General features: G+C 39.1%; 1 protein-coding gene across 1 annotated transcript; it reads left to right on the top strand.

The window, feature by feature from the left end:
• The first annotated feature begins 19,460 nt into the window (after positions 1–19,460).
• LOC121379351 (dexamethasone-induced Ras-related protein 1-like) lies at positions 19,461–54,575 on the top strand. Its single transcript, XM_041507923.1, has 2 exons — positions 19,461–19,770; positions 51,280–54,575. The coding sequence occupies exons 1-2, from the start codon at positions 19,512–19,514 to the stop codon at positions 51,825–51,827; spliced, it is 807 nt and encodes a 268-aa protein (XP_041363857.1). The 5' UTR covers positions 19,461–19,511; the 3' UTR covers positions 51,828–54,575.
• The last annotated feature ends 2,925 nt before the right edge of the window (positions 54,576–57,500 follow it).

Below are 57,500 nucleotides of genomic sequence, written 5' to 3'. Positions count from 1 at the left end.
CCGTTATTGCAATCAAACAACATCTGTGATCGGACATAAGTTAAACCTGTCCAAGCAACCCACCTTTGTTAAACAACAATTTGACATCTTCAATTTTGAATACAAATAAATATTAACGTAAATATTTAGGATTGTTAAAAAACATGTGCAACTGTTGTAGCTAAACACGATTGCAACCAGTTTTCGCCTATTGCTCCGCTTCGCAGTTACAATGAACATGAACGGCATTGCCATGCACTCGTAGACAGTCTACTGTTGTCAGTCGTATAGCAAGACATTAAAGAGGTTTTGCATCCACACCGTTACTGTTATGGATAGTGATAAAGTCTATGTGGCGTAGCGGATGGGGGAGGGGAATGGGGACAATGGACCCCCCCCCCAATCAAAACTATTTTTTACTGTAATTTTGTTTATAAAATCATACATACATATATACATACATACATACACACACGCACGCACGCACGCACGCACGCACGCACGCACGCACACACACACACACACACATATTTATACATACATACATACATACATACATACATACATACATATACATAATGTAGGTCCTCCCAATAGTGGGTCCCCCCATATAAAATCCTGACTACGCCAGCGTAAAGTCACCACTTTTAGTGTAGTTGGTGTCGTCACAGTAATTTGCTTCCCGCTCTGCGATTAAAAGACATGCTACATAATGTATTAAATTTCATGACAAATTTGTAATTTAAATATAGAATACCAAACGAGCTTGCCTGTCATACCATTTTTATGAAATGAGTGAACAGTTTTGGTATATGACGAGCGAAAGCGAGTCAGATACAAACACTGTTCACGAGTCTCCCTGACTCTTGGTTAGCGGCTCATTTGAACGGGCGGGAAGACTGTCAGTATCGTCATCATCATGGCACAATTCGTTATTAATGTATTGATTTTACTCGCAAAAAAATACTTTTAGTCACTCTGTACGTACGTCTCTAATTGGGGGGAAAAGGTCTTTACTTGTGCTAGAGTCATTAGATACCACGTAAACATGACATGCATATATACAAAAGGAATTCCTAGTGTATGCGTATATTTATCAGGGGGAAAATGAGGTCCGTGCTTTAGCATCGAACATTTAAGCATTTGATTAAGAGTTATATCCCTAACTCTATCTGTCGTGGTTCAGTTAGAACACATTTGAAATACATGTAACTCATAAACATGGGTTTAATGTATTTCTGTTACTAATACGCTGAATGGCTTTTTCCATTCTAAGTCGCTAATAACCATGAATGGGAGAGGAAAAGGTTTTTTTTTTTTTTTTTTTTTTTTTTTTTGGGGGGTGTGTATGGTTGGGGGGGTTTAATATGGAAAACCGTGAACCGGGCTACGCCATACACCGGTCTATTTTTATATGCATTGTTTTTAAGGAATCTGCATATGATTGAACCCTGACACGACCGCCATTTTGCACTGTGTGCACTATATTAAATGGCGCGTAATATTAAACAAACCTAAATAAAGAACAGTTTTACACCACTGTCATTGTCGTAGTCTCGTCTGCTTCGCAGATTCATTGCAGCCCGGTTTACGGGAGTAGCTGAAGAACGTCAACAGTAGACTACAACATGCATTTAATCTCTTCACAATAGAAAATGGCATGGATATTAACAGGACAGTCCTGAGTTTACAACCATTGTAAAATGTTTCCGACGAATAGAGCCTTTTCGATGACGTAACATACAAATTAAATATATTTTCTTATCTAAAATATTAGTGTCTCTATTTACAAGGTGTTTGTTGTTGTCTTAGTGCTTGTAGTAGGCCAAACCGGATTTTACCTGCCAATAATGTCGTACGTACGAAAAAATATATATCACGAATTAAAGTAAAAACTGAATGCAGGCCCGTACGCAGGGGGGGGGGGGGGGGGGGGGGGGGGGGCGACGGGTGTGTACGCATCCCCCCAAATTACTAAAGGTCCACTTTTCTCTATTAAATTTAAATAACGTTACGTAATCATTGTTGTTTTGAGGTGTTATTTTTATGTTGATTGGTCCCATCACGAGCAATTCACACCCACGTATTAAAAATCCTGCGTACGGGCCTGGAATGCTACAAATATTAGTATACGAACGCAAACACATTCGATATACAAACACTGGTATTCTAAACAAGAAAATGTATTTAGTATGAAATAGTAGTCACCAACAAGTCTCTGTTATCGCAAACATCTTACAATGACTGCATGCAAACTCAGGACAGTGCCTTTAACATTTGTTGGTTGATTTTGACAATAAAGTGAACAAGGTAAAACATTGCATCAAATCGATCGTACATTACAATGCGCATGTGCAGAAACCATATCCCGTTAATAGGCCGGTTCACGGTTTCCTCGAGGATATAATGCCACAACTCAGAAATAATGTACTGCATTTGCCTTATCACTATTGATTTTATAACGTGTAGCATACAAACATTAGTCTGCGAATTAATTAAACCATAAACAAGTTTACGTAGTAATAATTATGTACGTGTGTTTTTGCGTTTATTTATTGCAGTCCGTATGGTTTACAAGGAGTGTATCACACAAGGCATAAGTTAAATAATAATTTACTTTTTTTTGCCAAATGCGGTTTTCTGCAACAAAGAAGATGCGTAATTGTCATAGTCATAAAATACATACTGCATAAACATTTTCAAAATTCATTGGTGCATCTCATTTTTGTAAAATCATTAAATTTACGATTCCACACTCTTTATTAGTTCGAGTGTCATTTAGCCCTCTCCGGTTTAATGATGGGGATTGAGCTAGAATGTTCAGTGCTTGGAAAACTGTTAATTTCCAACAAAAGAACGGTCGCCAAGTAGAATTTGATAAAGTTGACCATTATGACGTTAAACTAACACGTTAGTGACTTGCACAAAAGCTATATTGGAAGATACCCGACGCCCCTATCCGATATTTGCTGAACATTTTGTTCTGTTTTATTTTGATTTGTTTTGTTGGTTGGTTGGTTGGTTGGTTTAGGGGTTTTTCGTGGGGGTTTTTGTGTGCGGGTTTGTTTTTTTGGTGTGGTGTGTGGGGGGGGGGGGGGGGGGGGGTGATTGTGTATGTGTGCGTGTGTGTTGTTGTTGGTGGTGGTGGTTGTGTTGGTGGTAGTGTTGTTTGTTTGTTTGGGTTTGGGTTTTGTTTTGGGTTTTTTGCTTGTTGGTTGGTTGGCTGATTGTTTCTTTAGTCTTCTTTTGGTGTGAAGAGGGTGTGTCACTCCAGTTTACACAGTTACCAATGAAAATCGATTCAGTGCAAGGCAACCTAAAGTTTGTCCATGCATTTTGCTTTATATACGTCAGAGAAACGGTGTGAACGTCTGATTTCGACCTTGGTGTCACGTCGCTAAAGGTCATCGTGATTACCGCCTGTTGTGTCGCTAAGTGTCATATTGGCTTATTTTGATTAATAATAAGTGTTAGAATCGATCGTATATAGATAATTGTGTATTAAAGATCTGTGATGTGTAGACATTGGTGTATTAATAAGTGTTGGTATTCATTATATATCGATAACGGTGCAAGCAAGAGTTCGAGTGACAGCACAAATTGTGATTTTTGTCACTCAGCGGTTTGGTCATTTTGAAAGACTAAGTCAAGGTCATATAATTTCATGGTACTTTATCACATGTAATTATCTAGGCAACGAATTTAACATGTGGCTACATAGAGCATGAGAGGGGGGTGGGGGTGGGGGGGCTTTAGCTGAGTTGCTTGAGAGCTCGCCTGAGATGCTTGCGTCGCAGGATCAAACCACCGCTGTGGATCCATACACTGATTTTTTTCTCTCGTTCCAACCAGTGCACCACAGCTGGTCAAAGGCTGTGGTATTTGCATCCCTATCTGTGGGAAAGTGCACATAAAACTTTAAAGATCCCTTGCTGCTAATGGGAAAATGTAGCGGGTTTCCTCTGATGACTACGAGTCATAATTACCAAATTTTTGACATCCAATAGCCGATGATTGATTAATCAATGTGCTCTAGTTGTGTCGTTAAAACAAAACAAACTTTAACTTTAGTATAAATAATACTACATGCGTGTCCGTTAGATACCATTTATTTTACAAGTTGTTTTAAAACGTATTTAACAAGCGAATTTGTTATTTTTTAAAAATAAATTTAAACGTCTTTTCCAACTAAAACCTAGTTTACGGCCCTAGTGCTTATATGTACGTCACAGACAAGTAATTTTCAGGTTAACTTGTACGTCACAGAATGATCGAATTCGACAGAGCTAGGTGGGGGTTTTTTTATTGGATGGTATGGCATTGGTAAAATGTTATCAAACGTATATGTGTTAACAGTATGTTTTATCAAAAATAACAAATGATGTTCTCACCAACGGGTGTGTAATGAAAATACTTTATTCAATAAAACAATGCGTCTCAAATATTAATGCTACAACACAAAAATTGTAGTTTTACAGGTGCCCCACGCTTTCAAGCACAGGAGTACTTGACACAGTAGTAGACGATGATATACAATTGCATACATGTGCTGTCATAATAAAACTGTTCCTTTAAAAGTTGGGATCATTTGAAATATTGACGTAGACGGATGGTCTTTGAATACTGCTACCTAAAACTGTCTGTCTGTCTGTCTGTCTGTCTGTCTCTCTCTCTCTCTCTCTCTCTCTCTCTCTCTCTCTCTCTCTCTCTCTCTCTCTCTCTCTCTCTCTCTCTCTCTCTCTCTCTCTCTCTCTCTCTCTCTCTCTCTCTCTATATTTACCATATCTCACCCTATGATTGTCAGCATGAGTGTTTGTTTAAATCTCTGTATATCTGTATATCTGTTATAATTATGTCTGCCATGTTCTATAAAAATGTCAGATGTAAAACGTATGGATGGGTCTTATTAAATGAATTGCCTGTTGAACATTCCCTAACTTACTCTAAAATGTAATGGAATATTTAAAAAACACCCAAAAAACAAAAAACCCAACAACAACAACAACCATAAAATGTACTTGAGATGGCACTTTTGTATACTCTAAAATACTGTTTAAAAAAAAATAATAACAATAAAAAAAAATACCATAAAATGTAGTTGAGATGACACCTTTAATACACAGGTTAATTCGAGGCCATGTCTGTAGCTTTGAAACGGAACTCAATTTGAATAAGTATGTCAGTGCTGTTTAGACTGGAAATTATGCTGCTGAACTAACTTTAATTAAGTTAACGTATGGAAAACAAGAACAAAAATCTATAAAGCCGTGCCAAAGGTAAATCCTGTTATAAATTTTCATGATCTGTTTCTCTTTGCGGGTTTATCAGAAAACAATCGATATGCGTGTAGTACCGGTGTTGTCAAGCAAGGCTTTTGTTATCTGCACATCAGCGTATTGTTCAATCAGTGACGTCATATCGGCATACAATAGCAGGGATCTTCTTGAGGTGATTTAGGAACCTTGACAAAACACTCCAGAATCCTTGGAGATTTCAATTTGATAATTAAAAAATATAATAATAATTGAAAATATTTAGAAACCATTTGCCTAATTCACAAAGCTTTCTCAGACAACAAAGCATCCTCGTTGCAAGTCTTTTAGCATTGCACTGCGATATTGCAAAGTTGCGAGAGTTTACTGAATTAGGCCCCATATCTTTTTTTTATCTAATGTTTCCTGTCATAAAAGTGCATTCTTGAAATTGCAAATGTCATATTTCACTATTTTCACATGTATTCCATAAACCAAGCCTGTTTTTAGAATTTTGAAATTAATTGAAATTTGTAAAAACAAAAACACAACAACTGTCTTTGAGTTTTCCGTTTTTGTTTTGTATGCACATTGTTTACTGTGAATCTTATTGTGTGTTTGTGTTCAGCTCCCTATTTGCCATGATCATATCCATAAATTATAATTTTCATTTCAATTTCTTTTATCGTGCTTATATGCAATTAAGGTTCAAGCACGCTGACCTGGGCACACACCTCAGTCATCTGGGCTGTCTGTCCAGGCCAGAAGGTTAGTTGTTAGTTGGTAGTGAGAGAGAAGAGGGTTGCCAGTGGTCTTAAACCTACCCATCGAGTCGGTATTTTAAAAACTCGCTCTGGGTGGGGCCTTATGTCGGATAGCTTAACCACGACACATCCGAAGCCGGTGTCTTAAAGCAATGCGGCCTTAAATGTCTCACACTGATTAGGTTTAGGTTTTGTTGTTTTGGGTTTGTTTTGTTTTGTTTGTGTGTTGTTGTTTTTTGTTGTTTTGCGTATTTGGGTGTTTGTCTTTTTGTTGTGTTGTTGTTGTTTTTTTGTTGTTGTTTGTTGTTTGTTTTTGTTTTTTTGGGGGGGGTATTCGTTCTTGTTCTTGTTCTTGTTCTTGCTGGCTCTCGCCGGCTTCTCCGTCCAGGACAGTGCTCTTGCTGCTGTTGCTGCTGTTGCTGCTGCTGCTGCTGCTGTGTTTTATATGGTCTGTGAAACCAGTGCTTACCTTGATGCAATCGATCTAATCATCGAGAGCATGTAATCAGAGTTAGCTTGTATTGAGCACAACGAACGAAATAAAACAATTTATCAACTGCCTCTGTACAATTCTGGGATATTTGACACATGATCTCTGGTAGACACAGCTGCACCAAGGACAATTGGGCATGTATTAGAGGGACCGGCCTCGATGGCGTCGTGACAGGCCATCGGTCTACAGGCTGGTAGGTACTGGGTTCGGGTGCCAGTCGAGGCATGGGATTTTTAATCCAGATACCGACTCCAAACCCTGAGTGAGTGCTCCGCAAGGCTCAATGGGTAGGTGTAAACCACTTGCACCGACCAGTGATCCATAACTGGTTCAACAAAGGCCATGGTTTGTGCTATCCTGCCTGTGGGAAGCGCAAATAAAAGATCCCTTGCTGTTAATCGGAAGAGTAGCCCATGTAGTGGCGACAGCGGGTTTCCTCTCAAAATATGTGTGGTCCTTAACCATATGTCTGACGCCATATAACCGTAAATAAAATGTGTTGAGTGCGTCGTTAAATAAAATATTTCTTTCTCTTTTTTCTCTCTTTTTTTTAAATCTAATTTTAACTGTGACTATTTGGTGTTTAACATTTGGTTACCCCCCCCCCCCCCCCCCAATAAAAATAAAGAACTACATGTATTAAACAGAGAATCCAGAAGTAGTAGACATACTGATTTCCATAAGGAAAAGTATGGACTAAATGATTTAGCATATCCGCTGTAGCTAATAAACAAAGTATTGTACATAAAAATATTTATTCCCTCTACTTTCATTTGAAAATATATATTTATAAATATTAAACAATATCAAATATATATCAATAAAATCAATAAAATCAATAAAATCAATAAAATCAAGTGTGCCTCGCAGGAAAAACGGCAAGACTTTGGTATCAATTTTAACACATCGTGGGTTTAAACGTTGTTCTTGTTTTCGGTTACTGCACTTCTTTTAATTCAAAAAAGGTAGACACAGCTCCACACCACTTTAATGTGTAGAAGCTGCCATCCCTGCTATTGGTAATGCTTCACAATATTATTTGAGTAACATCTGTTATTATTCCAAAAGATAGGAATTTAGAAGTATTATTTGAAATGTGGAAACTGGTACAGTGAAGTTTACAGGTTCATCCCATTTTTCAGGGCTTTGAGACCTGTGGATCCTCCCTCCCTCCCTCTCTCTCCTCTCTCTCTCTCTCTCTCTCTCTCTCTCTCTCTCTCTCTCTCTCTCTCTCTCTCTCTCTCTCTCTCTCTCTCTCTCTCTCTCTCTCTCTCTCTCTCTCTCTCTCTCCTCTCTCTCTCTCTCTCTCTCTTCTCTCTCTCCTCTCTCTCTCTCTCTCTCTCTCTCTCTCTCTCTCTCTCTCTCTCTCTCTCTCTCTCTCTCTCTCTCTCTCTCTCTCTCTCTCTCTCTCTTTCTTTATCTATATGTACAGGTATTGTTTCTTACGTTAATGTATAATGTATGGTAATTGATCGTGGCAAGCCGGAAGCCGGAGCCTGTCAGGTCGAATCCTAGGAGATGCTGGCCCTGTCAACATGTATTTACATCACATGAGAGATTCACCTTTGATTTGGGTTCATCGTCCGCGGACACTGCGCTTACCCACGGCTCATATAAGAATGCATCAACAGGCATATGAGACCATTTATATTGGGGGCGGGACGTAGCCCAGTGGTAAAGCGTTTGCTTGACGCGCGGTCTGTCTAGGATCGATCCCCGTCGGTGGACCCATTAGGATATTTCTCGTTCTAGCCAGTGCTCCACAATTGGTGCAACAAAGGCCGTGGTATGTACTATCCTGTCTGTGGGATGGTGCATATAAAAATCCCTTGCTGCTAATCGAAAAGAGCAACCCATGAAGTGGCGACAGCGGGTTTCCTCTCTTAATATTTGTGGGGTCTGACGCCATATAACCGTAAATAAAATTTGTCTAGTGCGTCGTTAAATAAAACATTGGCTTCCTTCCTTCCATTTATATTGCACCATGTGTATATCGACCATCTGACTATAAGGGTTTTGGATGTGACTTAGAATATAATTATTGAGGCCACATGGCCAAGATGCTTTATTTTGGCTATTGTGGACCAATGACCAAGTTAAAAGTTTGTTTCGTTTAACGACACCACTGGAGCACATCGATTAATTAAACATCGGCTATTGGATGTCAAACATTTGGTAATTCTAACTCGTAGTCATCAGAGAAAACCCGCTAAAAAAAATTCTAATGCAGCAAGGGATGGTGCACTGCTTGGAACGAGAAAAAACCCAATAAGTTGAATGGATCCACCGAGGCGGTTCGATCCTGCGACGCAAGCACCTCAAACGAGCACTCAACCGACTGAGCTAACTCCCGCCCCCAGTGACCAAGGTAACTAAACATGAAGTGCAACAACGTGTGCTGTGACGTCATGTGTATTCGACCATTAAAAGTTCAGCATTGGATAGCCTTTATAGACATTTTATACTGGCAAATATACGAATAGATTTATAAAAGTAAAAAGTAAAGTAAAGTTTGTTTTATTTAACGACGCCGCTAGAGCACATTGATTTTTTATCTTATCATCGGCTATTGGACGTCAAACATATGGTCATTCTGACACTGTTTTTAGAGGAAACCTGCTGTCGCCACATAGGCTACTCTTTTTACGACAGGCAGCAAGGGATCTTTTATTTGCGCTTCCCACAGACAGGATAGCACAAACCATGGCCTTTGTTGAACCAGTTATGGATCACTGGTCGGTGCAAGTGGTTTACACCTACCCATTGAGCCTTGCGGAGCACTCACTCAGGGTTTGGAGTCGGTATCTCGATTAAAAATCCCATGCCTCGACTGGGATCCGAACCCAGTACCTACCAGCCTGTAGACCGATGGCCTGCCACGACGCCACCGAGGCCGGTTTATAAAAGTAAGTGCATCCGAAAGTAACTTCATTACAAAAGAATCTTATTGTGGTATATCCTCCTCCTCCTCTCCCCCCCCCCCCCCCCCCCCTTCTTCGTCTTTGTTTTTTCTTGTTCTTGTTAGGCTTTCAGAATCTTTGATTGGAGTTTGTTTTTTGGGGGTGGAGGTTGTTTTGTTTTGTTTGTTTTTTTGTTGTTCATTTTTTTTGTTTTTTTTTTTTTTGAAGGGTGATTGGTTCTTTTGTCTCACGTTCTCACATACAAGCATTGCCACTTTAATAAGAACTAACATTTAAACTGCAGGTGAATTGATATCCGATTCAGGAATATTGAAAAATTATTTTAAATAGCTGTGACTGCGATAATGAATTCATAGCCCCAGTCTCAGGAATATAAATCATAGTAAAACACGAATGGCTCTGCCAATGTAGCGTCTGTTGAGAGTCGAGATCTAGCCCTAGCTACATTTCGCTGGGGAAAATATGCCGGGCTACCGCTAATGTCGAGTCCTGAATTGTTAGTGTAATGGGTCCTGCATTTCAGCTCATATCAGGTAAGCTCTTACCCGTTGATCTATTCCGCTCTCTTTCCCAAACCTTCATTTCATTTGAACTTAGTTCTGTGCTTATATCTAATTTAGGTTAAAACCCGCTCTGGGTGGGAGGTGGTACCGGGCTGCGAACCCTGTACCTACCAGCTTTATGTTCGATGGCTTAACCACGACGCCACTGAGGCCGGTTTTCCCAAACAAAGATATTTCTACTGATACTTTTACTGTTAGCAATAGAGATTCTTTCACTTGTATAAATGTTTTCATATCTAGATTACCGCAATTAACAGTGTAATATATGTAATTATCTTAATGAGAGATTATTCCGCATTATTACTTCAATGATTACCTTACGTCACAAAGATACACAATTAAGCTTGATTCTTAATCTGACGTTGCCAGAGCGAGCTAGGAAACCAAGATTGTGTTATCTTTATTATTTGTTATATAAATGTATGTTCTTATTGAATGGGAGAACGAAAGGTGTGCAAGGTAATGCACCTGTATTAAGGAAATATGTATTTTGTGTCATTCTGGAAGAAAATTCGGTGAGTGTACATTGGTATATAGCAATTGTTCCCGTTCTAATATTCTAAACACATATGACTTATACGGGGACGGTTCCGGGATTTTTTAAAGGGGGGGGGGGGGGGGGGGGGGGGCGGCATAAAGTTCTAAAAAGGACAAGTTTTAGTTTGCCGAATGTAAATTAGCCGAGTTCCCATATGGGGATTGATCTGTAGGAGTGTGTGTGTGTGGGGGGGGGGGGCGGGATGCTCCCCTGAAAGTTTTAAAACAAGGACGTTCAGAGACGAGTTTTTATGGAAATTTTGGTTGTATATTTTGGATGATGAATTTTGTTTATTGTCATTGGGGTGCGGGGGGGGGGGGGGGGTTACCAGACCCTTTTTACCCCTATCTGGATCCGCCAGTGTTATAATTAGGTCATATATACCTATGAAGGAATATTTCATTTGTATAACGTCTATTATAAATATCTACACTGGATTTTACTGGTTTAACACAACAACGTCTGACCAACTACAGACTGTGCTGTGTTGTTTATTTGTATTACAAGAAGAAACATAGAATTATGTCATCTGTAATTCCACTCGTAGTTTTAATACGTTTAATATCAAATGTGTCATAATTATATTAATTATCTTGATATTTTGTAGGCAGTATTAAGTGGAGAAGTGCCTCCACTTTTCTTTACAATTCGACATTAATAAATATCAACCTTCATTCAATTTTTTCTTGATTAATTTTATTTCTTATTACATGGCGCCGTAGTGATTTGCGCTTCAGAGAAAAACATTTTGCATCCAATTTACTTGAAGTCAACCAATTATTAAACTATAGCTCGCGGTAATTCAGGAAAGTAGAAATCGTTGCTATTCATTTTTATTTGTTCAGACATATTTTCTGTCTCTCTCCCTCCCCCCCCCCCCCCCCCCCCCCTTCTCTGGTGGGGTGATTTTTGTTATTATTATTACTTTAAAAAAAGTAATTAATTTATGGTTTATATTATTTTCTAATAATTAGAATGTTACAGAAGTAAGAAATATTTTATTTAACGATGCACTCGACACATTTTATTTACGGTTATATGGCGTCGGACATATGGTTTTTGATAACTGAAGTCATACTTTACTTAAATTTTATTGTTTAGATTATGCATTTCCGTACATTCGAAGTGTTTTTGGTCATCCTGGTGTTTTTAATATCACAAAATGCATTTATCATATTTTTAAAATCGCACGTGCTTCTGAGATGTAACAGCTATGCAGTCTATTTTTAGAGGGTATTTCACCATTTCAAAGTCACAGACTCATGTTTCACTTAATTGTATACTTTATCCAAATGTTTTACAGGTTTGTAGATTAACTAAACTTAGTGTTAATTTTCACGGGTTGAAACTAGGGTCTGTCCCTTTAAGGACCACACAGATAATGAGAAAGAACACGGTCTAGCTACAGCCTTGAAATGGGCTAAACTTTCCGATTAGCAGCGTGGGATATTTTATATGCAGCATCCCGCAGACAGGATAGTACATACCATGGCCTTCGATACAGAAGTTGTGGAGAACTGGCTTTATTATTTTTATTTTAAAAGTGGCGAGCCCATAACAGCGTGCTTTAACCTGAAGTGCACCAAATATTAACGTCTCTACGTCTAAATTACACATATCTACTGCGAAATACAACGTGTTTCATTCATATACTTTCGGACCGGCCTCGGTGGCGTCGTGGTTAGGTCATCGGTCTACAGGCTGGTAGGTACTGGGTTCGGATCCCAGTCGAGGCATGGGATTTTTAATCCAGATACCGACTCTAAACCCCGAGTGAGTGCTCCGCAAGTCTCAATGGGTAGGTGTAAACCACTTGCACCGACCAGTGATCCATAACTGGTTCAACAAAAGCCATGGTTTGTGCTATCCTGCCTGTGGGAAGCGCAAATAAAAGATCCCTTGCTGCTAATCGGAAAGAGTAGCCCATGTAGTGGCGACAGCGGGTTCCCTCTCAAAATCTGTGTGGTCCTTAACCATATGTCTGACGCCATATAACCGTAAATAAAATGTGTTGAGTGCGTTGTTAAATAAAACATTTCTTTCTTTCATATACTTTCGGTGTGTGACGTAGCCCAGTGGTAAAGCGCTCCCTCGATGCGCGGTCGGTATGGGATCGATCCCCGTCGGTGGGCCCATTGGGCTATTTCTATCAAAGGCCGTGATATGTACTACCCTGTCTGAGGGATGGTGCATATAAAAGATCCCTTGCTGCTAATCGAAAACAGTAGCCCATGAAGTGGCGACAGCGGGTTTCCTCTTTCAATATCGGTGTGGTCCTTAACCATATGTCTGTTGCCTTATAACCGTAAATAAAATGTGTTGATTACGCCGTTAAATAAAACATTTCTTTTATATGCTTTCAATAGCCTATGTACACTGACCCCGGGGTTTTAACGAATGAATTGTTTACTTCTTTGTGACACCAACTCTGAATAAAGAAATGTTAATATACTTTACTGTTAAGAGTATGGAAACTGATCAGCGGTTTTTCGTTTTCTATAGAAATCTATTAAAGCTTTGGCAGTTTTAGGAATTCGGATTTGCCGACCACGAGAGATGACGCATGCGTCATCAAACTCCATCCCTGCGTCATTTCAGTGAATAGAACGAAACAATGAACGGGACAGATGCTTATGTTACTTACTTTCTCTCTGTGCAGAGTAGGATAAAAATGTCAACGGCTTAGAAAATGAAACAAAGATAAGAATTTTAATGATATTTCAGGAGTATTATTTTTAAAGTTTTAACAAACGCACCATAGTATTAAAATGTTTCAAGTGTCATTAATAATAGACAAACAGACAAAAAGACAGAGTTATGGAGATAAAAATAGATAGATAAAGACGGAGAGAGAGACACATACAGAGAGAAAGGGGGAAGTAGAGAGAGGTAGACAGAGAAACAGACAGAGAGAGAGGGGGTTGAGAGAGAGACAGACAGGCAGAGACAGAGGGCAGAGAAAGTGAAAGAAACCAGCAAAGGAAATAGGTTATTTAACAATGCACTCAACATTTTATTTACGATTATATGGCGAAACCGATAAAGAGAGAGAGTCACACACACACAGAGAGAGAGATAGACATACAGAGTGAAAGTGGGAGAGAGAGGGGGGGGGGGAGGGGGAGAGAGAGAGAGAGACGGAGAGAAAGGGGGGAGAGGGAGACGGAGAGAACGAGAGAGAGACAGACAGACAGAGCATCTACAGCCCTAAAGTCGCACACATATACACACACATACATGCACACATATTTAGATGTACAGCCCGTCCCTCTCCTCCCCCACCCCTCTCCAAATTATTTCAGTTAGATACAACCTTGAAGACACTATTGGTGTATGGTCGGGGTTGTTAAATAAAGTATGAGAGGGGGGGGGGGGGGGGGACGTAGTCAATTCCATTCGTTTCCAATTCCAATGTCCGTAGGCGCTAAAACAAAGCTCTTCAATTTAGCCAAGGGTGTCATGAACCGGTGGCCGGGTTTAGCAGGTCGTTAAGACATGAAACCAATTAGCTACCATTTAAATGTTTGTAGTGGTCGGCATTGTCCACGTCTGGAAATGTCAACGATGACAATGGCTTGCCGCAAATGAGTCAGGTGCTGCCGTGCGCATAACTTCCCAAAGTGTTCAACCTGGTATTAGGGGAAAGTATTCTACTCCGAGTCCGACGAGAAGTGAAAACCGGAAATGAAGACTTGGCCATGACATCTTGTTGTCGGAAAGTGTGGGCGCTCACTGACCTGTTGTAATTAGTTAAACGAGGCGAACCGTTTTAAAATATTTACCGATTTAACTCTACATTATGGGGTATGAATAAGATGCATATAGAGTGACATACGAGATTAACTGTTTTAATAAGTTTATAGGCTTAACGGTTTTTTCAAGGACCTATTTCAAATTTTTTACAGATCTGACTTTACATTATGGAGATTGTATTTATAAGATGCATGTATGCAGTTAAATCAAGCATATTAGATGAACTGTTTTAACACGTTTAAAATTAGCCTTACCGGTTTTTATAAGTTAACGTGTTTAAGATGACCTATTTAAAAATGTTCACAAATTTAACTATATGTTATGGAGATTGTATTTATAAGATGCATATAAAATTAAATCAAACACGAGATGAACGGTTTTAACAAGATTACAGCCTTAACGGGTTTTTTTCAAGTAACGTGTTTAAGATGACGTATTTCAAAATATTTACAGATTTAACTTTACATTTTGGAGATTGTATTTATAAGATGCATATATACAATTAAAACAAACACACGAGATGAACGGTTTTAACAAGTTTACAGTCTTAACAGTTTTTCAAGTAACGTGTTTAAGATATAGGCTAGTTTATGCTATAACTTACCCATGATATCCATGTCATAAACCCATGTGATAATTTAGTGTATTAATAATGGTATGCATATGTGCAAGGTCTATAGGTAATGTGTTGTTGTAGATGGGTAATTTGTTTACAAGCCAACAAGACCTGTATACCTAAGCGTATCGTTTTCAAAGATGTAGTTAAAACTAATTTGTACTAATCGTGATGACGTCATATTACCGATGGCGGCGACTTTAGTATTCTGATTTACTAAATGTTTTATTAAAATACTATTTTAGAAGTGTTATAGAATAAATAGAATTCGCTACTCATGTTTTATAATATGGAAAATATCAACCTCGTCTAGTTAATTGGCGATTAACATAGACTCGGTTGATATTTTCCATATTAAAAAATACTCGTGACGAATCCTATATTTATTAACCGTACGGTTAAAACTATCTTGGTACATATCAAAGTGTTACGTTGCACTTGTCGTAACGCCAAGTAGAACGTAACACTTCGTGACGTCATTGATTGGCGTACTACAAACTTACAGGAACATCAATCACACGAGTTGAGTTATATCAATTATGAGTAGTAAATAGGATATTAATCTCGCTTCCATTTCGTATCATGTTTATGTTCCTCGTGAAATAATGTTCATTGTCACTCGCTAAAGCTAAAGCTCGTGACAATTGAACATTATTTCACTCGTGATATAAACATGATACGAAATGGAAGCTCGTTTAATATCCTATAAACATCAAACATACGAGATGAACTGTTTTAACAATTTTACAGCCTTAACGTTTTTCAAGTGATGTGTTTAAAGATAGAAAGAAAGAAATGTTTTATTCAACGACGCATTCAACACATTTTATTTACGATTATATGGCGTCAGACATATGGTTAAGGACCATACAGATATTGAGAGGAACAAGAAATAGCAGAATGGGGCCACCGACGGGGATCGATCTCACACCGACCGCGCATCGAGCGAGCGCTCTACCATTGGACTACGTCCCGCCCGTGTTTAAAGTCGCAGACCCAAGTTCCATCCCATAAAAATGGACACAAAAGTTGGTTAATCTACAAACCTGTAACACATTTGGATAACGTTACAATACAGTGAAAAAGAAAAGAGTCAGCAACATTGAAACGGGAAAATACCCTTACAGAGTAGACTAAAGCTCGTCTCCATAACCGTTATATCTCAGAGGTACGTGCGTTTTTAAAAATAAGAAAAATACATTTCATGCTATTAAAAACACTATTATGACCAAAACACTTCGCCCGTGTGGAAATAGATAATCTAAATGATAAAATGTAAGTAATTAATTAAACCCAAAATTGTCTCCAATAGTGATAAATGTGCCATAGTGTCAAAAACTAGGGTCCGTCCCTTTAAGATGACCTATATCAAAATGTTTACAGATTCACCTATGTGAACTTTTGATTCTTCCGCATGTAATAGATTCCTGACACGTCATCTGTCTTCTTCGACCAGGAAACCAATTACACCTAGTTTGTTTGGTAATTCCATCCAGATAAACTTTCCAACTAAAATAATGGCGGTTTCGCGTGATACTTTAGGTTAGGATCGCTCAACCTAAACAAGTATTGTAGTTTATACAGGGTCAGAGGAATAAGTGTTAAAACCCCACCCCCACTCCCCACTCTCCACTCCCCACTCTCCACGAACCAAACTTTAAATAAAACAGTTGTAAGTTTTCATTATTGAAAGGGGCTGGATTTAGCTTAGTCGGTTGAGTGCTCGCTTACGGTGATTGCGACGCAGGATCAAACCACCTCGGTGGATCCATTCTGCTGATTGCGTTTTTCTCGTTCCAACCAGTGCACCTCAACTGGACAAAGACCGTGGTATGTGATTTCCTGTCTGTGGGAAAGTGCATATATAAGATCCCTTGCTACATTAGGGAAAATGTAGCGGGTTTCCTCTGATGACTACGATTCAAAATTATCAAATGTTTGACATCCAATAGCCAATGATTAATTAATGAATATGCTCCAGTAGTGTCGTTAAACAAAATAAACGTTATCATTATTCAAACTGCTGTTTTTAGTTTATTTAATGTTCTTGTAGATGCCCAATCACCTCCACAAAAAGGAATACTGGTGCTGCCATCTACCCCTCACCCCCAAGATTGTAATGTTTGCCATCTAAAACGAAAACCTTTATTGCCCTGTATATAAACGATTTATCTATTTTGAAAGTTGATGAGAGAGAAATCAGTCCAAGGGCGGTATCCCGTCCCCCTAAATGACAAATCCCCATTTCTAATAGCACGTTTTGAAATTACATGTATAGCTTATTCATTTCCTTGTGGGACAGTGCATACCACGGCATTCGATGTACCAGTCATGTAGCATTGAAAAATAACAATATGGTTCCACCCATGGGTACTGACCCTACAGCCTATGGCATTTCGAATTCAGGAGAGCGCTTATAACACATTTCCATTGTTAGGAGAAATCACTATCTTGTTAAAACTTCTTTTTTACTCTGATTGTGCAGAGATACGATTTGGAATGCGGTAACTGTTTTATCGTTCAGATTCCTTATTTCATACATAACCATGTGAGAGACCATCAGTTGTTTATAACCATTGATACTTGTAATTGGTTGCTTCACGATGTTGACAGGTCGCCATAGCTATACCATCCAATGAAATAAGCACGGTCGGAACTGAATGCTCTGTGACGCATAAATAAACCCCAAGCGCAAGCGCTGCAAATACATTTTATTTGGAAAAGACGTTTAAATTTGTTTTAAACCTAATTTAGGCCAGTATTTTTTTATTATTCGGTTTACGAACCCGCCGACATAAATTTTGCTAAAAAAAAAGAAAACAAAGTCGTATTTTTCACTTTTATTTTTTACTTTTTTGCCGCCGACTTCCACAAATAGCTCTAAAGAAAAAAAAAGTTACCATTCTAGTCTATTGTGGCGCATTTCGTAAGGTAACAGTGAGAAAAAAAACCCCACTCCTACTGATACACCCCAAACAGGTGGGGTTTTTTTTTTTTTTTTTTTTTTTCCCCCCCTTCCTCCTACCTTTGTGCACAAAAGTTCTTGTTCGTAAACCTAAAAATTTAAAAATACTGGCCTTATTAGTATACTAAGTAAGAAATAGAATACTACCGCTGTCTCATGTTAATCGTCACTTAATGTTTAGCATGTACTATAGTTTGACACCCGATAGCCTATGTATCTTTCGTGCTGGAGTGTCGATAAACATCTATTCTATTCAATTGCATTAGAGACCATTTATCTTACAACCCATTATTTTCACTCGTATCTAACTTGCTTGCACACGCTAGATACGTTTTGAAACAACACGTTGTAAGATAAATGGTCTATAACTGCCACTCATGTAATATTATTTATGGCGCATTCAACATGTTCTGTGCCTGTTGTCCGTAAATAATAACCGCAATCTTAGCCGATAACATCCATTCAATTTTGTTGCGATGAATAAATAAATAAATAAACGGATGAGCCTTTTTAAAAATAAGTTGTTTGAAAAAAAAAAGTTAGTGGCTATAGCCTTCCATGTCATAATGCTGTCATATCTTCTCGTGGGAAAGAAAAACAGATTGATTCCATGACGTTGACATGGCATTGGTAGTTAGCAGTGACAAGTGATTGCAAACGGCTTGGTGTTTTCCTCGTGCCATCGATTTGATTATACAGCCGCTGCCCAGAATGACAGATCGAGTTAGCATAGTAGTACCTGGGCAGCAGACGACAACTGGCTGTGATAGGGTTATCTGTAAGACTAGGTTTACGCGTGTGTCTTTGTCAAGCAGAACGTCATTGAAGATCGAAACTTTTAGTCGCGTAGACTGGATTTCGCAATGTGTGTACACGTAGTTTTTGTTATTGAGCCAGAACGTCACTGGTGATCAAGACTTTCATAGCAGGAGACTGGATTTTCAGATATGAGTACATTTGTTTGTTGAGTAGAAAGACATTTCAAAACGAGACTTTGGAACTAATTTGAATACGGGTGCCAAAAGTGAGGATTCGGTCTAAACACTACAGTTTGTTCATCGCCGATACGTCACGACATAGATAGTGTAGGAAAAATACTTTAAAAGTTGTTCTTGTGTGTTTTAGAGATAAGGGAGGAGAGAAAAAAACTTCATTTGTTTTTTACTTTCGTGGATTGTTTTTCCTACAATGACTGTGTGACGAAGTAGAGTGCATAAACAGATTAGTTTTATTAGTCTCAGTTTCCAAAATCCCGTCTTCGGAAACATTACAAAAGCCGCACTGAGACATTAACACTGATGACATAGTGTTATGCCACTAGCATTAGAAACACATTTTATCGTATCTCGATAACTGTCTTTTCTCAATTTTCTATTAAAAAATAAAATCCATGTTCAGAAACATAACAAAATCCGCACTAAGACATTGACATCCACGATCGTGTTATGCCACGAACAGCGAAAACCTGTTTATTATCGTGTCTCGATAACCGCCACTGTCAGTCTCAACACGACGCCATGGTCAGCAAGGTGATGCTAAGTCTCGATCTGTGTTGTTCTTGCAGCAAGCCCTGGGGACGCTACATCCCGCAGACCGAGACCGTCTCGCCTAACTTGAGACAGTCCAGCTGCTTCTGCTGGCCCGCGGCCACGGGATCCTTCTCCAAGATGGCGCTAGTGGAACAGGCGAACAACGCCCCGGCCGAGAACTGCCATCGTCTGGTGATCCTCGGCTCGTCCAAGGTCGGAAAGACCTCCATAGTGGCGAGGTTCCTGTACAACAAGTTCGACGACAAGTACACCCCGACCATCGAGGACTTCCACAGGAAGATCTACAGGATCAAGGGCAATGCCTATCGGTTGGATATCCTCGACACTTCCGGTAACCACCCGTTTCCGGCGATGAGAAGGTTGTCGTTAATTACAGGTGAGTTTGGTACTTGTCCGTTCGGATATTATTATTATTATTATTGTTATTGTTGTTATTGTTATTATTATTATTATTTTAATTTCTGATCTTGTAATACTATTTGTTAAATAACTCAGTAGTTTAGTTTTATTGCCATTTCTGCTTTCCTTATCATTATCATTTATAATCTCAGTCACCATTTTCCATCTATCTTTTGTCAAATGGTCCTCATATTGTCATTCAACCCCTGCAGTTAAGAAAATGTCCACGGCCCAAAAAAAAAAAAAAAAAAATCGAATATAGTCCAAGACAAAAAAAACCCAGTTGCCATGAAGAATTAAAAACTGCACGCCAATCTTCACAGCATTGCTGATTGCCGTGGGAAATTGCAGAGGGCTGCAATAAAGTGCCATAATTGCATAAAAGTACAAATAAAATGTATTTTGCAATTTCCCGCCCGCCAAGCACATTCGTGTAATTACACCCCTCACGATAAAATCTTTGATCCTCCCCCCCCCCCCCCCCCCCCCCCACACACACAAACACATGCTTCAGGACTGACCTATTGTGGTACATAGCTAAAGCTGTACTGATTAATACTGAAACTAGACGCCTGGATATGTAGTTCTCTTAAGCTCGTGAATAGTATGATGTATCGCACTCTCGGTAGTTTTGGGGCGAGGCGTAGCCCAGTGGTACAGCGCTCGCTTGATGCGCGGTCGGTTTGGGATCGATCCCCATCAGTGGGCCCATTGCGCTATTTCTCGCTCCAACCAGTGCATCACGACTGGTACACCAATGGCCGTGGTATATGGTTTCCTCCCTCAATATCTGTGTGGTCCTTAACCATATGTCAGACGCCATATAACCGTGAATAAAATGTGTTGAGTGCGTCGTTAAATAAACTATTTCCTTTCCTTTCCTTTCCAAACTCGATAGTTTGAAAACTGAATTATAAAACGTCAAATGTTTTCCAGTTCAGTGTACAAATAAGGAAAAATCACAACAATAATTATTAAATAAATATTATTAGCAAGAATTTGGGAGCCTGGCCTTTGTTCGACAGAATTATATATGTGCTACAAAGACTCCACAGTGTTCCTGTAATCACGAATTACGTACCCTTGTCGTGAAATATTATAGTATTTATTATAATAGCTGCAATACAAACTGCAAAAACAAATGCTCGTAAACAGCCTATGGAATATACTAACGCTTATGTTGTGGAGCTGAATTAATCAAATTATCTGTTTTATCGATTTAATCATGCATTAGTTTAAAAACCTTTAAGCATTTAAGAGTAAAACAAGAAAACCGCCATCGCAGATGTCACTTGCTCGTTCAGCCTTTGGCCATCGCTCATGGTATCGGTTGAAAAACACGACATTTCCAGAAGGATGTATGCATATAATTAATCCACGTGGTCTGTGAAATATGATTTATATGACCTCGTGTTGTATAAAAAAAACCTCACATTCTACATTTTGACAATCAGAAAGGGCATCCTGGGATTTTTAAATTCTGAAATGATGTATGCTTAAGTATTGGTAAAAGTAATATTTCCATGCAAAACGGAGGGGAGGGGGGTGTCGTGGGTGGGAGGGGTGTTTCACCATCTCCATAATTTGACTTGCACACGTAATTCATCGATGTAGTTGAAAACAGATAGACCTGTCCAACAGAGGCGAAAAAAAATCTCATCTTCGCTGCAAAGGTTTTGACACTAGTGCCATCAAAGGTCAAAGTCCAAACGTAAGACTAGCAAAGTCTCCAGTATTTACATACTATTTTATTAGTCCCCTACCAGTTCAACCTGAGGAAACTATAGGTTTCGTCTCCGCCCTTCTGTCTGTCTGTTTGTCTGTCTGTCCGTCCGTCCGTCCGTCCGTCCGTCCGTCCGTGGCGACAGCGGGTTTCCTCTCTCAATATCTGTGTGGTCTTTAATCATATGTCCGACGCCATATAACCGTAAATAAAATGTGTTGAGCGCATCGTTAAATAAAACATTTCCTTCCTTACTCAACACGCGTCTTCTGTACGTAGTACCCTCTTTCGCAGCACATTCCACAGTAGTCACAAACTGAGTTCACTACTGTTCAGGTTGCCGATATTCTGTCGAGTTTGTTAGTTTGTCGCTATGCTGTCGAGTTTATGAGGTTGCCGCTATACTGTCGAGTTTGTGAGTTTGCCGCTATGCTGTCGAGTTTGTGGGTTTGCCGCTATGCTGTCGAGTTTGTGAGTTTGCCGCTATGCTGTCGAGTTTGTGAGTTTGCCGCTATACTGTCGAGTTTGTGAGTTTGCCGCTATGCTGTCGAGTTTATGGGGTTGCTGCTATACTGTCGAGTTTGTGAGTTTGCCGCTATGCTGTCGAGTTTGTGAGTTTGCCGCTATACTGTCGAGTTTGTGAGTTTGCCGCTATGCTGTCGAGTTTATGAGGTTGCTGCTATACTGTCGAGTTTGTGGGTTTGCCGTTATGCTGTCGAGTTTATGAGGTTGCCGCTATACTGTCGAATTTGTGAGTTTGCCGCTATACTGTCTAGTTTGCTGCTGTATTTCGGGTTTGTGAGTTTGCCGCTATACTGTCGAGTTTTTGAGTTTGCCGCTATACTGTCGAGTTTGTGAGTTTGTCGTTATACTGTCGAGTTTGCCGCTGTACTTCGAGTTTGAGAGTTTGCCGCTATGCTGTCGAGTTTGTGAGTTTGCCGCTATACTGTCGAGATTTTGAGTTTGCTGAAATACTGTCGAGTTTGCCGCTATACTGTCGAGTTTGTGACTTTGCCGCTATACCGTCGAGTTTGTGAGTTTGCTGCAATACTGTCGGGTTTGCCGCTATACTGTCGAGTTTGTGAGTTTGCTGCAATACTGTCGAGTTTGCCGCTATACTGTCGAGTTTGTGACTTTGCCGCTATACCGTCGAGTTTGTGAGTTTGCTGCAATACTGTCGAGTTTGCCGCTATACTGTCGAGTTTGCCGCTAGACATCTATAATAACCGTTCACCGATTGAAAATGTCTGTTTGAAAGCTCGTGATCAATTTGTTAGAGCTGTGAAATTTGTAGCCCACGCACATCGGAGAAGGCAACAAGTGATGGAAATGTATAGAATGTATCTCTTTCTGCAAGATGTCGAGTTCAGGGCCCCGTTTTACGAAGTGATCTTAGTGCTAAGATCACCTTAAGTGCATAGCTATCTTAAAAAATTGTTGATCTTAGCCCTAAGATAGCTTCGTAAAACGCGGTCCTGGAATATTAATGAGATAAAGGCGCACACGTGTGTGTAAATACATTTATATAGAAACGAATCATGTACTTTCTGCTTCTATTACTCTTTATTACTATTACTATTTTGGTATATCAAAGGCCGTGGTATGTGCTATCCTGTCTATGAGATGGTGTATATAAAAGACCCATTGCTAATAATAGAAAAATGTAGCGGGTTTCCTCTCTAAGACTGTATGTCAGAACTACCAAATGTTTGAAATCCAATATCCGTAGATTAATAATCAGTGTGCTCTAGTGGTGTCGTTAAATAAAACAAACGTTTACTTTGTATTACTATTCATTATTTAATCTGGTATATGGAGGTTGCTTGCGTTTTTGGTTGTTGTTTTTGTTGATTGGCTTTTGTTGGGGGTTTTGTGGGTGTGTGTTGTTGTTGTTGTTTTTTGTTGTTGTTGTTGTTGTTGTTTTTTGGGGGGTTGGAGGGGTTGGGTTTTTTTTTCTGGGGGTTTCTTTTGGGGGGGGGGGGGGGGGGTAGCTAACCAGGCCACTGTTTTTATTGTAATTTCCTTGCAAGGTCAGTCTTCACAGACAGAAAATCCACTACAAAATTACTTCATTTTCTGTTCGTTTCTTGGGTTTCCCGAAAGCGCTTCTATTTACAAACCTATTTCCTGTTAGTCTTCTTCTGTTTCCTGGTTTCCGGACAGCGTCGATTTACAAGTATTACAACACATCTGTTTGTTATCCGAGCGCTGCGCTCTGTCAGCAAGATAAAAATCCCTGATGTAACATCAGCTGGAATACCCGGAATTATAATGATACTCTATGTATAACATTTAAGGTTACACACCAGCATTCACTTTTGCATTCATTTCAAATTAAAATAAATAATATGTTCATATACTTACCTTTCTGACACCCAATGGCCGATGTGTATTTTAGTGCTGGCGTGTCGTTAAAGATTCATTCATTCATTCATTCAAATTTCAATAGAATTTCTATGTCAGGATATTTTCTATGAAACATAGGACAACATGGAGATGGTTACGTGACTGCTATTTTTAGGAAGTACATTCACTTGATAACTACCATGCAAACAATCAGTATATGTGGACAACAGAAACATTGAGTTATTCACCCCTAAACCAGAGCACCGTGTCAATTTGCTGTTCTTTAAGTGCTAGTGGCAACTAACCATATGCACAGTGGTTATCATTTTATAATAAAAATAAGAAATAACTTAAAGTCTATGGGTTACTTAAATACTGCAGTTGTCAGCCTACTTTTAATAATCAGAGAACGGTTGGAAAAGGCATTTCAGTATTTCATGTTATTTAAGTCCTATTTCCTAAACCAGACTATATTAAGCAGCTACACAAAGCAGCAAAACAGTGGATGGTGGTATGGTACTTTATGTCTGAGTCACATGGCAGTCACATTGGTTCACACCCCCCCCCCCCCCACCTCCCCTTCCCTCGCCACATGTGGACGAAAATGTAGGTTTTATTTTAGGTTTTTTTTGTCCTACTCTATATAATATAAATCAAGATTAAAGTCTGGCGTGTGTGTCTCTCACTAGAGATTGTGCCTCCCCATAGAACTTAGACTTCGCTGCTATTGGTCTGGACCCCGTTCCACGAAACGATCTTAGCACTAAGATCACCTTAGTGCATAAGGTAGCTATGCACTTAAGGTGATCTTAGGGTTAAGATCGCTTTGTGGAACGGGGCCCTGGACTGGTTGACCTAACATTTCTGGGGCCTAATTCACTAAACTCTCGCAACTTTGCGATATCGCAGTGCAATGCAAAAAGACTTGCAAAGAAGATGCCTTGTTGTCTAGCAGAGTCTAAGAGACCTTTGTGAATTAGGCCCCTGGCTTCTCAAAACGCTGACAGTGTCGACTGCGGGGGAAGGGATGTATCTCAGTGGTAGAGCGCTCACCTATTGACTTCGTCTGTTTTTTTCCGCCAAACGTCTCATGACTGATATATCAATGATCGTGAAGGGAAGGGAACTGTATTAACGTGCCCACATCCTTACGGTTCGGGCACGCCCACCATGGATTCGGGTTCTAGTATAGTCAGTCCACGATTCTATGGCGGGAGTCAATGATCGTGATACGTACAGTCTTGTCTATGGAAAAGTATATATAAAAGATCCCTTTTTGATATTTTTTACCGTGTATCAATAGTTTATGTGGCGGTAGCTAGTTTCCTTTTAGTACTGGGTTGTTGTTAAAGCAATTTACCTTTCCTTTCTAAGATTCTTTTTCTCCTGTCGCCCCCATAAAAAACCAGTAACTAAATTCTCAGTATTTCATCTAACGGGATTCGCAATCGAGATAGAAATCATCTTGGCTCAATTATCATCGTTTCACGCCCTCGGTCTTGTCTGAAGCGTTCCTCAATCTCGTTACGTGTAAGCGCACTTAGATGACTTCAGACGGCGTCAGATCCTGTCCTTGAAAACCCTTTAATCCTTGCTCACTTAGTCCCCACTGCTACACTGATTCAGAAGCGAAAACAAATTAGTTTTTCTTTTTTTTCTTGTTAGTCTAGTGTGTCGTTAATCTACTGTGTCTCACATTAAAGTTAAGTTTGTTTTGTCAAGAATACTACTAGAGTACATTGATTTATTAATCATCGGGTATTGGATGTTTAACATTTGGTAATTGTTTATTCGCAGTCTTAGAAGAAACCCGCTACATTTTTCCAGGGGATCTTTATTTGCACTTTCCCAAATAACAGGACGTTAGATATCACGGCTTTTGATGTGGCTAACATTAAAGTATGACATCATTGCACTTTTTAAATTTAAAATTAAAATGTGGCTAAAAACTATAACTCTAAAATTAATTCTCATTGAAACAAAACTGATTCTGCAATATTTATGTTTCTAGATGTACTTTGTGTTGTTGGAATTAGTAAAGTTAAAGTTTGTTTTGTTTAACGACACCACTAGAGCACACTGATTTATTAATCATGGACTGCCGCCCCCATGTTAAACATTTAATACTTTTGACACAGTCTTAGAGAAAAAACCCGCTACGTTTTTCCATTAGTAACAAAAGCAAGGTATCTTTTATATGCATCATTCCACAGACAGGATAACACATACCACGGCCTTTGATATACCAGTTGGCTGTGAAAAAAAATAGCCAAATGGGTCCACCGTCGAGGATCGGTCCTAGACCGACCGCGCATCAAGCGAACACTTGTTCCACTGGGCTACGTCCCCCTCCTTTCAGAATTAGTATTACACCCAACCTACATGTTTTGTGCAGTCAGTAAGAATATCTATTTACTATCCACATTAATTCTTGATATATTCTTGTAACATGATTACTTTCCCCAAGCCACACATAGACATCATTAGCAAAACCTGTTACTTAAAAAATACATGAAATTTAAAAATGGCGTTACCCTTCTTGGAAGCTTTCTAAAAATAACTTCTTTGAATTGGCTTTCCTGCTAAGACTGACGATAAAGTAAAATTAGAGTAATTAGCAGAAGCCCCCAGCCGGAAATGTCTCGTCTGTACAGGGGTGGGAGAGGTTATAGTCAGTGTGTCAAAGCGAGGGCGTCGCCTGCTGTCTGAAGATAAAGGCCACGAGTCACTCGTACGAAAATAGCCGATTGCATTACAACCGATGAAAAAAAGAAAGAAATGTTTTATTTAACGACGCACTCAACACATTTTATTTACGGTTATATGGCGTCAGACATATGGTCAAGGACCACACAGATATTGAGAGAGGAAACCCGCTGTCGCCACTTCGTGGACTACCATCGCACAGACAGGATAGTATATACCACGGCCTTTGTTACACCATTTGTGGAGCACTGGCTGGAACGAGAAATCGCCCAATAGGGTCCAACAACGGGAATCGATCCTAGACCGACCGCGCATCGAGCGAACGCTTTTACCACTGGACCATGTCCCGCCCCTACAACCGATGAAATCGTACCGGTAATGTTGTTTTGTCACAATCACGGGCGTTCAGGTCCAGCTCCATTTTACGAAGCGATCTTAGTGATCTTGATGCTAAGATTGCTTCGTAAAACAGTGCCCTGGTTGGAGTTTAGTTAGTTAGTACCACTCGGTGGAACGAGTCAAACGCGCTACGGCGAATTGTCGTATATATTGGGCAGCGTAGGGTATCTACATGACTTGTTTCTTGTTCCATCGAGTGGTATTAACTAAACACCCAGAAACTCCGACCAGGACCCGAAGGCCCGTGATCACAATCAGCTATTCTCGTACGATGCACTCGTATAGTGTGGTGTTGTCTTAACACTAATTTGGTCTGCATATAATTCTTCGGGGAGTTCTTGGTAATAACCAGCTTGAGAACTATAAATTCCATGTATGTTTATATGTTGTTTGGGGTCTTGGAGAGGCAGTCCAGGCTGCTGGACAGTCCCCAGGATAACGTGATTGAACCTTAATCGGATATAGGCAAGTCATATATTTATAAGTAAGTGATTAGAGAATACTCAACTCGCTACTTGACAATACTGTTTATCTTGTACGGGTGAATTGATGTCGGGAAGGACAACATCAATTCACGAGTGCAAAATAAACGATATTGCCAAGTAGCCAGTTGGGTATTCTATTTATTATCCATTATCAATCTTTATAATTTTATGGAAGATTTTAAATCGATACTGTTATTAATAAACAGTTTGCAAATTGAAAACAAGAGACAGCTGTGTTGCGTCATAGTTGTGGTGTACGTATCGCTGATGATGTAAGTTAGTTGTTGACATGGCTGCCACAATGGAAATGCAGACGTCAAAGCCTATACTATGGCTATAGTCAACTTTTAGAGTCCAATATCAATCTCTAATGACGTCACACGCATACAATTTGTGTGGGGTTGTCATGATGTTAGTGTCTCAGACTATTAGAGTTGAGTCAAGACTCTAAACGTGTTATAAGCACGGGCCCTGGTTGTGACGTCAAAACGTATCTAGGGAAAGAAATGTTGATAGTTTCTTTTTCTTTCCCTAGAGAAAAATCACTTTTCTTTCCCCACTTCTCTCTGCCCATATGGATAATAAGTAAGTTGTTTGAGTCGAACCCTCCTACTCACAGTCATCAACTCGCCTTTGGAAGTCCCATTTGGCAAACTGCGTTCGGGGTTCATTTGGTCGAATGTATCACAAGTGGGTGGTCAGACAATTGTCTTTAAAACCTGCCACCTACCCATATATTTGAAATTCAATCATTTAACTTTACTGGAATTAACTAACTTCTTGCAGACCCACAGGCATTTAAGGACAGACGCCTCCCACGCTGCACTTTACCGTGGCATCAAATCAGGAAGGAAGATATCAGTTACATTTTATCGATCGTAATATCTAGTCTTCGTTAGTGATTAAAAAAACGATGGTGATGATGGTGATGATGATTAATGATGATGATGATGATGATGAATAGATTTTTTAAAATTAATGTTTTGTTTAACGACACCACTAGAACACATTAATTTAATAACCATCGTCTACTGGATGTCAAACATGTGGTAATTCTGACATGTAATCTGAAACGGAAACCCGCTTTTCATTGGTAAGTAGGGATCTAATTTAGAGCTGATTTTAGCGGTTTAGAGTGTTAGAAAAAAAGGTCAGTGATTGGTAGCAATGTCAATGGGAGAGTGATGTCTAAACATTGTTCATTTCAAGTCACGTAATTCACGCGAAGCTATTTTTAGTTGGTTAACTGCCGTCCATTATATAAAATAAACATGTCTTATTTCACTCAGAAGCGAGTTGTTGCAATAAAGCCGTTGTATTGACTTGGGTGTGATGTGAGGTGTTATAGGTTGTATACTACCAAACCAAATCCCATAGACGACAATAGTAAGACATGTGGCTAAAATTCCTACTGCAGCGTATCAATCGACATAAACGCCACGGATATAAATACTACCACCCCTCACCCTTACAAAATCGGGGGTCAAGCTGCTAATTTCTGAGATAACGGGTAGCGTATGTGACTGCCCTAGTTCCGCACAAAATTCGAGTACTTTTTTTTACAGGTACCCCATACATGTTTCAAGCACATGGGTACTTGTCACAGTGGTACCAGATGAAATGACATACATTTTTTCCCAGATGAAACTATTTTTTTATAACCAACACACTCGCATGTTATCACCAATAACAGGACTTGTGGTGTTCACCTCTCTATCAAAAGGTGCACCTCGAACTTTGACTCAGCCGGACGTTATTTGGTTTGTACTACTTTTATGTTTACATTCAAATTACCACCTCATTTTTACATGAAACATAGTCTACCTTGACCGGCAGACATCTATCTTTCCTTTTCTACATGATGTGTGTGTGTGTGTGTGTGTGTGTGTGTGTGTGTGTCTGTGTGTGTGTGTGTGTGTGTATGTGTGTGGTGTGTGTGTATGTGTGTATATGTATATATATATATATATGTGTGTGTGTGTGTGTATTTGTATGTGTGTGTGTGTGTGTGTGTGCATGTGTATATATATATATATATATATATATATATATATATATATATATATATGTGTGTGTGTGTGTGTGAGTGTGAGTGTGAGTGTGAGTGTGAGTGTGAGTGTGAGTGTGTGTGTGTGTGTGTGTAATTTAATGAAGTACTGTGGGACTAGGTCGTTAGCCTGTGTCGCTATATTTGAAGACCTCTGCGATTTCACCGCATGCTATCTAAACTGTTTAATGTGAGATTGTCTTACTGCCGCACGTTTGTCACACACACACATCCGATAATCAACGAGTGTTTTAAACTCTGTTGCTACGAATCATGTAACGGTTAAAATAGCGACTGTCAATTAGCATTCTACGGCTACTTTGTGTATCATAGTAATGTGTCATCGGCACAAATCGAGATTATCTAGCAAACGTGCCATTTGGTCGAAATGTTAGATATTGAAAAGGGTAGTGCCAAATCTCTAGGCTGAATTACGTTACTGTTATAAGAACTTTCCGGCATTTTTGGTAGAGATGATTGGGACGTCAGTTATCGTCGACAGGTGCAGATTAAAACGGGGGACCAAGTTCCGCTACACAGAACAAATATACACTAGTTAGACGGTTGGTGGGAAGGGGAGAGGGTGCGCATTATGTTAAACACAATGACCACAATTCGAAACCAAACAAATCGTTCGCGAACGTTATTGTTGCAACGCTGTCGCTAAACGCAACCCTGTTGATGTTAGAAGTTGCCATTCTGATAATTATCTGGTCTCTTATTAGCTATTTAAATTACTATAGCACCATTGTCTGTTGATTGTGACGTATATTCTATACCGTAACTAAAATGCGAACGATGAAACCGTCATCCGCGATCAAGACCGTATCTCTGCACAAAGCAGAGTCCAATGGATATTTGTCAAAATAGTGGTGGATTCTATGAAACTCTATATAGTGCCTCGTCTATAGGAACAGTTATTAAAGAGAGGTTTCGTCGTATTGTCCTTTTTATCCCTTTTCTTTTGCTTCTTCTGTTTCTTCTTCTTCTTTTTTTTTCCTCATTTATTTTTTATTTTTTTAATTATATTTTTTGGAAGGAACAGTTGTTTGTTATACAGGTTTTTCGCCGCTAGACCTGATTGCTGTAATGCATATTTATATTACTGCACATCATGTTGGGAAAGTGGGTTGCAAATACATATCGGCTATTGTTGCACGACTTTATACCATTATTGGTCTGATATTGCCTTACAGCTCGTTCTATGAATTATTCACAACTCGTGGCCATCTCAGAACTGTTACTGACGACTTAGCGGCGTCAAATCTGTAGACAGGATTGTTGTAATGCACGCTATTTGCAAACAGATTTTTTTGAAATTGCATACCGTAGTTGAGAAATAGGCTACGTAGCTTGATGTCATGTATTGACTTTAGTGGGGCATTCCCATTCCGATGCGTATATTATTCACAAACTCATGGCCAATTAAGAAATGTTATTGTTGACTGGGCAATATCAGATTTTGCTGAATAGACGTCTTTTTTTAGATTATAAAAAGTTAAAGCTTGTTTTGTTTAATGACACCGCTAGAGCACATTGATTTATTTATCATCGACTATTGGATCTCAAACGATTAGTAATTTTTGACTCGTAGTCTTAGAGAAAATGGGCTACATTTTTCAGTTAACACAAAGGTACCATTTGTATGCATCCCCCCCCCCCCCACACACACACACACAGACAGGACAGCACATACCACACCTTTGACATATCATTCGTGGACTGGTTGGTTCGGGGGAAAAATAATCAGAGAATGTGTTCACTGAGGTGGTTCGGTCTTACGGCCCCAGTACCTCAGATGAGCGCTCTACCGACTGAGCTAGATCCTTACCTTATAGCTTAGCTAAGATAGAGGGCAGGGTGTAGGTCGGTGGTAGAGAGCTCGTCTGGGGTGCGATGAGTCGTAGGATCGATCACCCGCAATGGATTCGAGTTTTAATCTGTTCTACGACTGTTGCATCGTGTGTACTGTCTGTTCAAGAGAAATCGCATACAAAACACCCCTTGCTGCTTGTCGGTAGAAGATGCATGTGGTGGCCTAACCACGACGCCACCGAGGCCGGTGCCAAGGTTATAGAAGCTAGTGATTTAGTGGCATACATAATTCGTGAACACAAGTTCGCAGTAGTGACTTCCAAACACGAAACGGATGGCAGACAAAGCCGTCATAGCTGCACTAGTCGTACAAATTATCGGTCGTGGATTACCGGAGCAAAGCAAAGATAATTATTACACACAGTGCGATCATTTAGTGCCCCGCTCCACTCATTTGGTGAGAGGGAAGTCAACATGAATATTCTTCCGATTTTTCTGACACAATAAATATTATAACACGAAAAAACGCCAGCACGCAAAATGTGGCAAATGTTATTGAGTATTTCAACACGCATAGGTAAACGTGTTTCCCCATACCACATAACACGTACGTGACCTTGACCAGTAGATGATGGTTTTAAAGGTAGGGTTACACTGAAGTTGATTTATGTAATGGATTTATGAAAATTAATTTGTCTCTTAAAGTGCGCACTTTAAAGGAACTGTTTGCTACCATTGTAGTCGCAGACTAATTTAGCCTTTTTAACGATCAAACCTACACATTATATACATATATCTTCTTCTTTGGAATAGCAGTATTTGTGTTTTTTATCGTTATAATTGTTGCAGTAGACTAAACTGGATATATGTACATGTGTGTGTGTATGTATATATATATATATATATATATATATATATATATATATATATATATATATATATATATATATATATATATATGTGTGTGTGTGTGTGTGTGTGTATATATATATATATATATATATATATATATATATATATATATGTGTGTGTGTGTGTATGTGTGTGATAGTGTGTGTGTGTGTGTGTGTGTGTGTGTCAGAGTTATTAAATATTTGATACACAACAGCTTATGAGTAATTAGTCAATGTGCGCTATACCACCTACCAGCCGCCATTTAATGTATTTTGTTAATAATGCCAGTTTGGTTTGACGTAAAAATTAAAAACAAACCTATGTTTTTGGAAACAACAACAACAAAACAATGATTAAGATATACTAATAAAACAGCAATATTCACTCAGTACAGAATGTCGTCTGCTGAGTAGTTTTTTGTTTTGTTTTTTGTTGTTGTTTTTTTTTTTTTTTTTTTTTGGAGGGGGAGGGGTTGGGGGTAAATTAAAGTTTGGTACAGATTATAGAGGTATTGTTAAAACAAACATTTTAACTAAAAGGGCAATATATCTACGCGAATGATCTTGACCTAGATTCCACCGCAAAGACTCCGAGTAGAATCGATCGCTTAAAGGAATGCTCTCTCAAGGCTTTTTGACTGGTATGCATATTCAACTATATATAATGCACATTATTGCTTAATATCAACAAGTATATTAGTGTATTTAATTAATAAAACGGTTAAATGTGATGGCTATTATATATAACGGGCGCAGCCATTTTGTTCCATCGCAGTGAATACGCCCTCTGACGAGCCGGTTGTTACGTAATACTTAACGCGTCGCGTCAGGAATTAGTCTTAGAAAACAAACGTACGTTATTTTTGAGTGATGATGAAACAGGTATGCATCGTAATGGTCTGTACATCCATCCAGATATGACTGGCCTCGGTGGCGTCGTGGTTAGGCCATCGGTCAACAGGCTGGTAGGTACTGGGTTCGGATCCCAGTCGAGGCATGGGATTTTTAATCCAGATACCGACTCCAAACCCTGAGTGAGTGCTCCGCAAGGCTCAATGGGTAGGTGTAAACCACTTGCACCGACCAGTGATCCATAACTGGTTCAACAAAGGCCATGGTTTGTGCTATCCTGCCTGTGGGAAGCGCAAATAAAAGATCCCTTGCTGCCTGTCGTAAAAGAGTAGCCTATGTGGCGACAGCGGGTTTCCTCTATAAAAAAAATCTGTGTGGTCCTTAACCATATGTCTGACGCCATATAACCGTAAATAAAATGTGTTGAGTGCGTCGTTAAATAAAACACTTCTTTCTTTTTCCATCCAGATAAGCAGAACAGAACAGAACAGAACTTTATTACACTCAGGCCGTTCCACAACGGCATTAGAGGAACATACATAATAAATAGAATAAACATGAATAAAAGCCAGCAATAAGTATATATTATTTATCAATACAAAATAAACCACCATTGTCAAAGAGGTCAAAATAACTGGACTGTCGTACTGAAATGAAAATCGAAGTGTTTTCTTAGTTAACTGGTCTATCGCGTAGTTGCCTCCACCTGTGATTCCTGATTGGCAGGTGTATATTTGGTAGGTAACCAGACGAGGCAAGTAATTACCGCCGTCTTTTTCATAGTTAAAGTTCTTTATTGCGTTACGTTTTCCAACTTAATCAGCATTATAACAATGAAATACAATATTTGTACAATAGTGCGGAACAATGGTGGAGAATGACTTACAGAAATACATACACATATACCGATAAAACAATCCATCTATATCTATATATAAACAATCGGTAATATGGGTTACACATAGATATATGAAGTTGTTTGTAGTAATAGCATATCCCTCATTTTGTTCGCCTGTATTAAGTATTTGCCAAGGTTATTTATCTCCTTATTGTTTGTAGTTGACAATAGCTGTATTAGTTTAAAAACATTGGGGTTCTTGGAGTAGTATTTCTTAATAAATCTATTTCTTAAAGTTTCGTATCGTGGACACTGAAGAATAAAATGAAACTCATCCTCAATCTCATTAATATTACATAATGTACATACTCTTTGTGTTTTCTCGATATTTTTGTACCTACCAGCTTCAATATTTAGCCTGTGTGCACAAATTCTCATTTTCGTTATTTCTTTTATATTACGTGAATCAGTTGGCTTCGTCAGATATGTTTGTAATTGATATTCCATTATTAAGTGTTTATATAGTGATCCTTTTTGGCGACGCTGTTATTAAACTGTAAGATTTTTGTTTAAATACATCAAATATTCTTTCTTTAATTATGTAATAAAAACAGATATGGGTATGGGTCGATTTCCACATATAGCTTAGCCCAAGCGTATCTAATTCCTGCTTAATATTCGTTAGCCAAATATCTCCATACTCATACATTTCCTCGTACACAGCTTTTAGAATGCAATTACTGGTACTACCAAGGTTTATCCAATATTTAAAAATTCTCAGCTTTCTTATAATAGCTAGTGGAAATCGTCCCAATTCTCTATAAACAAAGTAATTACAAGTTCTATTATGTACACCCAATGAACGTTTACAAAATTGTATATGCACTTTCTCAATGTCGTGTGCTGAGTAAAAACCCCAGACTTCCGATCCATAATTAAGAACACTATTTACATAGGTATCAAATACCGCTAACTTCGTCTAGACAGACAAAATACGTACATATATTATTAACATCACAGGGTATGGTGAAATAAACTGCCACCCCTAAAATGGTAATGGACATTATCAACCGTCATGCTTTATTACTGTAAATAATTCTGTAAAACTCTTGATTAAGTAGACTTTCCCATCTAAAATTACAGGACTGACCAATTTATATAGTCCCAAAGAAAAGAAATTATCACTTGGATATCGTGAGTGGTCGTTTTTGCTCCAACGTAGCCTACTAGTATGCATTTTGTCTGGATTTTTTAAGACAGAAAAATACTATAACCCCATTTCGTCACTTCCTTCCAAACTAGATTACTTGACGCGACTAAAACGAAACAAAATGACTGCTCTCAGTTAACAGGAATAACCACGTTTTTTATTAACTCTAAAATTACGCCTTTTTCATTTGTTAAAGTGTCAGTATGTGTTGGTGGTCCGGGTATGCATCTTTCCAACACATAAGCGTCATATTTGACTTGTCCACCCCTTTAACGCCTCGCGAATGACCTACATTCTGCTCATAAACAAAAACAAACGTCCTCTTCTATAAGTCTTGGTTTAGCGGGTGACAGCTCGGTAATAACGTCATCAGCGGTACACGAACATTTAATCAAAGTCTGTGTCTTGATTATACGATTTCCGTGTCGTCTGTTCTGTAGAATCATATCGTCTGCAACACGCTAAGTAACAGTGATGGAGTACTCTGTTGTCTGTGACTATTGTCAGATTTGCTCCAGTTTTAGATTATTAGTCTCACCGGACAGAAAATCATACAAGTTCTTCACATTGGTCCGCCTTTTAGGTCATTATTGTCGTCATCTGTTTTTTTCTTCTTCCCAGACTAAGACATCTTCTATTAATGTACAATACAAACACAACTACCGTCGTTAGTAAGCTGTTAATGGTCTGCCGTGGCGATTTATCTTGACGCAGCATGTACGATTCCTGTCATCATTATTGAAAAAGAAAACCACAACGAACCAGTGTTTTTGAGAGTGATTCATGGGCGCATATCATCACAGCTGTAATTATTCCAATGAGTTTTTCCCGTGATACTTTTTTAATTTAGTAAAGTAGTCTAAGAGTGGAAGTCCTCTTTGTGGCGGTGCAAGAAGGATGCAATCTCCAGTAAAGGATCTCCTCGGGAGTGGCTGTCCTCCTATAGACGAGACACTGGACAGAGATTCGTGGAATTAATCACTGTTTTGCCAAATGCGCATTAGAGTTTGCTGTTTGCAGAGCTATGACTTTGATCACGTATTACGGTCTCGTCGTTCAAATTTGCTATTCATTAATTAAATAAAACAAATTTTTTTTTTTCATTAATTAAACACTTAAAACTAAGTCTTTGATCATGTCTTCTGCCGAATATTTTTAAGGAATGTCCGTTAAGTAATTTTATAATTACATTGTAGTGTATTAATTGGCAAAAGAAACACGACTAGGGTGTTTAATAATTTAATCTCGTGTGTGTCTTGTTCACGCCGGGTATGGACGTTTAAACAAATAACAGTCATCAATTTGAAAGATTTCTATGAAGACTTTTTACATCAATAACGGAAATTGCAAGACAAGCATATCTTGTTAAAATATTAATTTAAGTCATATCAAAATAATTGTTGTTGTTTTTAATACCATCATGCCAGAATGTTTTTTAACTACGTTGTATAAGGCTTAGGTTGTTTTCTTATTGAGAAAAGTGTGCAATAGATCTGTATAACAGCACACTTTTTAAACCATATCCCTCACTGAAAGATAGATAGATAGATAGATATAGTTGCTTTTTCATGTTCTAGTCATTCCATCCTAGATGATTGTTAATGTACTTTTGGGAAAATGTCCCTGCACATGTATTGCACGATGTGACTCTTTAACGAAAAGAAGGAAAAATCTAATTGTTTTCAAGAAATTATGTATTCGTCATTCCTAAACATTATGAAACGACATGCTCAATTATGATGTGTCATTATCTTTGTCAAAGTTCAACAATTATAGTAGGCTTGAGACCATCTAATTTGGTACACGTGAACGTTCTACCGTGAGTTTATAATGTTATTATTTATACATACACATTAAAGCAAAGAGATAATCATTGATGCAATGTCATGTTGATATTCGAGGATCAATATGTTAAAAGGCTTGAGCATTTTCTTTGATCTATTACTTGGTTAAACGCGATGTCAGGAACTTGACACATAACATCGATATTTTTAGTGACGATTCGTGTTTATATGTCTACACAAACCAATAATACCTACATTTTCTATCACGGCCATTGTGAGCCGTCTTAGAGGTGGGAATGTAGCTCAGTGTTAGAGCGACCGCCTAGTGTGAAATATTTGTCTGTGTCTCTATCTCTGCCTGTCTGTGTGTGTGTGTGTGTGTGTGTGTGTGTGTGTGTGTGTGTGTGTGTGTGTGTGTCTCTCTCTCTCTCTCTCTCTCTCTCTCTCTCTCTCTCTCTCTCTCTCTCTCTCTCTCTCTCTCTCTCTCTCTCTCTCCTCTTCCCCCCCCTTCTCTCTGTGTGTCTGTCTGTCTCTCTCTCTCTCTCTCTCTCTCTCTCTCTCTCTCTCTCTCTCTCTCTCTCTCTCTCTCTCTCTCTCTCTCTCTCTCTCTCATGCTTTCGCGCTCTCGCTCTGGTGTTGGACCTTTTAGAAGTTTTCTAGTTTCAGTGAATTCTCCTTGACTGGCATATCAAACTCCTTGGTAGGTGACGTGTTATCCTGCATATGAGGAATCGCATATAAAAGATCCTCTCTGATATTTGGTAGGGGTAGCTTTTGTGGCGTCGGTAAGTTTCTTCTCGCACTATATAGACAGTGTACCAATTAAAAAATGATAGCAAAGATGCTTGGTTCGTAGGCTTGAACCTCGGCGACGGACTAGTTTGGGTGTTGCTCGTCATAACCAGTGCAACACGACTGATATATCAAAGGCCGTAATATGTACTGTCCTGTCTGTTAAGAAGTGCATGTGTTTAAACGGTTCTTTGCTGCAAATTGAAAACATGTAGACTGTATGTCTGAATTACCAAATGTTTGACATCCAATAGCCGATGATTAATAAATCAATGTGCTTTAGTGGTGTCGTTAAACAAAACAAAGTTGTTAACTTTAGTTTAAAATATACTGATGTATCGTTAATTATCAGGGGCCGATCCAGTAATGTTCATGGAGCACATGGACCAACTCGTAAAAAGGGTAACTCAATGAAACTTAGAGAGAGAGAGAGAGAGAGAGAGAGAGAGAGAGAGAGAGAGAGAGAGAGAGAGAGAGAGAGAGAGAGAGAGAGAGAGAGAGAGAGAGAGAGAGAGAGAGAGAGAGAGAGAGAGAGAGAGAGAGAGAGAGACAGACAGACAGACAGACAGACAGAGACAGAATGGACACAGACAGACAGACAGAGAGAGATGCTTGAATATATTTAGAGGGAGGACAGACCGCTCCCCCTCCCCCTACCCTGAAGCTGTCTGAACAAACTTACCAACATTTCTTTTATAAAACGTCTTGACATTAATCTGGCGTGGGCCACAGTTAAGATTCCAGTGATTTTTTAAATAAATTCTATTCTGCTAGATTCGCGCGTACTTTAACTTGATGGACCGGCGAGGACGGTGATTATTGAAACCGTTTATTTTCATTTGATTTCCATTTATTATCGATCTTGTATCCATCTGTAGTACAAACACGGTGACCTTGACACGCCACCAGGCTGCGTTCAGTACAGTTAGGTTTTTGCGGTGAGGACAGACTGCTTTCCGCTTTATCTTGTTCGTTTAATGTTAAACGTCCGTCCGTTGGTCGTACTGAAGCGTTTACAGTACAAATCAAGGCAAAACACCACCATGTGTCGTGTCGTTACTTGTTGAAACAGCATAATATAGTCCGGGTTAGGAAATAGTTCTTCACATATTCTTTAATATATGAAGGGTCCACGGGAATAACCTATGATGTCCAAACAGATAGTCAGTATTATAACTGCCGTGTATGTCAAGGTGACAATGCTTTCTTAGGCAAAAATATTCCACGATTTTTTTTTTTTTTTATGATTGCGTGTAAGCTGACCTCTGAAGTATTAAAAACCCACATTGATTTGAAGTTAGTTGTCATGTTTAGTACTAAATGATAACTGTACAAGTGGTATGCTGCCAACAGCAAAATGAGACAGTGCGGTGCTCTGGCATAAAGGTGGATAAATGTTTTGAGGGAGAAAGAGAAAGGTTGCTACTGGTTTGCTTGCTTAACGTACCCTAAAGCTAAAACTATTCATTACCAATAATGTGATACCCCACGACGTGGACATGATAGCATTAATTTTTCATCCAAATTTAACAAGAATTTTTTTTATTTATTATATTATAGTTTTCGCTACAGGGCGTCATCAAATTAGGTTATGCGGATAACTATAGTGTTTATATGGGTTCAGGTAATCTTATTACACGTACATCGGAATACAGTGACGGCGACACAAATACCGTGATTAGCACTGGAGGGGAAACAGAGGTTTTAAAGTGTAAGATTGGAGGTTGCGCCGGTTAGACTGAGGGACATGTAAGTGGCCATGTCGTACAGGAATCCTGGGTGACAAATGTGGTCAGAAATTACCGTGATGGATTTCTGAACCATCGGCGTTATTTACCGTAAACTTCTCCCACAGAAGTAGTGCGATGTAGTATATAGTCATACTTGTATAACCAGGAAGGAAGGGAATGTTTTATTTAACGACACACTCAACACACAGCCAGTGCACCACGACTGGTACATCAAAGGCCGTGGTATGTGCTATCCTGTCTATGGGATGGTGCATATAAAAGATCCTTTGCTGATAATCGAAAAGAGTAGCTCATGAAGTGGCGACAGCAGGTTTCCTCCCTCAATATCTGTGTGGTCTTTAACCGTATGTCTGACGCCATATAACTTTTCGAGAAATAGCCCAATGAGTCCACCTACCTGGATCGATCCCAGAACAGATAAATCAAAAATAGACAAAGTTAAAGTTACTGTTACGGTTACGGGTACTTTATTAACGTGCCTATATCCAAAATAGGTTCAGGCACGTATATCCCACACCCAGTCTTTGGCAGAGCCAGTGGCTGGGTGTCGGACAGAAAGTATTTAATTTTAAAGTTACAATTTTGAATTTATAGAAAAAAAGATAGGAAAGGGCAAAATGTAGACAGTTACAGTTAAAGTTAGTTTTGTTTAAAGCTGGGGAATACTGATTTATTGTTGTTATTATTGAATGTTAAACATCTGATCATTCTCACTTATAGTCTTACAGGAAATCCGCCGTATTTTTCCGTTAGTAGCAAGGCCTATCTTATGTGCACTTTCCCCACAGACAAGACATCATATACCACGACATTTGATGTACCAGTCGTGGAGTACCGGTTGGGACGAGGGTAAAAAAACACAATTAGAGGATGGGTCCACCGAGGAGGTTCCATCCTACAACCAAAGTACCTCAAGTGAGCGTTCTACCTACTTAACTAGATGCTGTTTTAAATATCACCGGTTTCAGTTCGCCTCTAGCTTATGCACTTTGTTGGATACGGATGCCTTTTATCAGATTAACAATTATCATCTTTATTATCTGACAATGCAAAACAAAATGGGGTAAACAGATCTGATTTCAGGTAATACTAAACCAAATTACATCCGGCTGGGTCAATGTTCGAGGTGCACCGAACTTTTGATAGAGTAGTTAGTACCACAAGTCCTGCTATTGGTGATAAATTATGCGCAAAACATCTGGTTATACCAAATATGAGCCATGAAAAATACCAACTTGATCAGTTAATACTTTGAGGTAAGGGTTGTAGTACTCTTATTTATGGGTCGTAGTTTGATTGATATATTTTATTGTATGACATTTAGTGAAATATCTTAAAATATCAGTGAAATAAAAGTGTTATCAGTCACTCAGTAACAATAACACATTTTAGAGTGAAAATTTCAATATTTCACTCTAAAATGTGTTATCTTCACTGTACAAAGTGTTATCTTCACTGTAAGAAAGCCGGAACTATAAAGGTAAATTGCCAAAAGTTATATAATAAATAGAAAATTTTATATCTCACGAGTCGCGCTTGCGCGACGAGCTTGATATGATTACAAACTTCACTCGATGAGATATAAATCATATTTGACAAAAAACATGAAATATCCTCTATGTATATAGAACTTGGTGCTAGTGGTTCTAATAGACCAAATCAATTCCTATTGCCGATAATGTTTACTAATAAAACTGATATAAGCAACGTATCAACACACCCATGAAGTGCAGCAATAAAAAGTGTGGCACCTGACATCTAATCTACCTGCAAGAAAATGGGGGGTCGCATACCATTTAAGAGATTTAATTAATGTTTTTAATAGCAACAGCCATTTTTGCTGAAAATTGCAGTTCCATTTTTTTTTTTGGGGGGGGAGGGGGTACTCCGCAGTAGTTTCAACTTCTGGTATATACTGCATAACAACTGTATAACAAATAAAAGTGTATTTATTTATTGTCAATGGATAATAGTATTTGCACAAATAATCAATGTCACATATTACTACCAATCACACCCACAGATGCTTTTACTCCATACATATTTGACGGTGCACATCGAACTTTGACACGGAACTCTCTTCTCTGGTACTCTGCAACCTAGTATACTGCTTTGAGGTCGAATTGACAAATAGTTGTGGGCGAAATGACACGTGAGACGAACTTGTTAGACTGGGGTCGAACTGGCTTGAGGGCGGAACATTTGGTACTAAATACCACTGGCTATAATATGCGAACTATTTTGACTGGTTCTCGAACTGGACGTTTCTCTGCTCGGTCTGGCTGGACTTAGATACGTGTATATTCTCGAGGACTTCGTGTGTAGGGGGAGTGGGGGGGGGGGGCGTAGCCCAGTGGTAAAGCGCTCGCTTGGTGCGCGGTCGGTTTGGGAACGATCGGTGGGTCCATTGGTCTATTTCTAGTTTCAGCCAGTGCACCACGACTGGTATGTCAAAGGTCGTGGTATGTGCTATCCTGTCTTTGGGATGATGCATATAAAAGATCCCTTGCTACTAATGGAAAAATATAGCGGGTTTTCTCTCCGAGACTATATATCAAAATTGCCAAATGTTTGACATTCAGTAGCCGATGATTAATAAATCAGTGTGCTCTAGTGGTGTCGTTAAACAAAATAAACTCATGTGTAGGTGATCAGTCGCATGACATTTACAGCGATGAAGATCGCAAACCACCATCATGTCAGTGACGGGGGACTTTGAGAAATTATATTGATATTGCTTGTGCAGAATATAACAAATTAAAGTATACGACGATAGATCTATTTGATCTCTATAGCGGCGTAGGTTTGACCAATGAAACGTCAACCGGCTGACATTATTGGGTTATAACCCACGTCAGTCGAACAGAATACTATTTGAATATAATCCAAAGTACTATCTAGGTTTGGTCTAGAAATAACCTTCGGTATTTTAGACCCATTGTGTGTGTTGCTATGAATAAAAGTTATTGTGAATGAAAGAAAAAAATGTCTAAGCTAAAATAACTGTTAAAATTGTATCAGATCCAAATATAGCACATTTTTCAAAATTGTATATTAATTCTTTTAAATCAGATTTAGGTTACAAACGTCTAATTAAAATGTTGCTAATAATAACACGTTCCTTTAGTGACGAAATTGGAATGCAATCCAGGTTGTGCTAAACATGTAAAATCCAGTTACTTTGGAAAGAAGGAAGGAAGGATATGTTTTATTTAACGACGCACTCAACACATTTTATTTACGGTTATATGGCGTCGGACATATGGTTAAGGGCCACACAGATATAGAGGGAGGAAACCCGCTGTCGCCACTCCGTGGACTACTCTTTTCGATTAGCAGCAAGGGATCTTTTATATGCACCATCCCAAGGACAGGATAACACATGCCACGGCCTTTGATGTACCAATCGTGGTGCACTGGCTGGAAGTTACTTTAGAAGAGCGCGTGCCTGTGGTTCTTTTGTCTCAGGATCGAACCTCCTTGGCGGACCCATTCTCCGATTGGATTTTATTTTCGTCTCAACCAGTGTTCCACGACTGGTATACAAAAGGTCGTGGTATGTGCTGTCCTGACTGTCGGAAAATTAATATAAAATATCCCTTGCTGCCAATCGAATAATGTAGCGGGTTTCCTCTGAAGACTACGAGTCAAAATTACAAAATGTTTAACATCCAAACATCCAATAGCAGATGGTTAATAAATCATTGTGCTCTAGTGGTGTCTTTAAACAAAACAAACTGTATTTATTAACTTTTTTAAGTAGTATACACCGTTTATGGGTCTTTTATTATCTTTTGAAACGTGTAATTGTTCTTTACTGTATAAATTACAACTTACGTGTCTCTGATTTTGTGTTGTTAATAATTGTATTCCTGAAAAAATGTGTTTGTTTAACACTACCACTAGAGCACATTGATGTATTAATCATCAACTATTCGATGTCAAACATTTGGTAATTTTGACATATAGTCTTAGAGCGGAAACCAGCAACATATTTTTTCCATTAGTAACAAGGGATCTTTTATGTGCATCATCCCACAGACGGGATAATACATACCACGACCTTTAATATACCAGTTGTGGTGCACTAGCTGGAACTAGAAATAGCCCAATGGGCCCACTAACGGGGATCGATCCCAGACCGACCGCGCATTAATCGAGCGCTTTACCACTCGGCTACGTCTCGCCCCTGTGTTCCTGAAAAGCAGACTTGGTTTTCCCCGTCGCAAACAGCGCTACCTCTACTTGTGCATTAAATACCGTACCATACAAACCGTACCATACAAACGATTCCTTACTGCTTGGTGGCAGCAGCGGGATTTCTTTCTTTCTCTCCTCTACCCCCCCTTGTTTTACCCCCCACCCCCCCCCCCCCCCCCCCCCCCCCCCCCCCCCCCCCCCCCCCCCCCCCCCCCAAAAGCCCTTCTCCCCCCCCCCCCCCCCCCCCCCGACGTCCCCGACCCCCCTCTCCTCACCTCTTCACTCCTCGTTAGTTATTCCTTCATAACATATATTGTTTTAAGGGTGATGTTAGCATAATTCCTCTGCCAGATTAGCCAAGGCAGAGAGAGGATTTATATACTAAATCACATAATATTAGAAGTGTGTCTCCTATTTCTGCGTAATCAATAAGAAATGCACGCTGCCAGGTTGCGTGTTATCCTGTAGGCCCTAGTGCCGCGCCTGTCAGTCGGACTGCGCAATTTGATAGCTCATTACCCTGGTTCCGCCGTCACCGAGTGTTCTTTAATCAGCAGATCAATCGGTGGGTTCACGTTTCGTGACATCTCTCTCGATAGATGGGCTTTGATGTGATATGTAACAAACGACAAATGACTAGTACATCTATATAAGAATACGACGTTTGATGTGAAATGCACTAGTCATTTGTCGTTTGTTACATATCACATCAAACGTCGTATTCTTCGCATATAGATGCGAAGAATACGACGTTTGATGTGATATGTAACAAACGACAAATGACTAGTGCATCTATATGCGAAGAATACGACGTTTGATGTGATATGTAACAAACGACAAATGACTAGTGCATCTATATGCGAAGAATACGACGTTTGGTGTGATATGTAACAAACGACAAATGACTAGTGCATCTATATGCGAAGAATACGACGTTTGATGTGAAAGTTATGATATGTAACAAATGACACAATGAGTACGTGCATCTATATGCGAAGAATACGACGTTTGATGTGATATTTAACAAAACGAACAACAAAATGCATCTATATTGCAAGGAAAGAAGAATAACGACATTTGACGGTGATATTTAACACACGACAAATGCTAGTGAATCTATATGCGAAAGAATACACGTTTGGTGTGATATTTAAACAAACGACAAAATGACTAATGCACTACTAATGCGAAGAATAACGACGTTTGTGTGATATTTTAAACAGAAACGACAAATTACTAGTGAATCTATATGCGAAAGAATACGACGTTTCCCGTTGTGCTATTTAACAAACGCCAAATGAACTATATGCGAAAGAATACGACGTTTTGAGATGTGATATGTAACAAACGAACAAATGGACTAGTGCATCTATATGCGAAGAATACGACGTTTGAGTGATTTGTATGACAAACGACGTAGCGGCCCTTTGTCACTATATGCCGTGAGACGACGTTTTGCGTGTGAAAGTTATTTTAAAGGGGACAAGGACAGACTCCATCTTCAACCCGTGAAAATATACCACAAAGTTTAGTTAATCGACAAACCTGTAACACATTTGGATAAAGTTACAATTGACTGAAACATGAGTCTGTGACTTTGAAATGGTGCAATACCCTCTAAAATAGATTAAAACTCGACTCCATAACTGTTACTTCTCAGACGCACGTGCGTTTTTAAAAATATGACAATGCATTTTCTGATATTAAAACCACCAGGATGACCAAAAACACTTCGAATGTACGGAAATGGATAATTAAACAACAAAATCTAAGTAAAGTATGATTTCAGTTATCAAAAACGGTTATAATAGTCAAAAATATGCCTTAGTGTTTAAAAACTAGGGTATGTTCCTTTAACCTGGGTATATTAATGAACGCACAAGCGTTTTACTGGCCTTAGTGGTGTAGTAGTTAAGCCATCGGCGTTAAGGCTGATAGGTACTGGGTTCGTATTCCATTCCCGGTTCCCACCTAGAGCATGTGTTGACGACTTAGTGGGTAGATGTAAGGTTATTACACTTTTATCTCACCCTAACAGTTAAACACTAACACAGATGGACAGCCCACGTACCTGAGGATTTTTTTTCAGGACAGTCGTGCTATGTCCAGTCAGGTGTGACAGGTCACAGGATCGATGCTCGTCAATGGACTCATCGGTTCTTTCCTGAGGATTTAACCACCTGGGTGGATCCATTCAACTGATTGGTTTTTAATTGTTCCAACCAGTGCACCACACCTGGATAAAGGCTGTGGTACGTGCTTTCCTGTCCGTTGGAAAGTGCATATAAAAGATCCCTTGCCGCATTAGAAAAACAATGTAGAGGGTTCCTCTGATGACTACAATTACCAAATGTTTTACATCCAATAGCCGATGATTAATTAATCAATGTGCTTCAGTGGTGTCGTTAAACAAAACAAACATCTTCTTCTTCTTCTCTCTCTCTCTCTCTCCCCCTCTCTCTTCCTCCCTCTCTCCGTCCCTCTCTCCCTCCCTCTATCCCTCCCTCCCTCTCTCTATCTCCCTCCCTCCCTCCCTCTCATTCTCTCTCCCTATCTCTCTCACTCTTTCTCTATCTCTTTCTTTTTCTCTCTTTCTCCCTCTCATTCTCTCTCCCTTCCTCTCCCTCTCTCTCTCTCCCTCTTTTTTTTTTATCTCTCCCTCCCTCCCTCTCTCTTTCTTTCTCTCCCTCCCTGTCTGTCTTTCCTTCTCTCAGTCTCTCTCTCTCTCTCTCTCTCTTGCTCTCTCACTCTCTATCTCTCTTTCTTTCTCTCTCACTCGTCCCTCTCTCTCTCTTTCTTCTCTCTCTCTCCCCATCTCTCTTTTTTCTCTCTCCCTCCCCCTCTCTCTCTCTCTCTTTCTCTCCCCTGTCTCTCTTTCCTTCTGTGTCTCTCTCTCTTGCTCTCTCTCTCTCTCTCTCTCTCTCTCTCTCTCTCTCTCTCTCTCTCTCTCTCTCTCTCTCTTCTAGCTCTCTCTCCCTCTCTCTATTTTACTCTCTCCCCTCTCTCCCCCCTTCCTATCTTTCTTTCCCTCCCTCCCTCCCTCCCTCCCTCTCTCTCTCTCTTTCTCTCTCTCTCTCTCTCTCTCTCTCTCTCTCTCTCTCTTCTCTCTCTCTCTCTCTCTCTCTCTCTCTCTCTCTCTCTCTCTCTCTCTCTCTGTGTGTGTGTGTCTTTCTCGTATTCCATTTGTAGATAAATGGTTAGAATATGAAAGAAACAGAAGAATTATTAACTAATAAATACAAAAGTATTTAAGGTTTGTTTTATAATTATTGACATGGTACGTGGTGGGAGCAATTTAATATTTAATATCTATAGTCCAAGGAATATAATTGTGTAATTTTGTAATCACTATCAAAAGATTTCTTTTCAATGTGTTATCTCAAATTACTTGAAAAAAAATCATATAGGACCTAACATACAATTAACTAATCGACTAAATCTATAACACTGTTTCCTTAAGTTCAAAATGTGGCAAATAATCTGTTAACGGTACTAAGAGAGCGCGGAAAAACACATTTGCCCTGTTGAATTATCTAATCGCTAACTTCCGTTGCGTGCCGCGGATTGTTGATTCGTAATATTATTCATAAGATCGCATAAATGTGTCTTGTGATTTGTAACAATTAGACTGTCAAACACAAAGTCTCCCGCTGGTTTCGGTTTTATATGTCATAAAATTAGCTAGTTGGGTTTGGTTGGGTTTTTTTTTATTATTATTGTTATAGGAAGCTAAAGTAAATATAATTATCCAATCATGACTTCATACAAGAGTGAGTGAAATATTTCAAAGGAAACCGTATCCAATCAGCGACAAATTTCAGAGCCGGTATGGGTTTTTTTTTTATCAAAGACGAACGCCACCTCCTACCAATTAGTCCAGGGCCAGTTGTAATTCCGTGGGAATTTAATGAAGAAAGTTGGCAACATATAATTTTAAAGCTTATTACAGGAACATTCTGAAAAGCTTTGGTGCCATTTTTTGTTCCAGTTATTTACACGGTCATATCTCAAGGTCAAAGTCGCAGCCCTAAAAATGCAGTATTTTACATATATTTAAATTGCTTTGTCGATGGCAATCGATCCCACACCGAGCGAGGCAGTCGATCCCATACAGAGAACAGGCGTAATAAACATTTAAAAAATAGCCTTTTGTAGATGAAAAATTAGCAATGTGATGACTTTTATTTTATACAAAGGACAGATGTCATTTTTAAAATTTAACAATTGCCTTTTGTAGATGAAAAGTTTGAAGCAGACTATGTCTATCATCACTGATTGCATTATTACAACTGGCTCGTACCAGCCAGTCCGCCACGGCTGGTATATTAAAGGCCGTGGTATGTGCTATCCTGTCTGTATAGTGCGTGTAAAAGATCCCTTGCTACTAATGGAAAAATGTAGTAGGTGTTCTCTCTATTTGTGAAATTCCCAAATGTTTCACATCCAATAGCTGACGATAAATAAATCAATGTGCTCTAGCGGTGTCGTTAAACAAAACAAACTTTATTATAACTGGCAGTTAATAAAACAATATGTAGTATAGTATAGTTTCAAATTGTCTATACGCTTGTGAATATTGCATTGTCAATAATATTATGATCGATTTTCACCTACAAGAGACAACTTTTTTATGTTAACTATACCTGGACAATTATACACATCTTCATAATGTAAATCACCAAATGTTTGACATCCAATAGCTGATGATTAATAAATCAATGTTCTCTAGTGGTGTCGTTAATTAACACAAACTTTAACTTTAACTTTCATAATGTTAATACAGGTTTTAGGTTTTTTTCCGCCAGAATACAGTACTATCACTAGTATCTGGGGCCTAATTCACAAAGGTCTCTTAGGCTCTGCTAGACAACAAAGCATTCTCTTTGCAAGTCTTTTAGCATTGCATTGCGAGATCGCAAAGTTGCGAGAGTTTAGTGAATTAGGCCCCTTAAGACTTAATTATATATTTATTGGATGGTGCAGATGTTTGGCCTCGTGTGCTAAAGCGTTGCACTTGTTTACAACGAGGTTGGGCGATCGCTTGAGGTGCTTGCGTCGCAGGATCGAACCACATTAGTGGATCTGTTCAACTGATTGGGTTTTTCTCGTTCCAGCCAGTGCTCCACAACTGGTCAAAAGCCGTAGTATGTGTTTTCCTGTCTGTGGAAAAGTGCATATAAAAGATCCCTTGCTGTATTAAGAAAATGTAGCGGGTTTTCTCTGTTGACTACGAGTCAGAATTACCAAATGTTTGACATCCAATAGCCGATGATTAATATATCAATGTGTTCTAGTGGTGTCGTTAAACAAAACAAAATTTACTTTGTTAACAACAATAAGTTCTGCCAGTAGTGGGTTCGAATCCCTGACCTGAACTCATAAAAAGTTAAAAATTGCATTGTTTCACAGGTGTTGATTCTTGAAAAATAATCGACACATAGAACAATAGTTTGACGTCACAGGTATGGATTGAGCCAAAATATGGTGGTGTATAAATTTGATTAGTACTTCATTCATTACTTAGACCTACATTAACATGATTTAATCTTATACTTAGCTTACCCAAGTATGGGTTAGGGTAGTAATAACGTCTATATATACACACGTCACTGAATTGGTAACCTCGCTTAACATTAAGAGACCGATGATTAGTTATAATTATATAGGTTACCGTTAATAGCCTGGTACTAATGAGCTGAATACAGGTTGAATGAACTTAGTGATTAGTTGGGAAGCAAAGTTTAAGTATGGGTTTTTGTTTTGTTTAATAACACTGCTAGAGCACATTGATTTATTAATTAATGATAGGTTATTGGGGGACAAACACTTGGCCATTGTGACACGTGGTCAGCGAAAATTCAATATAACACACACCCCCCCCCCCCCCCCCCCCCCCCCCCCCATTAACAGTAAGGGATTTTTAGATGCATTTTCCCACAGGCAGGATAGCATATACCGCGACCTTTCATATATCAGTTGTGGGGCACTGGTTGGGAGGGGGAAATCACAAAGCACACATGCATACACATATGGACGGACGGACGGCGGACGGGGGTGTAAGAACAGACCGACAAACGTTGTGCGTGTGTGTATGTGGTTTTGCCTGTCTGCTTGTCTGTCTGTCTGTCTGTCTGTCTCTCTCAGCTCTCTCTCTCTCTCTCTCTCTCTCTCTCTCTCTCTCTCTCTCTCTCTCTCTCTCTCTCTCTCTCTCTCTCAAAGATGCCCTGCAGCTTATTGGTGGTCTCCTGAAAGTGGAAGTGCTGGGACTGCTGTCTCTTATTAAGCCGTCCGTGTAGTGTTTTGTCATTGACAGTTATTATGTACAGTGATCGCCGCTGGCATTTTTCCTCCTTTAAAAAGGAACGGATTCATAAAACTGATGTTATTGTCCACGGAGTAAATACCCCATTGTTCTAAATCAATCACAGTTATCACTGCCTTAGGGACTGGACACTTGAAGAGTAAATTAAACATGGCTACCTTTTTGTACGTTTCCCGTGGCTTCTACTTATAGTCTAGACATAATAGTGTTTCTCACACAGTTGCCCTCGGGGAGACAGGAGTTGAGGCGCTTGCAAGGGGGTGGGTGGGGGGGGGGGGGGAGAGATGAGGCCACGACATTTGTACACTAAGCGAACAGTATTGTATTTCTCCTAGAGACTTGATGGAACGAATACCTTATGCTAATACACGGTGATGTCCCACATATGTTGACGATAAATTTAAAGACATGATTGTCAGCTCCATGATAATGACCTAGATGGTAAATCCAAACCGTCTAATGAAATTAACATTACCGAATTTATTTCTGCTTCTTATGTATAAATGAACTGTGCATTGCAAATAATGCGTTTTAGATGAAAAAGACATTTAAATTTCTTTAAAGTTAGATTTTAAGGTTATGTATGGAATTAATTCCACACATGTGACCGTAATATACCATTGTTCTAAGAATTTGTTTAAGGGCGAATCCAACTCGATTTCGCTCGTTTGATAAGTTTTGAAACAACGCATTGTTTGATAATGGTATCTAACTGCCACTTGTGTAGTATTCTCAGATGTTCTAGTGTCATCAGGATGTTATCAATTCGTTTATGTTATAAAATATAAACCCTTTGCAATTATACATAGATCTCATTCCAGCAAAACTTTCACAGGGCCCCATTCCACGAAGCAATCTTAGCACTAAGATCATCTTAAGTGCATAATTACTCTATGCACTTAAGGTGATCGTAGCGCTAAGATCGCTTCGTGGAACGGGGCCCAGGAGTATTTGTCAATAATTCCATCCGATTCTTTTCAGGTAGTCAATTGAGAAACTGAATTAGGTTGTATTCTAAAAACAAAATATGAAGTTATCTTTTCAATCCACGAAATTAAGTACCCAACGAAATATATGTCTTAACAAACACCACTTGAGAACATTGATGTATTAATCATCGGCTATTGGATGTTAAACAGTTGCTAATTTTGACATATATAGTCTTAAGAGAGGAAACCTACTATATGTTTCCATTAGTAGCTAGATATTTTATATGCACCATTCCACAGAAAGGATAGCACATACCACGGCATTTGACATGCCAGTAGTTTGTATTTGTAACCATCTAGGCCTAACTGTGAACTTTCTCTGTTTTTTCTCCAGGCGACCTCTTCATCCTCGTGTATAGCATAGACAACCGCGAGAGTTTCGAGGAGGTACGCCGTCTGCTCGACCAGATCGTCGAGTGCAAGAGTCAGTGCCGCAGTGTCAAGGACGTCAAGCTGCTCAACGTGCCTATCATGATCGTCGGCAACAAGTGTGACGTGGAGAAGGACCGCGTCATACACCAGTATGACGTCACCAACCTGCTGGAGGGACGCCTGAACACCGCCTCCATCGAGTGCTCGGCCAAGAAGAACGTGAACATTGAGGACGTTTTTGTGCGACTCTTCCACACGGCAAAGCTGCCTTCCGAGATGAGTCCCTCGCTGCACCGCAAAGTCCATCCGCAGTACGTGGGCAAGGGCAGCTCCCCCACGGGCGGGCGGGTCATGTCGATACGGAGAAAGACGAGTGATGCGTGCGGAGCCGTGGCCCCCAACGCCCGCCGGCCCAGCATCAGAACCGACCTGTTGGTCGCTCAGAGCAGGACAAACTCCAGCACGTCTCCCGATGACGACCCTAGAGACGCGAAGTGTGTTATTCAGTGACTTAAATTCAAGGGATACGACATGCGTCATTCAGTGACTTAAATTCAAGGGATACTACATGCGTCATTCAGTGATTGTAATTTTAAAGGACACGAGACGCGAAATTTGTCATTTAGTGATTTAGTTTCAAGAGACGTGAAATGTTCTGTGACTTTATATCAAAAGACGCGAAATGTGTCATTCAGTGACGTAGCTTCGAGATACGCAAAATGCCTCATTTAGTGACTTAATCAATTACAAGACACGTATAATGCCTCTTTTCGGTGACTTAATTATTTACAAGACATGTACAATACCTCTTTCAGTGACATAACTTCAAGGATATGGTTATGAATATGATCTTGTATTCAGAAACAAAGTTTATTGGCCGATTATAAAAGTGCGTTTAAGTCATGGGACCGACTGTAATCATATATCGAGTTATGAATGTCTTAATGTCTTATTTTTAAGACCTATTGGAGTGGTTCGGCCGACACTAAATTCCTTATCCGGTAACATAAATCCAACGACATGGCTTTGACATTGTGTTTGCAGACAAATGTATTGGCCATGGGTTATGCTAAAAGTATATATATCAAGAAATCCAGAACCATATCGGCGTACCGGCTTTTTAATTGTAAATTGTGTATGTTGTAATTATTATATAACTCGGTGGATTGATTGTAGGGATATTCATTTCGTCATTGACATAGATGTAAGGGTCACACTTTCATGTATTGGTATTGGACAAAAGAATAATGGAAATTGTATCTTGACTGATCCAAGTCACAACAGGGTGTTCTTAATGACTCACTTAGCCTCAAGGATCTGTTTACTGAACAACTTTTGGTCATGGAAAGGATATGAGATACACTGTGTTACTCAAATATGAATTTAGACTAGTGTGCCATCTTGGTTTTTGTTCACAGGGGCGGAATTTTGTCAAAGTGTTTTTGTTTGATGTTGGAAACATATTTAAGACGTTTTGTACAATGGCAAAATGTTTGGACTGTATGTTTTTGCTATCGCAAATATATCCGTAGTCCGTAGTGTCAAAATGATCGTATAGACTAAGTAAGTTCGTGCTAAGCGCTATACGAATTTAGATAATCAGACTAAAATTGCATTTGTGCCACGACGAAAACGTCTATATGCCAAAACTGCCATAATTACATTATGGTCAAACCAATCTGGTCCCATTGGTCAACTGGTAAAAGGGATTTAACTTCGTTAAAACTGACATTTACTGTTAGCGTCACGAAGGCGCTATATAATATTTTAGACGCTGTATTATTTGACTTTGTTTTATAACAATTCATGATGTATTTTCTGATAAGAAAAAGCATGATATTTTGTATTATTGAAATTTTTAACGATACATGTTTGTACTGTATGTGTAATGTTGCCAGACACGTGGTAACGATAGTGACATATTGTCACTTAAAGATCGGGTCGCACGGCAGTTCGTCTTCAAAATATTGCCTTTAAGGCCATTGTAAATTAAATGCTAGATTTTCAAAACGTGGACGCGGGCTGAATTTTGGTTATATTTATATATATATTTTTTGAGGAAATTGGAAATAACGCACATCGAATAAAATAAAAAAGAAGTATTATTTTACCACTATTTCATTTATTTATTTATTTATTTATATTTACGTTTATTATTATTATTATTATTATTATTATTATTATTATTGCCAATGAAAGAAATAAAAACGGGGATGGGCCTTTATTTTCGGGGCAAGCTGGCATGAAAATCTAGGGTTTATTTGTAATGGTTAAGTTACATCCATATAAGTTCTCCCGAAAATTACATTATTCAACCAGCTAAGTCGTCATATTCTATTGTTGTGGATATTTCAGTATATAATTGAATTATAGCTACGTAGCTATAATTTTTTTTTTAAATAACTGTTAATTTTTAGTTGACGATTGCTGTTTAAAATGTTATCAAAATGTGTTATGATAACATGTTAGCTGAAGAGGAACGTCTACGTACTGTATATTTCATAACACGTAATTCATTTCATTTATTCTTATTTTCGTGCACATATTCAATTAAGGTTCAAGTACACTGTCCTGGACACACAGCTATCTGGGCTGTTTGAGGGTTAGTGGTTAGTGAGAGAGAAGTCGGTGTACTGGTCGTACACCTACCTTTAAGGTGTACGTGTATTCGGCTATTTGTGTTTTCATATCGGTTGTTCAACATATCTCTCCAGTAGCTGAAACATTGAAATGATTCTCAGTGGCTGTGTTTTACAGAGTTACCGTGCATTAAGGAAAGACTCCACCCATTGGTTGGTGTGTTACAGTTGCAGACCCAAGTTTTAGCGTCTGAAAAAGGACACTAACTTCGGTTTTTCTACAAACCTGCAACACATTTGGATACATTTACGATAGAGTTAAATAGGAGTCTGTGACATTAAAACGGGGAAATACCCTTCAAAAATAGAACCTGGCCCGTGCTTATAAAACTTTTAAGAGTCCAGACTCAATGTCTAATGACGTCACACGCATACCATTTGTATGGTGTTGTCATGACATTGGTGTCTCAGACTCTCTTAGAGTCTCGAGTCTAGACTCTACCAGTTTTATAAGCACCAGGCCAGAGCTCCTCTTCATAATCGTTACTTCTTAGACGTTCTTAGACGTTTTTAAAATAAAAAAGAAAGAAATGTTTTATTTAACGACGCACTCAACACATTTTATTTACGGTTATATGGCATCAGACTTATGGTTAAGGACCACACAGAGTTTGAGAGGAAACCCGCTGTCGCCACTACATGGGCTACTCTTTTCGATTAGCAGCAAGGGATCTTTTATTTGCGCTTCCCACAGGCAGAATAGCACAAACCATGGCCTTTGTTGAACCAGTTATGGATCATTGGTCGGTGCAAGTGGTTTACACCTACCCATTGAGCCTTGCGGAGCACTCACTCAGGGTTTGGAGTCGGTATCTAGATTAAAAATCCCATGCCTCGACTGGGATCCGAACCCAGTACCTACCAGCCTGTAGACCGATGGCCTACCACGACGCCACCGAGGCCGATTTTTTTAAAATAAGAAAAGTATATTGTTTAATTTTTGTTTGTTTTTAGGGGTTTTTTTTTTGGTATTAGAAACACTAAGATGACCAGAAACACTTGGATGTACGGAAATGGATAACCTAACCAATAAAATCTAAGAAATGACTTATTTCTATTATCAGAAATGGCCTTAACAGTGAAAACTATGTCCTAGTGTTTAAAAACTAGAGTCTGTCCCTTTAACAGCCAGTGCGTTCATTGGTGTACTTCAAGATTCCAACATATCTGTTTTGTATTTTGTGCTACATGTATGTTTGAATAATGTTTGACTGTTTTGAAATCTGTTGTTCAGTTCTTTTATGTTGTGTTAATGGTTAAACGAAGCGATACAACCAGTAATCGTGCGATATATTGCATGATTCTCTGAGACCTGTGTGGTTGAATTTAAGGTTGCATGGTCATGATCTGCCATTGGAACTATTCAGATCATAAGTCATGTACAGAAGAGTCATTTTATAAGAAGTGAGTGGGTTAAAATCTTATTTCAGTCTCGTTGGGTTGTTAAAGACCTGAATTCAGCTCGAATACATTGTTTTAGATCCGGTTTCAGTCTGTTCGGATTAAGACCTGATTTCAGTCTGTTTGGGGTTTTAAAGACCTGGGGCCTAATTCACAAAGGTCTCTTAGGCTCTGCTAGACAACAAAACATCCTCTTTGCAAGTCGTTTAGCATTGCACTGCGAGATCGCAAAGTTTCAAGAGTTTAGTGAATTAGGCCCCTGATTTCATCTGGAATATATTGTTTTCAGATCTGAATTCAGTCCACTTGCGTTAAGACCCAGGGGCCAGCTGTTAAAACCTTAGCTTAACCAGTGGTTAACATACAGTTTCAAAACCAAACACTGAATCAATACAAATAATAGTTGAAGACCTAATGTTGTAACTTGGTTCAGAACAACCAAAGGTATCCATTTATACACAATCAAATCTAAAGTTTATTTTCCATTGGTTCCAAGATAATTAAAAGGAAAATATTAGACTAATCCAGGGTTAATTTAACTATGTTTTGAAAAAATCGGATCCAGATCTCAGCCTAATTCGGTTATTTGATAACTAATATCAGTCTGGTTCGATTGCTAAGACATGATTTCAGTATGTTTCGGTAGCTAAGACATTATATCAGTCTGGCTCGGTTGCTAAGACATGATTTCAGTCTGGCTCGATAGCTAAGACATGATTTCAGTCTAGCTCGATAGCTAAACATGATTTCAGTCTGGCTCGGTTGTTAAGACATGATTTCAGTCTGGTTTGGTTGCTAAGACATGATTTCAGAATGCCTCGGTTGCTAAGACATGATTTCAGTATGCCTCGGTAGCTAAGACATGATTTCAGTCTGGCTCGGTTGCTAAGACATGCTTTCAGTCTGGCTCGGTTGCAAAGACATAATTTCAGTCTGGCTCGGTTGCAAAGACATAATTTCAGTCTGGCTCGGTTGTTAAGACATGATTTCAGTCTGGCTCGGTTGCAAAGACATAATTTCAGCATGATTGGGGTTTCCTGATTCAGCTGACCTGATTTCAGCCTGATGATTATGTTTAATACCTAATTTCAGCCGCATTTCGTTTTAATCCGATTGGGTGTGGCATCAGCAAAACATTGAACATTATATTCACCTGGAAATTAATTAAACACAGCCTAGCAAGGTTTGACTATGAGGCTTATATTTATGACGTAAACACTTCGTGGATACAAAACATTGTGATTAGTGTTCTGTGTACACAAGAAGATTGGCAGCCAGTGGCACTATTGTTACATCAATGTGTAATGTACTCTTGGGGAAAAGAAGAAGTTTGTTTTGTTTAACGACACATCTAAAACACATTGATTAATTAATCATCGGCTACTGGAGGTGGAAGACAAACCGTAAATATACATGAAAATGTATGGCAATTAACTATGTAGTTGCAATAACACAGATGTGCTTGTCATGAGTAATTTATTCATGCTATCTCGGTAAATACCTAGTAGATACAGAATTTTTTTCAAAAAGTTCATTTTGTTTAACGACACCTCTAGTACACATTGATTTATTAAACATCGGCTATTGGATGTCCAACATATGGTCATTACGACAGTCATAGAGTAAAGTTTGTTTTATTTAACGACGCCACTAGAGCACATTGATTTTTTATCTTATCATCGGCTACTGGACGTCAAACATATGGTCATTCTGACACTGTTTTTAGAGCAAACCCGCTGTCGCCACATAGGCTACTCTTTTTACGACTGGCAGCAAGGGATCTTTTATTTGCGCTTCCCACAGGCAGGATAGCACAACCCATGGCCTTTGTTGAACCAGTTATGGATCACTGGTCAGTGCAAGTGGTTTACACCTACCCACTGAGCCTTGCGGAGCACTCACTCAGGGTTTGGAGTTGGTATCTGGATTAAAAATCCCATGCCTCGACTGGGATCCGAACCCAGTACCTACCAGCTTGTAGACCGATGGCCTAACCACGACGCCACCGAGGCCGGTCCAGTCATAGAGATGAAACCGTCTACATTTTTTCCATTATTAGCAAGGGATATTTTTAATATGCCACCATTCCCACAACAGGATAAGCACAACCAACGGCTTTTGATAACCATGTGGATGCCACTGG

This window comes from Gigantopelta aegis, chromosome 8, assembly GCF_016097555.1.
Source record: "Gigantopelta aegis isolate Gae_Host chromosome 8, Gae_host_genome, whole genome shotgun sequence".
NCBI lineage: Eukaryota > Metazoa > Mollusca > Gastropoda > Neomphalida > Peltospiridae > Gigantopelta > Gigantopelta aegis.
The sequence above is the reverse complement of the archived record's forward strand: the minus strand, read 5'-3'. Positions and strand labels throughout refer to the sequence as shown.

Excerpts from the sequence above, each read along its gene's own strand:
- LOC121379351 (XM_041507923.1), top strand. The coding sequence starts at position 19,512 with ATGGCGCTAGTGGAACAGGCGAACAACGCCCCGGCCGAGAACTGCCAT. Across the intron at positions 19,771-51,279 it reads AAGGTTGTCGTTAATTACAG|GCGACCTCTTCATCCTCGTG; the intron begins GTGAGTTTGGTA and ends TTTTTTCTCCAG.